Source organism: Malania oleifera, chromosome 13 (genome assembly GCF_029873635.1).
Source record: "Malania oleifera isolate guangnan ecotype guangnan chromosome 13, ASM2987363v1, whole genome shotgun sequence".
NCBI classification, from domain to species: Eukaryota; Viridiplantae; Streptophyta; class Magnoliopsida; order Santalales; family Ximeniaceae; genus Malania; species Malania oleifera.
The window spans coordinates 33,455,481-33,527,569 of NC_080429.1; the positions used below are offsets into that span (position 1 = coordinate 33,455,481).

The following is a 72,089-nucleotide window of genomic DNA, read 5'->3' on the forward strand; positions in this document are numbered from 1 at the left end:
TATTTAGGGTTGATTTAATGGAACTAGGGTTTTTGATTCAAGGTCCGAGTGAGCGTCGTAGGTATCGTTTCGGGGTCCCTGTTGGCGTTAAGAAACTAGGTAAGGAGAAAAATATATATTAAACCAATTTTTTTATGAATTTAATGGAAAATGAATTCTGACATATATACGTGTATATGTTTCGGTATGGGTTTAAAATGTCAACCATTTAAATTATGTTTTCCGAGCTTAGGGTTGTTTATTAGATACGTATATGCAAAAATGAATTGATGAAAGTGAGATATATTTTCAAGATAATTATGTAAGATAAGAAAGGTATATTTTGAGTATATGAATGTTAAATGTAGGTTGGCTTATTTTATGGGGAATACATATATATGAATTTTACTGCTAAATAGTGTGGCATGAGTAAATTCAACCTTGTATGGGACCATGTTATATGTATGAGATGCATATTATGCAGGAAATTCACTAAAATAAAACGTTATATGGAATATGTTGCTTCTGTTTGTTAATGTAAATCATGTTTACAACATCCAAAAATGACAACTAAAAGGGAGCTGTGAATTATGCTTATGACAACCAAAAGGGTGCTGTCGATTATACTCATGACAGTCAAAAGGGAGTTGTTGTAATTAAAAGACAATGAGAATGACAAGGAAATATGAAATGCGAACAACGTGAAATGGAATGAGCCACGTAAAGTGAAATGCTATGAAATGGTTAAGTTAAGAACATGAACAGTTAAAAATTACAAGATAACAACAGACAGAATAATGTAATATTGTATTATCAGTATGTATGCTAGTAGAACGCATTACGTTTGGGCGGGGTAAACTCTTCGCTTGAGGGCTTGCTAAGAAAGGCAAGTGCCCTAGTAAGTATCAAATGTGGCACTAGGCTGCATAACGTGCTAGGGCAGAGGGAAACTATTTGTATAGGCGAGTAAATTTCCTTATTCTCAGGGTCTTCGCTGGTAAACCTTTGTATGAATTGTGTGAGTACGAGATTACATCACTACCTAAAGGCTTACTAAGTAAGGTGAGTGCTCTCGTATGCTTCAATTATGACCTTTGGGTTACCTAAAGTATCATAGTAGAGTGGTGCTACTTGTATGGGCGGGTAATCACCCATATCCTTGGGTAATCTCGTGGTTAAAATATCTTGCATGTGTTTGATTAGGAACATGAAATGATTTAAGAAATTATATTAATGATTTGCAAATGATGAAAATGTATACTTATGTCATTACAAACCTCATGTTAGCCACATGTTGTTTTAATATATTGTTTCTTCCCTTATTGAGATGTGTCTCACCCGAATATAAACTTATTTTTTTCAAGACCTCCATGAGATCGAGCTTAGAGAGCTCGAGGTGTTTGTAGCATTTTTAGGATATAGAAAAGAAAAGGTATATACCTAACTGATATTTTGGGTTATTTGTAAGTTATGTTTTATGTTTTAAGTCTTCTAAGATATGGATGGTTGTGAAATATATTGGTGTTTGTGAATACTGAATGTTTTTGGAGATATGTGTATATATATAAGGATACAGGTTGATGAATGAATTATTTGGAATGTAGATAGAAGTAGAAAACTCCGGTATTATATTGATTGAGGATTGTAGTTATGTTTTCTGTTACGTATTTATTACTAGGAATATCAGGTACAAGAAGTGAATAATGTGGCAGCCAGGTCCCACCAGGTGGGTTCGGGGTGCCACGAGGCACGATCTATTCAGGTTTAACACACTGGACCGGGTTTTCGGGCCCTTGTAGATGGTCAGGGCGTTACAGATCGTATCAGAGTAATGTCTAGCCGAAAGTGTGATGAGATTCACATCGCTGGTTATGGAAATGTCAGAGCATTAGGTTTTGGGTTCTACAAATTTAGAGATGATAAATACCAGAGTATAGGAACAGATGACAACGGGGATAGGAAATGAGTAAGTTAGGTGTTGAGAGTTATACGATTTTGTCTTGTAGCCTAGAGGCCGAAATCCCTTGATAAACTTCTGTGATTTTCTCAATCAGTCTAGAGTTTCAGGAAACCATGGTAAATCCATCGACAATGATGTCTCCAAGAAGAGAAACTAGAACTTGAAATTAGAATTCAAAGGTTGAAATAATTGAGTGTGAGGGGGAAATCCTTGAAGGAGGATTTTGGTAATGGTTGTAGGTTCAGGATTTTGTGGAACTGGTGGAAAAAGCTACTATTGCAGAGTCAAGTTTTCAGAGAGGTGTAGAGGCGTCAAAACGAAGAAGGAGACCCGTGTCTCCCCACCGCAAAACAAATGTCAGACAAGGGTCATGGAGGGGAGACAGAGATGCTGCAAGTCAGGGGTCGAAAAGAAATGATTGAGGACGTCAGGGCGATTCGTCACGCCCCCACTGTTCTGGATGTAACCAGCAGCATTTGCGAGAATGCCAAAGTAGGGGTGTCATGTACTATAGATGCGGTACATATAATCATATAGCCTAGGAATGGCAACCTCTGAACAACACACCAACTCCAAATCAGAATCAGATGAACAACTCGGTGCCTCGCGGTGGCGGTGCCTTGGCACGTGTTTATATGATGGGTATACTTAAGGAGGACAACACTAAAGGCGCAGGTAATATGTCTACGTTAGCATGAGTATTAATTTTGTTTGACTTTGCATGATTCGGTGTTGTATATGTTTGAATTGATTGAAATGTATGAATGTGGCTAGTTAGCTTTTTGGTAATGAAAATTGGTGATTAACGAATTTCGAGGATGAAATTTTCTAAAGGGGGGGAAAGAATGTAACAACTCGAAAAATTTTAATTAATAAAAATAACAAAAGAAAAGGAGAAGAAAAAGAAAAGGGAATATTTTAAAAGGTGTCAGTGAGACTCATCAACGAACCAACTGGTCTCGTCGACGAGCACTCTACCTTGGCTCATCAACAAGGGCATATGTCTCGTCAACGAGGAGTTACCGAGAGGGTTTGAGGTATTCTGAAACTCATCAACGAACTCACGGTCTCATCGATAAGTGTTCTTCATGGGATCGTCGACGAATCCACGTGTCTCATCAATGAGTCCCTGCCTATAAATAGCGTTTTCTTTCATTTTCAGTGAGAAAATTTTGATGGAACCTCTCTCTCTCTCTCTTTCTCTCTAGAAAAATGGCCCTCTCACCTTCTCTCTAGGTTTCTGGTCCCTTTTCTCATCGATTTGACAATCGGAAGTTACCACAAGACTCTTGGAAAGATTCTCTGCTACATAGGCAAAGCAAATTTTCTGTTCGGAGTTCGTGGTAATCACTCCTCCAAAATCAGGGTAAGTGAGATATCTTCGAGTTTCCTTGTTAAATATAATTATTTGGAGCCTATAAAACATTAAATGAGTATTTTTCTAAGATTTGAGTGAGTTGGGCATTTTGGATTATAGGGTCTCGTTTTTGTTCAATTTTAGGCTGAATCCCGAGGAGCAGGTAAGGGGAAATACATTGTATCAGTTTTTAATAATTTTAAACTAGTTAATTTTTGGGTATAAAATTTCTATATATTTAAGTAAATTATTCTGAATGGTGCATGCATTGAAAATATTGTTTTTAATTATATATTATATTGGGAAAAATTGTGTGGCATGAAAACATCTTTGAAAATTAAATGGTTGCGAGTACCACAAAATTATGATTTATTGTGTGATTTTGAATACTGTTTGGGCTGTGAATTCTGCTTGGTGAAAAATACTGGTTGGTTGTGAATACTGTCTGATTGTGTATACTATGGTAGATGTGTAATGTGTTTGAGTGGTTATTTTGTTATTGATTTGTGTTGTGATTCATATAAATTGTGATATAGCGTTGGCAGTGGTATGAGGAGGTCGTTATATCGTACCTGATATAACTATCATATAACGTTGGCAATGGTATGAGGAGATCGTTATATAGGCATTTATATTGGGGGTAAAACATTGGCAGTGATATGAGGAGTTTGTTTTACCTATTTACCATGAACAGGGATGTATATGTTGTAATCTGTGTGATGATTAGTCCTGTGTGGACCAGTCTTGTGTGGACGTGTATGTTGTATGTATGATAGTCATGTGTGGACTAGTCCTGTGTGGATCAGCCCTATGTGGACATATATTTTATATGGATTAGAGTCCTGTGTGGATGTTGTATTTTGTGTGGATATGAACCCTGTGTGGGTGAGAATGAAGAATGTGTATATCCTGTGTGGATTGATTTTGGTATGCGTATATGTGTGGAACTCTGTGAAATGATTAGCATTGGTTGCAAGTAACTTTAATTACTTAAGTATTTATAGTAAAGTAGATTACTTCGCTTGAGAGCTTGCTGAAGAAGGCGAGTGCTCTGGTAATTATCTGTGTGTACCAAAGCAGAGGGAAGCCACTTGTATGGGTGGGTGACCTTCCCTATTCTTGGAGACTTTATCTAGATACATAACCTGAGGGCTTACTGGGAAAGGTGAGTGCCCTGGTATTAGCACTAGAGTAGAGGGAATCTATATGTTTTATAATTATATATTAAACACTTCAGTCACGCACTGTTGTAACTTAGTTCTTCTTTACTGAGAGTTGTCTCACCCTGGCGAATATTTCATCTTTTCAGGTCTTCCAGGTAATCGAACTTAGATAGCTCCAAGGCGGGGTAGTTTTGTGAGTAAATAAAAAGAACGGATATGTGTATAGATGGTATTTAATATTTTGTCCCGATTATGTAATATGGAATATGGATGTATCTTTTTATGGGTTTGCATATGTAATATAGCACTCTGGTATTTTGTTTGTGGTTATTTCATTAATTCTATTGTGTAAATGGTATCAGAGACGCGTGAACGGTCTCGTAACACTCCGAGCCCCACATGGCGGGTTGGGGGTGTTACACCTAAGGTCAATCTATGGCCAACTGAGTTAACCCAAAAAATTCGACGTCGGTGGACCTTCCCTTAAGGTCACTCTACGATCTTGTGGCTCCCTATGGTCAATCTATGGTTCTGTCTGAACAAATAATCATATCATGCATATGCATGCATTATTACAGACCAAATAATAAAAATAAATGCAATTACAATAAGAAATAAATGTCTTCTCCGTCTTTTGCTCTTCTGACTCCATGGAATGCGTTTGATCGTATAGGCTTTAAGTTCTGCAAGCTTCCTTCATCGTTTCCTTATGTGTGCGTTAAATTAATGGACTTGTTCACATATAAAATACACACATAAGAAACATGTGCTTTATCAGTATCAAAACAGGGGGTCAGACTCAAAAAGTAAACAATTTTGAAAACTATATAATCAAAGAAATTATTTTTCAAGACTAACATTAAGGACTCAATTTTTTGGATTTCAGGACTTACCATAAAAAGTAATTACGGGGGGGGGCATCAATAGAAAAACTTGATTTTAAAATGAAAATTAAAAGGGACTTAAACTCGAAATAGAAGGACTGTTTTGAAATGGACCAAGACTCTAAAAACAGGACTTAACTGAGAAATGAAAGAAAACTAATTTTGAAATTAATTTACAGTTAAGGAACCCTAGTCTAACAGGGACCTATTATTGACTCAAATCTAGATCATAACGCCCAGCCCAAGGGAAATGGGTTCTAAAATTATGGGGTCTTGACGATTAATTTTACGGTTAGAAAGACTCTCACTAGGATGGAAGACCCAATTAAAAATCTGACAACTCATGGAGGACTCACAAAAATTGCAAAACTCGATTGTCATCAAAGGGACTCAAATTTGGACATTACGGGGACTTTTGGTCTTAATTTTAAAACTTAGGATCACGCAGGACTCAAAGTCAAACTTTATTGGTACCGGGTCTTCTCAAGGTTGCCAAGTTAAAATTGGGGTGTCCACAGATAGATTTTTAAAATTTTCAATATAATTTTATATTACATGTAATCCAAATCTGATACAACTGCAAATCCAAGGACCCTCTAAATATAGGGTAAAGGTCCATTTGGATCAAAAAGTTTATTTAGAGAAAGAAAAGAAAAATACGAAGGAAAGTCATTTTTTATTGTAGTTTTTCTATTTTAAATACAATTAACAATGTAAATTTGTTGTGGTGGGATTAAAAAATTAATTCTAAGTATGTGTAAAATAAAAATTTTGTTCATTGATTTACTAAATATTTTATTTCGCTTCCCATTTTCATTAATGACCAAACATGAAAAAGTAAATTCTTTTATATTTTTCTTTTTTATCTTTCATATTTTTCAAGTTTCAAATAAACCCTAAAAGTTCATTTGGATCAAGAATTTTTTCAACCAAATAGAATGGATAACTCTATTTCTAAAAAATAATAATAATAACATGAAAGAGTAAAATCTTTTTATTCTGCTCTCCTTAACAAAAAGTAGACTTCATCAATCTAACTTAAAAGCAAAATCATATGGAATATTCTATCCCTCCCAAGATTTCTTGCTTTCTTTGGATGACCTCAATAAATAAGAAACTTACACTGAACAATTTATAAAAAAGAGGATGGATCATTGCAAGCATCTGCTTATGAGCAAATTAACAAAATAAAGAGAAAACACTGATCATTTATTTATAAGTTGCAAGTTCAGCAGGGAGATTTGGAACAGTTTGTTCTCAGCTTTTAAACCAGTGGGTGATGCCTTCAATGCCTAAAGGTTTACTTCAAGCTTGGTCATATATACAAAACTAAGGGGTCAACAAAAATTGTTGAACCTTTCAATCAAAGGAGAAGTGGAATTCATATTTACCCTAAGAAGTGTTTATTCGCGGCTTAAATTTAAATTTGTGTGAGTTTAAAAGAAATTTACCTCATACTTGGGAGTATAAAATTCAAACTTTGAATTTAAATTTGCATGGACTCGAGCACAACATACTGTAAAATAGTATTATTTACAGTATCATATGACTAAGAAATATATACAAATTCAATTTATAGAATCATAAAATTATTTTGAAAAGCAAGGTGTCATTTCTCAATCTTTAAAATACTAAAAATGAATATCAAACTAATTTTCTCATCATATGAAACAAAACCCTTAAGCATTGTACAATTAGTACCGGACTAATTGTACATACCATAATGTTTAATTATATCGTCTTACATTTCCTCATTCAAATTTTAAATTCCAACCAAAAAGCTTACTCGTTTAGTCAATTAATTACCAAAAATATTTTATATGATTAAACATTTTGAGCACATACCAAAACTCAGCATTCAGGGGCTTTGGATCTTTAGTTATTGCTCTTGCCATAAACTAGCCTGAACTGATGAATTAGAAAATTCAAACAATGAATGTCTTTCAGATGACAAGAAATATGAGAATGTTAGGGCAAACATTAATTGGGCACAGTTCAGTGAAGGTAGGTTTTTGTTTCATAGGATAAGATGTAGGCATCTGACCCATTGAATTGAAAGACAGCACAGCAGAGGCTATTGAGGGAGGAGGGAGGGGGGGGGGGGGAGGAGAAGACAGAAGGAAAGAAAAAGGAAGAGGAGAAGACAGAAGGAAAGAAAAAGGAAGAAGAATGACAAGTGTAGAACATGGAAGTGACACCAACCTTAGGGTACAAGCTCACATGGTAAATTAGTGTCCATATCCACAAGGCCAAACAAATTTTCACTTTGTTTAGTTGCTATAACATTTAAATTTTGAGTGTCAATATGTATAAAAATTTTGACAAAATTATTTTCCCAGTTTGAAGAAACATTGAAACTTATAGTCAGTTATATAAATTATGAACAAAACTATAATAATTTTGAAATGGATCTGTAGACACTCTATTTTGTCCAAGGCTTATATAGCATAAATTATTTTTTTCTTTTTTAAGTATAATTTTAGTTCCCATTTAGGTCTTTTCTTAGTCTAATTTTTTAATTTATGCATAATCAAGTAATTATTCATTAATACAATAAAATGGTAAAATACAAGGAAAAAAAAGCCTAAATACATGGAAAAAAAAAACTAAATACATTGAAAAAAGAAAGGAAAAAATGAAACAAAAAAAAATCGGTGGGTCAGCATCTTCATTTTTAAACCTATAAGAAAGAAAACTAGCAATTAGACATGTGAGAAATTATATAATTAAACATGTGTGTGAATTTAGAATTTAAGGCAAACATAAATTGATCAATTCAATTTAAATTTGTTTGATCAATCAAATTTTGATTAATCAAATCATAATTAATTGAATTGTTTTTCCTAAGCCTATAAATAGGGAGCTTCAAAAGGGATCAAGGGGAGGCAGAAGGAAAATCAGAAATTGAAGTTAATTAAAGTTCGAAAATGATATGTGTTTATTAAAGTTAAAGTTGACACTGAGTTTTGTTTTGATGCTGACAAAACACAAGTATCTTATGTGTGCACTTAGCATGTGAACAGTTTTCATACTTCAACTCACACATAAGGATAAGGGGAATGGAAGCCATAAGGGAGTTAAACACCACCTCATTTTGGCATTCTACATGAAGAACCGAAGAGCAAAGAAGAAAGAAGACACGATATTTATTTGTAATTGCATTTATGTTAACTTTTTGAGTCCGATCCCTGATTTTGATAATGACAAATAGTACTAAGACGGCAATATTCACTTAGATTTATTCAGCCTTACTAGGACACAAAGTCTAAAAGGAAAGCAATATTCTTTCGTTATTGTTGATGACTACTCCAAGTTTACCTAGGTACTCTTCTTAACTTCTAAAGATGAAGTGTGCAAGATGCTAATAAATTTTTGCAAGAAACTTCAAAATGAAAAAGGATACGGAGTTATAAATATCAGAAGTGATCGTGGAAGAGAATTCAAAAATAAAGACATTGAAAAATTATGTGATGAATATGAAATATCTCATAATTTTTCAGCACCTCGCACCTCTCAACAAAACGGTGTTGTTGACCAAAAGAATAGATCTCTTCAAGAAATGGCTAGGACTATGTTAAATGAACATGATTTACCTAAATATTTTTGGGCTGAAGCTGTAAATAAAGCGTGCTATGTAATGAATAGAGTTTCCTTAAGATCAAACTAAGAGAAGACTCCCTATGAACAATGGAAAGGAAGAAAGTCTAACATATCTTATTTTCACATATTTGGATGCAAATGTTTTGTATTGAATGATAAAGAGGATTTAGGAAAACTTGATGCAAAATCAAACGGAGGAATCTTCTTAGGATATGCATTATATAGTAAAGCTTTTAAAATATACAACAAAAGGTCTCGCACAGTAATTGAATCGATACATGTAGCCTTTGATGAGGGAAATCCATTCTCTAAATCATCTAATATCGAAGAAGTTGGATTTAAGGAAAATATAGATGACTTAAAAATTCAAGAAGTAAAGGATGAGAACATTGAACCAAGTTCAACCTTGGATGATAGAACCTCCGAACAAATTGAACTACCAAAAGAATGAAAATATGTAAGAAGTCACCCAAAGGACCAAATCACTGGTGAACCTTCACGAGGAGTATCTACTAAATCCTCATTGAAGAATTTGTGTAACTATTACGCATTTCTATCTCAAGAAGAACCCAAGAACATAGATGAAGCATTAAGTGATGACTCTTGCATAATGGCAATGCAAGAAGAATTAAATCAATTTGAAAGAAATAAAGTACGGAAATTAGTTCCTAGACCCGCTGATCATTTAGTAATCGGAACAAAATAGGTATTTAGAAATAAGATGGGTGAAAATAGTATTGTAGTGCGTAACAAGACTAGACTTGTAGCTCAATGATATAATCAAGAAGAAGGAATCGACTACGATAAGACTTTTGCTCCCGTAGCACGAATGGAAGCCATCAGAATGCTATTAGTCTATGCCTTTCACAAAGACTTTAAACTCTATCAAATGGATGTGAAAAGTGCATTCTTAAATGGATTTATTAATGAAGAAGTGTATGTAGCACAACCTTCAAGATTTTAGGATTTCTATTACCCTGATCACGTGTTTAGGTTAACAAAAGTATTGTACGGATTGAAATAAGATCCTAGAGCTTGGTATGAACGCTTAAGTGGATTCTTGCTAGAAAATGGCTTTTCTAGAGGAAAAATGGATAGTACATTGTTTATTCAGTCTAAAGACGAGACATGCTTATTATACAAATATATGTGGATGATATTATCTTTGGCACCACAAATGAAGATCTATGCAAAGATTTTGAAAAATGCATGCAGGATGAGTTTGAGAAGAGTATGATGGGAGAATTGACATATTTTTTGGGACTACAAATTAAGCAAGCCAAAAATGGAAACATTATAAATCAATCAAAATACATAAGAGACTTACTCAATAAATTTGATATGGAAGGTAGCAAACCTTTAGGTACCCCTATGAGTACTTCGATAAATCTTGATAAAGATGAAAAAGGGAAACCGATAGATATGAAGTACTACCGAGGTATGATAGGAAGTCTACTTTATTTAACAACCAGTAGACCAGACATTATGTTTAGTGTATGTATGTGCACCCGCTTTCAAGTATTTTAAAATATCTACTAGGTACTATTGACTTAGGCCTATGGTATCCAAAGAATACAGACTTTGAGATGATTAGCTATTCAGATGCGGATTATGTAGGATGAAAAATAAATCGGAAAAGCACAAATGGTACTTGTCACTTTCTAGGAAGATATCTTGTGTCTTGGTTCTCCAAGAAACAAAATTTCGTAGTACTATCTGCTGCGGAAGTTGAGTATGTTGCAGCAGGCAGTTGTTGCGCACAAACTCTCTACGTAAAATAACAGTTAAAGGATTACAATTTGAAGTATTCAGCTGTACCTATAAAATGTGATAATTCACGTGCCATAAATATTTCCAAAAATCCAATATCTCATTCAAGAACTAAGCATATTGATATTAGACATCATTTTTTGAGAGATCATGTGCAAAAAGAGGATATAATTCTTGAATTTGTGAATACAAGTAATCAATGGGCAGATATCTTTACGAAACCACTTTTAGAGGATCGATTTATCTCTATTAGACGTGAACTAAGATTATTACATAGTAGAGAAGTAGTTTGAAAAAGAAAATAGGAAGTCTGAAGGTCAAGCAACTGACTCGTATGGCTCAGTCGACTGACTAGCTACTGTTTGAAAAAGTTTGCAATGACTTCATATGTCAGGCGACTGGCCCTATGAAGCTCAGTCGACTAACGCACTACTGTCTGACAAATTTATGAAGAATACTAAACGCCAGGCAACTGACTCTATGAATGTCAAGCGACTGACGTTCGGCAAGTTATTTACTTAAGTATATAAAACCCTCATTTTTGAAGCCCTTAGTCTCCTAACCCTACATGTCCACTCCTCTAAACTCCCTCTCCTCCATATACCAGCCTCTCACCTCTTGAAAACCTTCGATTACCTCTTGAATCTTATACTTCTACTTCATCTTCATTCAGTTTTCTAGTGTTTCACTGTTCGTTTATAAATTAAAAAAAAACCATCATGCCATGAACAAAAATAGTTGGAAACAAAGCATCATCCTCCAAACACATTGACAACGATGATGTTGAAAAATGGCTTATTTCTCCACATGCAAAGCAACCATATCAAACTCATTTTCATTCCACGGATCCTATATTTGGTAAAGTTCTTGATGAATCTTTCCTTGAAATAGATTTTCCCGAAATATTGCCTGTGTTAGAGAACTAGGATGGAAAAAATTTATCTCGTATCAAGCTACTAGATATTATCCAAATTTAGTCAAAATATTCTATGCTAATTTGGTTAAAGGAGACTTGGTTCTTTCTACCGAAGTCATGGGGAATTCGATTACACTCACCCCACAAACCTTAGCCAAAGTTCAACATATCAAACAAGGCAAGTTTGAATGTCCTCAAACTGGACAATCATGGATAATGGATCAGGACTTCACTCCTAAAGAATTTCTGCCGTTGGTTATGAATGAAGAACCTGTTTATTTCGGCAATCCCCCGCTTTATAAACAACTGAACTTGCAAGTACAGATCCTTCAAAAACTCATCACGTACAACATTTTACCACGAGCAGGATCACACAACCATGTTACATATCTAGACTGTTTTGTACTGTGGTGTCTCCTCAAAGGGAAGAAGTTGGATTTACCAAGTCTTATTCTAAAGTGGATGATTACAAGGGAAGAAGCTCGTCGTGTTGTTCTTCCATATAATGGAATTCTGAATTTGATATTTGCACACCTTCATATAATCACAGATGTTTGTCAAAATAACCCACTATGACATCTTCTCTGCTACTACCCTTAAGCAAATGGGTTATGAAAAACATGAATGAGGGTGGTTTCCCAAAGGAGGTAGGCTATGTTACCGAGATCCTGAACCACAACCACCTGCCCAACAACCAGATCAGCAGTTTGCTCCTCAAGTAGAGGATGTTCCTTCATGGTTCCTTGCCTATAATCAACAATTCACCATCTTTAGCAATTACATGAGATATGGATTTCGCTCCCTTTAAGATAACTTTGCTTCTCTTCAAGAAAATTACTCTTCTTTAGACAAGCGGATTGGCCACATTGAACAACATATAGCTAGTTCTTCACTAGAAAAGTCTCCGATGGAGATAAGTGAAGCGGAAGAAGGAGAAGAAGGGGAAGAAGATGAAAGTGATCATGAAGAAGAGGAAGCTAGAAGTGACACTGATGGAAACAATGATAATGCAGCTAACGATTAGCTGTTGTTTTATTTGCTTTTGAACATTATTATGTGTTGTAATATGAGTTCCATAACACTGCATGTTCTTGTGCTATTTTTTTGGGACTTCTTTTCTATGTGTTATGCATGATGAATGAAACTTTCTACTTTGTATGCTTTCATTGATGTCATATCCTTCCTTTACATGCTATTTTTGCAGCCTTTCTCTTTTTGATTGATGTCAAAAAGGGGAGAGAGATATTCGAGTCGCACAATTGAGTATAACAAATTCGTATCCATAAGCATGATATGATATTGATATTACTCTTGATATTGGTTTCCATGATATGATGATGATATGATATTGATATGACTTGATAAACATTGTTAAGATTGTGCTTATCGTAAGGGGGAGCCTTATTATGGCTTACTCCATTTTGCTTTTTGTTTGTCATCATCAAAAATGGGGGGATTCAATTAAGTATAACAAATTGGTATCCATGAGCATGATATGATATTGATATTACTCTTGACATTGGTTTCCATGATATGATATTGATATGACCTGATAAACATTGTTAAGATTGTGCTTATCGTAAGGGGGAGCCTTATTATGGCATACTCCATTTTGCTTTTTGTTCGTCATCATAAAAAAGGGGGATATTGTTGGCCTAACAAGGCTTAGAATCTTATTTTGATGATAACAAACCAAAGAAACTTAACATGTTTTTCTAAGATAAGTTTCAGGGCTCAAAAGCTATGATAAAGAGATCAAAGTCAAAAGTTTTTTAAAAGATCAAGTTCCAAAAAGATCAAGCTCAAGTGTTTTTTAAAGACACTCACAGGAAGATTATGCTTAAAGACTTGGCCCATGATGAAGCAAAAGACAATTGAAGAAAGAAAGCTCAAGAGAGATACAAAGAATGGAAACCAATATATGAAGACTTAGTGATTAGAAAGTTCAAAATATTAAAAGTCTCATGTAAGTACTTCACATTTTCGATATAAACGTTTGAAGCTTTTAGGAATAATTATTGACTTAGAGACCCGTTTTTCAAAACCTTGGAAAATATATTTTAAAAAGTTTCAAATCAAAATTCCAAGTTTAAAAGCTAAAGAGTTTTTCGAAACAAAGTTCTTAAAAACAAAAAAATGCAAGCTCAGGTGACTGACTAAGCAAGCTCAGCCGATTAACCTTTTATATGTTTTTTTAAAATATTCAAAAAAAACCAATACAGGCGACTGAGGAAATCTTCTCAAGTGACTGACATTTTTTTGGGTTGTTAAAATATTCAAACATAACCGAGTCAGGCGACGGACTTGACAAGCTCTGGCGACTAACCCAGTACTGACTTCCAAAATACGTTGTATTTTAAAGGCATGGGCGATAGGCCCTTTGGGTATAGGTGACTGACCTTTCGTAAATTTAAATTTTACACAACGAGGGAATGTTTCCAAAAATGATTGCTTGGCCCCCAAACTTCGTGAAAACTTGGGAAATACTCCAAGTAACAATACGAAAATTACTTTTTAAACTCTAAAAATACAATTTGATTGCGAGAATTACACACCAACAATCAAGCAATCAGTATTCAAGCTTACACTCATACTCTCAAAGCTCTTTTACTGAATACACTTTACTGAAATTTCTTTACTGAATTTGTGCTAATCAATTCTCACTGTACTCAGAATTTTCTACTAAGATTTCAATCTAAGATAAATCCACGATGATATTTACATTGAGCTTCAAATCTTTATATTGATTATATTGCTAAAGTATATTGTTTTTATTGTGTACAATTTTGCTCTAGATGAGAGTATTCTTGTACGAACCAAAGATTGTTCTTGTTCTTCTTGTTGTTTTTTTACGGTTGAGGATTGTTGAATCGTTGGACTACAGCGTGGTGTATCACTTGGAGAGGAGGGTTCCATCCTACTTAAAGGAGTGTGTAAACGATTTGCTCCGCTTGGTTAAGGGAGTGGTATAGTAAAATATTCCTTGGGTGGTTTGCCTAAGGCGATGACATAGGTGGTATAGCCGAACCTCGTAAAATCTCGGTGTCTTGCTCTTCCCTAAATCTCTTTAATTTTTCTACATATATAAATTGCATGGATGTTTACTTAATTGCTAGAAATTAAATAGTTATTAGGAATTTCGAAATCCTTGATTAAAGGGAATACATTGATAAATGTCAAAGCTCATTAACATACTTAAACTCAAGTAATTCATTTGATATCAAAATCTAAATTTTGGAAGCTTGCTGAAATTTCTATTTTGTTTTATATTGTAAAAGCTTACCTTATTGATTGGATTGATATATTGAAAAGCAGAATTCTGAATATTGAAGTTTTGACCTTTATCATCTTCATTAATAAATATTAAATCTTGGATTGAGTGTTGGTCATTGCAAATCAATTGTAGTTGTGAAGTTGCTGATAAATTTAATTGTGTTGTTAATTGGAGAGTGTGATTGTATTTAATTTAATCTGAAAAGGGTTATACTAGATTAAAGTTTCCAAAGAAATTTTAAAAACCCAATTCATACCCCCTGTTGGGAGTACACCTTACTTCATACACAAATTTTGAGAGTTGACATATAGTTTAACAAAATCTTTATTGAGTTTAATCTCCTATCATTCGTGAGTGTATTGTGCTTAACTGTTGTACATCATCTACTTGTTGTAAAAGCATTCTATTTGTACACAAAACTTTTATTATCATTGTTGTATTCCCAACGTGTGGTCAGAGGAGGATTGCACTGTCCTGTAAAGTGCACTGGATTGGTTCAGACCCGATTAGGAGAACTAGGAGCACTGTTCTATAACATGTAGTTGTTGGTTGGGCTCAGCTCCGTAATTTGAGCTAGGGTTTTTCCTTGCCCCGTAAGGAGAGGTTGTAATAGTGTCGCTCAATCCGATAAGTGAACAAAGGTAGTGGAATCCTTTAAGCAGGTTTGTCTTGAGGCGAGAACGAAGACAAAATTGGTTGAATGCCGATAACATATTTTGTGTCTCTCTCTCTTTGCTATTTATATTTCGTGCACATGTATGTTTATATTTGATATATTGTGTATGTTGTGTCACACCCCAAACCTGGAAATGGAACCCAGGGGTGAGAATGTAACCTAACATGTCCCTATATCCAACAAAATATCCAAAGATACAACACAAAGGATGAGGGTCCGACCCTGTGGGGTTCCCAGGCACCCTATATACATCCAAACACAACGGAATATACGCAGCAAAAAAAAAAAAAGTCATTCTATACATACATGGTACCATACTAGAGTCTATACGGAGTCCAGGCTCCACACATACAAAACGTACAACCAGGTGCCAAATATACCCAAAAACAGTAACCCGTGAAACAAAATTCCTAGCACTTACACAAGCGCTAACTGCAGTACACCGACCACTATGCTCCCAACACCAGGATGCTAGTTCCGGTTACTCGAATGACCTGTAAAAATGTACGTATAGTAGGGGTGAGACACATCTCAGTAAGGCAAACACAGGTTACATTAGTGTGTGGCATTTAAGTGTTATCATGACAGCAAAATATACACAGTTAAAAACATTTCCAGTGTTTTCACCATGCAGTTCCAGTACAGTGCATACACACACACACATGCATACACACGCCCATGATCTACCCAGTGTTGTCACACCCCTTGGCCCGAAGCCGATCCGCGATATCAGGCATTAGCCCGTAGCCAACCCGCGATACACAACGCCACCAGCACATGGCTAGTCCCAGACTCCCATGGCATCGTACCGGCGCTAACTAGTGGATCCACACCCTTCGATGATCAACCGGTATAGGCTCACGCCCTCAAATATAGAACCGGACACTCTTGCCTACATGGTAGGCGATAAACACACGCCCTCGGATATAGAGCCGGATACTCTTTCGTACTTGGAATAATTAGGAACCCAATTCCTATTGCATTTCAACAAAACACAACTATGCATGCTCATATAACCAAACAAACCACGCCCATTTGGTAATCTAAAATCATGGCTTTCCAAACACATACAGTTTAAACAAGTCAAGGCATGGCCATCTTTATATCACAGTATAAATCATCACATACATACGGTTTTCAACAAAACCAAGGATGCAGCCCAATACACCATTTTCCCAAAATTGTAATCATGAAAAACCCATAGTTTAACCCGTTAGATCCCCCCAAATGAGTAACCAAAATGCACACAGGACCGTGAACCACAATTCTACTGAGTTTGATTTCAAAAATAACCAATATAAACTGTATTCCCATACCTTTCCCCCAAATGACAAATCTCAAATTCTAAGGCCCCTAAATAGCGAATCGAGTTCCAAAACCTACAAATCCCAATACAGAAAGTATTCACAACACCGTTCTCAACAAAACTACCAGATCAGAATTGAAAACCGAGCCTTACCGCGATTTTATGCCAAAACCCAAAAATGGCCGAACTGAAAATCTGATCCGTAGAACTTGTAAAAAATCCTTCCACAATCCTTGTGGTAACTTCGGATCGTCAAATCAGACTATGAATGGCAAATAAATCTAGAGAAAGGAAATGTATGGAGAGTTTCCAGAGAGATAGCAAGAGAAAATAAGGTTTCTTAGTTGAGAAGTAATGAAAATGGATATTTATAGTACCCTTGACTCAGCTCTTCTCATCAACGAATTGCGTCCTCGTCGACGAGACCTTATAGTCTTCTCGTCGACGAGACCATGACCTCGGCAACGAGCATGGGATTTTTGATTTTTTGAAACCCCTCGGCTTTTCCTCGTTGACGAGCCCTGAATTTCATCGCACTTCACAATACTTCTCGATTTCTCCTCATCAATGAACACCTACTCCTCATCGACGAGAAATATGAGGCCTTCGTCAACGAACTCTGGTTTCGGCGATGAATCATATTTAATTACCTTTTTACCCCTCTCTTATTTTAATTAAACCCACCTATCACGGTTCGAATCCTGTTTAATTACCTTTTTACCCCTCTCTTATTTGAATTAAACCCACCTATCACGGTTTGGGTTCTTACATGTTGTGCATGATTTAAATTGTTTATTGTATTGATTGCCTCACATACATGCATTAAATAGTCGAGAAATATTGAGTTTGCTATATATGTTTCATTCATTTGTTCAGTTAAATATTGTTGGGTTTTGTGACGATTTAGAATGACCCTAGGTTGCGAAATACTGAATGTGATTTAACCCTTTTGGGAATACATCATTCCTCACAATTAAATGTATGAACATTATCGCAACGTCTCGAAAAATGGTCCGAAATGGCGAGCGATGATAATAATAATGATTTGATGGAGTCGTTACTAACCTGCTATTTTCCTAAATGCAATTAGTTCATCTAATTACTACTCATTGATTGGTCTCTAAACTGATTTTAGGGTCAAAGAACCAATAGTCTCAATCTACTTTTATTAAAGTCGGAATCAGGTGTACAATTATGTGAAGGTATTAACACCCCTTACATGCCCATTCTACGAACAATAACTAATTAATTATGAATTATCCCTAAATTAAATTGAATAGCCTTTAATTAACTCCTTAATAAACCCATAAACATTAAAATTTCAAAAAGAAAATATAAAATCAAGTATGATTTAGATATGTCTAATAAGATCTCGAAATGAGAGGATCTTATTAGATAAACTCCCCTCATGACTGATATAGGTGAATACTGAAACACCTCTTTACATTTTGTTTTATCATCGGAACGCGCACACACATAAAATAAGATATATACAAATATAAAATATTCATGCAAATATACAAAAAGAAACAATTAAGATATCAAAAACATTCCTAAGTTTCCAAAAATTTTCAAGAATTTTTTGGCATTTTTCAACATTTTTCTACAATTTCTTAGAATTTTTTAGGAATTTTATTTAATATATTTATTGTTGGTATTTTATTTTTTATATATTTTTTTGTTTCTTGAGTTTAAAATGTAACGACCCGAAAGATTAAATAATAAAATATTTGAAAAATATAATGGATTAATGGATAATAAGGGAAAATGGGGGATTTTTAGAAGAATAGCAGGTCTCGTCGACGAATGTCCTATCTTCATCGACGAGTGTCCTTCTAAAGCTCGTCGACGAACTCTAGTTCCTCGTCGACGAAGGAATCCCAAAAGAGAATTTTGGAACTCTGAATTTCGTCGACAATGGTATCTTCTCGTCAACGAAGTCTCTACAGTGCCTCGTCGACGAACCCACGTGTCTCCACAACAAAGCCCTACCTATAAATAGAGTTTTCCTTCATTTTCAGCGAGAATTCGCGAACTCTCTTCTCTCTCTCTATCTCTAAAACAAACCTCCAGCCTTCTCTCTTCGATTTCGGGTCGGATTTGACCCGATTTGACAATCTAGAACCGCCACCAGGTTTGTAGGATCGTTCTCTACAAGGCTGTAGGAGCTAATCGTGGGTTTGAAGGGTTTGGGAAACATCCCAAAATCAGGGTAAGTGAATTATTTTGGGATTTTCTTAATAAATAATGTTATTTGGAGCCTAAGAAGTAGTAAATAAGTGTTTTTCTTAAGATTTGAGTTAGTTGGAATTTATTTTAATTAAATTAGGATTTTTGGTTCAGGGTCCAAGTGAACGCTATGGGTATCAGTTCGGGGATCCTACCAGCGTAGTTCGGAAGTCAGGTAAGGGGAAATTACATATTAAATCAGGTTTTTCATTAATTAAAATGGATTATATTTATTTAAGTATATATATATTTCCATGTGGGTATAAAATGCTAGCCATGTAAAATTGTGTTTTCTAATCCTAGGACTGCTTATATAGCTATGTGTATGTGAAAGTAAATGAATGAAAGTGAAAAGTAATTTCTGAAGAATTATGTAAGAAATGAAATATATTTTCAGCATATAAATGTTAAATGTGGGTTGGCTTATTTTACAGGAATATGTATGAATTTTACTGTTAAATTGTGTGGCATGAGATTTTGTGCAAATATATGTTAAATGTATGAGATGCAGGCTAAGTAAGTAAAGTATTAAGAATAAAATATGTTATGGACTATGTTGTTTGTGTATACTAAATGCATCCATGTAAATGTAAGACAACTGAAAGATAATCATGTTAGCAGATCTAGCACACTTCTATGTTGACTAACTAATGACAATTAAAAGGAATTGTAGACTAACTGATGATGGTTAAAGACCAGCTGTAGTACGAAGGAAAGAAAGGAAAATGTTTTGAAATGACAATAAAATGACATGGTATGAAATGACAATGTGAATGATGTAATGTTGAAGAATTACGTAAAGTAAAATGTGATGCAATGTTTAAGCTATGAACATGAACAGATGTGTATGAATGAATAATGACAGAAAGGAATAATGTATTATGATACTAGAAGTATCTATGTATGTAGAACATGTTGTGATTGGACGGGACGTACTCTTCGCCTAAGGGCTTGCTGAGTAAGGCGAGTGCACTAGTAACTTCATGTGTGGCAATAGCCGCATAACGTACTAGGGCCGAGGGAACCTACTTGTATAGGCGGGTAGATTTCCCTATCCTTACGACCTTTTTCGGTAAACTATTGTTGAACTGTGTGAGTACGAGATCAAACTAACACTTGAGGGCTTACTGAGTAAGGTAAGTGCCTTAGTATGCTTTGGTTGTGACCTTAGGATTGTCTAAGTATTACAGCAGAGGGGTGCTACTTGTATGGGCGGATAATCACCCCTATCCTTAGGTAATCTCGTGGGTTAAATCTCTGCATGTGTTTGATTAGGTTCAAAAAATGATTTCAGAGTTATGTTAATGATTTGCAAATGTATTTAAAATAATATCTATATACCTCATGTAAGTCACACGCTGTTTGAAACTTTTCAATTTCAACCTCACACTTTTTCTATCTCACTTCTTTCTTTTTCAAATTTTAATTTTGATTTACAATTACCACTCATTTGAAATCTCTTCTTATGATGTGTGTAGGTGCAAGCATGGAGATGCTTGAGCCATCAATTTTTTATTTTTTTATTTTTTATGTATTTTTATTTATTTATTTATTTATTTGATATTTTAAAAATAAATATTTACAAGTTGATGTGTGAATTTGAGCTGAATGATGAAATAATAAGTTCAATTTTTGATATATAGAGTTTCGAACGAAATGGGGTGTCTACAAACATCAAAGACTTTGAGTTCTTAGTTTAAGATTTAGCTAATTGACCTTCTTGGTCATCTTCTTTAGTAATACATGAATCTTATTTTCTAGTTAAGAGAAAATACGTTATTAACTCAAAGAATCAAAATATGTTCAAATAATACAAATAAAATTTAAAACAAAACCTTTAAGAACCAAAAGGATAAAATTGTCAACCAAAATGTCACAAGTAGGTGTTGGAGCCTTTATGCTTTGAAGAGTAATGTGATGTGGAGTTCATAGATTCAACATTGCTAATCATATCAACATGAACATAATTTTTTGGTAGCAAAAATAATATAAAGTGAAATCTGTATTATACTTTCAATATTTATTAGCAAGATCATCCTCATCTTCTCCTATTTTTTTATTTTATTAAAAATTTATTAGTTTAAACTAGACAATGAAAATTAACACATCTCACATCTCGTATCTCTTACCATCTCTTTCAAAATAAAAAAATTTTAAATTGTAAATCTTTATAAATGTAATCATCTCTTATTTCTCTTTCAATTATACTTAATTTCTCGATTTGAGAAACGATAATGAAAGAAAATTTAAGACCCCTATTTGGATTAAGGGTTCCATTTGACGAAAGGAAATTGGGAAAAAAATCTATTTTTTATTATACTTGCTCTCTACATCAAATGGTACTAAAATGAAAATTTATTATAATGTGATTAAATTTTTAAAAAAAAATCAAATATTAATTGCGTGCAAGACAAGCTTCCAATCAACTTCCGAACCTAGACAAACTTCTAAATTCTTGTTTCAATCAAAAACAAAATTGAAGGAAAAACCTTGACCCATTTGAACAAAATGAAGTGTAAAATTACATTTATTTTAAATTCATACGAATCCAAATTCATGTCTTGAAATATAAACCGAACACTAACCGAATGGATTAAAAAGACTATTCATCAAATTGAAGATTACAAATTACCACTTAAAAATAGAGTTCACGGCATCTTTGAATATTCATTGGAATTGATGCTCATGGCATCTCATTCCCACATTTGTTTAGCTATGAGAATCGTACTTTGCAATCACCTTAACATTCTTAAGAATGAAAGATTTCCACAAAGTATTATCTCATTCCTATACTCCTCCATGATAGTTTTCATGAGAATCTTATTCACACAGAAATCTTCCTTTTTGGACCAAATTGGCATTGTTATTTTGCAAGTTAGACAACAATGTTTCATACAATGCAATATTATTTCATTTTATCATTATATTTTAAATTATTAATAAAAAAATTAATATTGTTATTGTGTTATAATAATAAATTTTAATTATTAATACTCCAGCATCATATTAGCTCAATTATTCCAATTAATTTGATCATTTTAATGCTGATTTTTTAAAATTTATGATTGTTTAAAATTTTATATGGATTTAATTAAGTTTAATAAAGTGCACATTTGCAGTAATTTTTTGTGTCGAAACATATTCTTTATACATTTCAAGGCATGATTCTCTTCTTGAAATGCTCCATAGCATTCTCATGTTCAACCATTACGTTGAGAATCTTGTGTATATTTTTAGAAATCTTGCATGCAAGCCACAATAAAAAGTGTAATAATTTAAGGGCATTTTTGTCTATAAAATAACAGTAACATATTTTAATCAAGAAAACTAAGAGCGTTATAATTTTTCAAGCATATACTTCCAAAGGCAAATAATGAAGAAAAAACAGTATTCCTCAGATGAGAAAAAGGGGTGTTTTGGGGCCTAGCAAAATCAGCGATTACAGCATACATGGGTTAAGAAAGAATCAACTGCAGCTATTATGTAATTAAATTACTTCTGGGCTAATAATATAACAATTTTAAAATGCTTGTTCTAATCAGCCAAGGAGTGAGGCTTAAATCTGGAACGTACCGGACCAAATTGATATCAATGAACTCTCTGAAGCAAGTTTTCCACCATAATTTTCTGCTTCGTCCAGCTTAAGGATTCTGATTTCATTATTGTATTGGCAACGAGGATGATGGCGGATGGTGATTCCGCGTTCACCTAGAATTCAAAAAGAATTTTTATCCAGTATGCAACAGACAACACAAAGCTGATCGAGCTTGGAGCTCAGCCCCCAAAAGAGGCTTTCAAAGCGCAAAAAGGAACTCGAAATAAGGGACCACATGAACACATCAGAGTAAATAAGGGATCAGAGTAAATAAGGGCCTGAAAAAATACCCAAACCCGTCCATTTAAGCCAACTGCTATCTCAAAGGAGAGCTTCTTCCCAAGAGCCTCAAGAACAGGACATGGTGGTGTGCTCAGCAGCCTGAAAAGTGAATCAGAAACACAAAACATCAAGCTTCAGTCAGGACATGGTGGTGTGCTCAGCAGCCTGAAAAGTGAATCAGAAACACAAAACATCAAGCTTCAGTAGGGTGAAGAGCTATGCTGTAGCAGAGGAATGATTTGGTGCGAGTATCTCTCGTGTTTATACTCTCCATGGGGTAAAGGTACAAAGATCTCACATTCGTGATAGCCCAGTTGACGATTCGAACATGTAGCCATCTTTAAGGAGACCAAACTCTGCAGCTTTCCCACCGGCTATGAAAATACAATACATGTCTTTAGAAACTCTCATCAAAATACAGTCATTCTCTTGCATCAATAAGAAATTTAGAGGAAAGGAACACAGCCCATACAAAAGTTATTTACAGTTGGGGGAGAAGCACAAATACACTAACCATCAGTGCATGACAGCTCAGGATTCGTGCCAGCATTGGCCTTCACGACCCGAACATAGAGCAATGCACCTACCTGCCGCCCATCAGGCAGAAAGAAAGAAGGGGAAAAAAAAAAACAACATGCAAAGACAAACCCAAATAAATAATACACAATATAGCTCCAAATAGCAGTATGTCTACAAAGGAATTTAGTAGTAACAACAATACAATCAGGGAATAAGCTGGCATCATGCCTCAATCATGTACTTCTAAATACTAAACTATTAACCATTTCATATGGAAAAGAATCACAATTAAAATCCACTTGCAACAATAAAAACCAAAATTTATAAAATTAACAATTTCAGACCTTAGATTTGGATTTGTACAGATTTAAACAAAACTCAACATCAATATGGTAGCAGCGTTTGTAATGGGACTAACAACAGCCAAGTAGTTCTCCAAAAGTGGAAATTGTGGAATCCACAGGGAAAATTAAAGACAAGGGATCCACTCTACCCATTTTGAAAATTTACAGATTTGGATTTTTTATTTTTTTTCTTTTTGGATAGAAAAAAAAAATCATTAACAGAAGAGGAAGAAAATCATATTTAGAGAATGAGAGATCCTCCTAAAACAACCAGGCAAGCAATTACAATAAGGCCTCTCCCTTCAATCTCTCTGAAGATTGGTCAACAAAATTCCTCAAAAAACGCAAAGACTGCCCAAGAGAAAGCAACGAAAACAACTCTATTCTATAACAAATTTGCAGGGGTGGGTTTGCTTACAGATTTGGTAATTCACCAACAGGCAAGATGCCTGCATAGTGCATGGGTAACAAAGAAGAGCACATCAATAAAAAAGGAGCAAGTTCAAAAATTGTTTGGGTGGAGCAAGTTCAAAAATTGCTGTAGACCAGAAACAGCCTCTGAGCCCTGCCTGTACACAATAGGTGTAGTTCTTGTTTGCAGCTGACTTTAGATCAGCCTATCAATCTGACCATAATAATGACAACATTCATTAAACAAGCATGGAAGAAGATTCATCAGCCTCAATTTCTAATCTGTAGTATTTGGTAAGCTCAAAGAGCAAGGAAGCAAAAAACTCATTAATTTGCAACAGCAACAATACAGAGGTTTTAGTAACTTCTAACAATTGATTTTTCAGAAAATCTATTGTTCGATATACTATGTTCCTAAATGGATAGTCTTCAAAAGTTTGAAATTGATCTATAGAAAGTGGACTAGACTTCACAGAAGGATTGACAAATATTGCATTGTGTTATGTAAAGATAATTATTACCAGGCGACTGCTCTAAGCCTGTGATGCAGGAGGGTTGACATAAATAGAACAGTAACTAACTGAGGTAGGTATTGCAAGTTCATTTTACATCTTCACTCACTCCTATTTTTTCATGAGAATAAGCAATACTAAATTTTCCAACCATGATGTATTGCATGCTAAACATCACACATGATTCAGTGCAGCACAAAAACAACACTTGGGAGTTCTCAAGAACTATTTCCCAAATTTTCTTTTCCTTAATGCAAAGGCAGCATTGTAAAAAAATGAATATAACAGGGTGTCCAAACAAAATTCTGAACACCATGATATCTAGTAATTGGCTAGAGTAAATGTCCACAGCAAAATAATGACCAACAATTGAAGTTGCCTCCAGTGGCATAGAGGACATGAGGAAGCTTTCTTTTCTTTGTTCTATATGTCTAAGACGCAAGCCTCTAAAAAACCAGATAGATTGCATACATTGAAAGCGCTTCCGCACTCTCACAGCCAGCATCAACAAGAAATCTATAAAATTTATTATTATTATTATTATTATTATTATTATTATTATTATTATTATTGCTGTTGTTAAGGGACAACATAAAATATGATCTGGCTTATCAAAAAAGGTAAATAAATAAGTAATCTCACACAACACAAGCAAAAACGCACCAGGATGCTCTGCATGATGGTCAATCTGGATCTGGCAAACCATCAAAGCCACATCTTTTCTCATTTCCGTGTACTTTTTATGACCAGGACATGGGGTTGTGATGCACATAAGTCTAATTTTTTAAAAAAAGGGAACCATATCTGTAGCACACCGCCATCCAATACACCATAAGCAAATTATCTTGTAGAAACCTGTCCCCCACAGCTCTTCAATTTATATTAGGTGGTTGAGGATTATCTTTCTTAGTAGGATTTTTTTCATGTTGCAAAGGGATTCTAATTGATATAAGAAAGCAGGCCAGTTTTATTTTGAAATAATATTCCAGAATCAGAAACCATCCCCTCAGATGAGTATTTGGTCTCTTTTGCTCTCATTATGATTATCATCCTCTCTAGAAAAAACAGACAAATAAGGAACCATATTTTACTCCAAAAAACATAAATAAAGGGAAGGAAAAGAAACTTGGGTTTTATTTGATAGGAACTAAGGAAATAGGAGGGAAAAGAAAAGGTAAAATGGAGGGAAGGAAAGGAAATATGCATTCCTTTCCCTTCATCACTTAGTTAGGTGAAGGAAAATGTAACAAAGGAAAGTGGTAAACACTCAATTTGATGGCTATTCTCTTTCCATCCATTTCCTCCCCTCAATTTGGCGGAAGAAGGGACAGTGGTTAACATTCATTTTGATGGCCAAGCCCCTTACCATTCATTTTCTTCCCGCTTTTGTGGGCAAGACCCTCTTCCATTCGTTTACCTTATCTTTGCACAATTCACCCTACCAAATCAAGGAAAAAGGATTTACCACTCATCTTTTCCTTCTTCACTCCCTCAAGCAACAAAGCAGGTTTTACTACCATAATTAAAACAACAATGATGTTAAAATGAGATAATACAACTATGAAAAGAAATATATATGGGTAAAAGCAAAGCAAGTTTTTAACTTCAAAAAATACATTGTTATATAAAGTTTTGATTTTACCTTCGCCAAGAAAATTAACTCCATTTTATAAGATTTTGTTTTCAGAGGAAATGAATTAAGGCCGATAATTGATGGACTGGATTGGAATCTTATTTTTAAGAGTAGCAAAGTTGTTGGTCAAAGATGCCTTTTACTGAACGTGGGGTGGAGGATTTGGTACTAAGCGGGTTAAAGTAAATGGTTCAGTATCTTTCATCATTGTTGGTATATTGTAAAAGGACGATCTTTTTTTTTTTTTTTTAATATCAAAAAGAAATTTTCTAAGTGGGGAGGATGCTATTGCAGGAGATAATATTACTTACTCAAGTTCTTGGAAATTTATGCCTCAAATCCATCAGTCTTTCTTTCCTAATGTCCTTTATAAATAGGGTACTGGGGAGAGCATCTGTTTTCAGGAGGACAATTGAATTTGGAATGTGCCTTTGGCTATTGGTTTCCCTCATCTGTTTCATTTCCCTAATCTTCATGAGTCTCCTATTGCTGCCTTCCTCATTCTACAAAAGGGTAGGCCTCTCTTGGGATTTTCATTTTGGGAGGAATTTCAATGAGAGAGAAACTAATGAGCTTTTCTTCTTCAAATATCATGCTTGATTATTTTCATTTAGGAATATTGGTTCTACAGGAGATTACTTGTGCAAATCTTCTTCTCCCATTTGATCCATGACCCTAATGTCAGCCCTTGGCCTTTTTCATCTAATCAAGAAAGCTAAAATTCCTTCAAAGATCAAGGACTTTTCTTTGACCACCATCCTGGGAAAAATCCATAACTGACTTACTTCAAAAGCAAAGACCCAACAAGGCCATAACTCCCAATATTTGTACCCTCAAGTTCAGGAATGGGAAAACATGCTGACACAAAACAGCATGAAAGAATTATAGCCAAGAAGAGAAATTAGAAGAGAAATAGAGGAGAGGCGAAGAGAAGAAGAAAAAGGGAGGAAGAAGGAGATACAATTGGGGGGAAACACACATATACTTTCAAATTCAATAACCAACCCTTACATGGCTTTCACACACTATTTATAAGAAAACCTAAATTACAAGAATTATCCATAAACCCCTGAAGATACATAGAATTACAAGTTAACCCTTAAAACAGACATATACTACAAAACAACCCCCAAATACACATAAGCCTACGACAAGCATCTAAAACACACAACAAGCTACTAATTAACTAAACAAATTAGGGTTTAGGACCCAACAATCCCTTGATATAAGTCTATGAAATTGGTCTCCAAATTGGGTCAAACTGATCTAACGAAATAGCTGCTTCCCATCCTACATCAATTTCCCTCCTGAAAAATACTCAACTCCGTCAAGTTGGGGAAAGCGCCAAGGAGTCCATCACCATGAATAGAATCATCTCGCTTCATAAAAGGAACCATTGATGGAGAGGAAATAAGAATTTTCACAGGCATCATGCTTAACCGTCCAACCATGTAACCATGGACGGCCCAAAATAATATGACAAATCTTAAGAGGAAGGATATCACACCACAATGCCTCCACAATTGAACTAATATTGAAGGTAAGCAAGCAACAATCATGGACCTCCAAGTTGGTATTGTTTCGCCAAGCAATTTTGCATGGGTTGGGATTGAGATTCAACTTCCAAATTTAACTTCTTCACATCTTGTTTAGAACCTACATTTGCATAACAACCAGGATCAACCACCGTAGTACAAAGCTGCTTATGACAAATCACATGAGTCCCAAAGATGCTAGTTCTTCACCAATCATCTATTTCTTCAACCTAGTGAAGAGAGCATATGTCAAAGTACTAAACAGACTTTTATGTTGCCATCATCATCTTAAGTCACTTGGGACTCTTCTGATTTAGCTTCAAATTCAATTACTTGAAAGCCAGCATCATCCTCCTTTTTTTCTGTGAAAGGCATGACTTGGTTAGGACATTGTGCAGCTCGATGCCCAAAACCTTGACATTTGAAGCAGTTGATGATGTTTGGACCTTAGAAGTTGTTCTGGAATGGTCAGAGTCTTCCAAGCAGTATTTGTATGAAGTCTGTTACCCAATCCCTTAGCTGATTTCTCTCACAAAACTCCACCACTACTCTTCTCAAACAAAAGGGTTAACGTAGCTCTAGCCTCTAGGAGGATTACACTGCATATCCTCCTCAATCTGAGCAGCAACATACATCCCCAACTAAGGGGACAACATGTAGCAAGCTTGGAGGTAACAGCTACTTCCAATCCTTTCCTGTAAAAAGCCATCATTACATCCATTCTATGTCAGGACGACTAGCCAAATGATAGAACCTACTAGCGTGTTCTGCCCTGTCTTTTCTTCTTGCTTCAAATTAAAGAGTTGCACAAGAACACGCTGTGTTAATTGGAAGGTACAAAATGCTCCTCCTAAAGATAACTACTTGTTTAATCCACCACATTCAAGCAGTTCCCTTCAATTTTGACCCGGCCAGATACAATCTTCTAGTGTCATTCATGTTGTACAATCGGAAATAGTACTCCAAAGAATATACCAATCATCAAATTCATCAACAGATCTATCACTATTAAAATCTGAAACTTCTAGTTTAGTTCTCTTATTTCAATGATCATTTCAGCCTTCACACAAGCCAAAAGTACAAGAGACAGACACGCAAACCTCAAACTTGACTCTCAATTTCTCAAGAACGATCTTCAATTAAAGCAAAACCTCTTAAACAACTTACAAATGGCAGCAATTTGGTCTGATTCTGTTGTTGGCAGCGCATGTGGATCCTCCAATATATGTACCAAACTCAGTCAATCAACCTTTCCATCAAACAACTTCACAAAATTGCAGGCCTTTGTACTAAAAAATTCTTAATACATTGGCTAGAAGCAAATGGTTTACAACTTCGGAAGTTGCAGAATTGGGGCAAAAAATTCTCACACCAGCATCAACGGCACATGACAGTGTGACTCGCAAGCGGTGACTTTCCAGCAATGATATTAGGCATGAAGGTAGATCATCATCCGGCAAGTTCAGTTGTAGTGGTGGTGCAATGAAAAAAAACACAGGAAGATAAAGAGATTTTGATAGGCCAACAGCTGGGATGTTTTCTGCCGGACCATTGGACCACAAACATGGTAAGACAGCAATGAATTTTTGGGTAAGGGTTTCCAAGGGTCTCTGTGAGCATGTTGCAAAATGATTGTTGGAAAGTGGTGCTGGAAATTGAAGGGCAATGGCTGCAATTTTTTACCCCCCAATCTGGGACTGGAATTGAATATTTATGGATGGTGCGAAGATGAAGAGAGAATGATGAATGGAGAAAGATTAAATATGTAAGTGGGGTCGAAGATGGAGAAGATTATTGATGTAGTGGAAGAATAAGGGAGAACAGAACTGAACAGCAGTATAGATACTGCCCAGGGGGAAAATAGGAAGAGAAGTAGAAAGAAGGGGAGAAGAGGAAAGGAAGAAGATCAAATACAGAGGAGAGAAGTTGGTTCAAGAATTCTGCAGAAATTTGATTGCAGGGAAAATAAAGGGCAGGATTTGAACAGAATAGTAGGAAGAAGAAGAATGAGTGCAGGAGAAATGAGGGAATAAAATGGAAGAATGGAGATCGTATTTAGGCTCTGATACCAAAAGAAGCAGCAGCATCAAAGAATTACAGCCAATGGAGAAATTAGAAGAGAAATAGAGGAGAGGAGAGGCGAAGATGAAAAAGGAAGGAGAGGTGGAAGGAGACACAATTTGAAGGAGACGCGCATTTACTTCAACTTTAAATTCAACAAACCAACACTTACATGGCTTTCACACCCTATTTGTAAGAAAGCCTAAATTACTAGAATTACACATAAACGACAAAGATACATAAAATCACAAATAAACCCCTAAAACACATATATTACAACCTCCCTCCAAATACTCATAATCTTACTACAAGCAACTAAACACACATAATAAACAACCAATTAACGAAAGACTTTGGGTTTAGGACCCAACAATTCCTTGACCCTATTCTTTGAAATTGATCTTCAAATTAGTTCAAAATCACATCCAAATAGCCGCTTTCCATCCTACATCACTCGTTCTTGCTTGTTTTTACATTGCAGCAGGATTGGATGCCATCACTTTATTGATTTGTCTTGTATATACTATCTTTTATTTAGCTGCTTTCCTTTTGTAATGGAAGGATATCTTGTTCTCACTGTTTCTTCCTTTTTTTCTTTTTCAATATTGTACTCCTTTCTTCCTTCAACATAGTTCTTTCTTTATAATATATATATATATATATATATATATATATATATGTGTGTGTGTGTGTGTGTGTGTGTGTGTGTGTGTGTGTGTGTGTGTGTGTGCGCGTGCGTTGAGAGAAGAATCAACAAGAAGGATCAAAACAACAACAACAACAACAAACCATGCCTTAAGTTGCACTAGTTGGGGTTGGCTAGTCTACAAGGAGAATCCCTATTAATAAATTTCTTTTATCAAATATATATCGATGAACCTAGAAAAAAGGGTTGAGGGTTGGAACGAACACATAACAAGAATTCTTGGAATTCCTTGGGAATTCTTGATTGGTGCTGAGCTAACTATAGTGCAAAGTTGTATTTCTTTGGTTAATAAGATCCAAAAGATTTATTGATCCCAGGGGGTTACAGATCCATAATAGACATATATAAATTATTATACGTCAAATAACATCAAAAACAGGAGGACAAGAAATCCTCAAAAATAAATAAATAAAGGAAAAAGATAAAAAGCAAAAAACAGAACAATACAATAAGAAAACAAAATTAAGCTGAAAAAGCATCAATCCCACTGTATATCCGAAAAGCCATACTTCCAAAACACCCTATGGACAAAACCTACATGGAAGCTGAAAAAACAAATTCTGCACTATATCAAATCAAGAGATGAAATGCTATGTCTGAAAATCAGTGAATTTCTCTCCAGCCATATATTTTCTGTAGTCTCACACAATTGCATTCTTTTGCCTCTGGAACCCTCTAAAACAAATCAACAAGAAAACCTCCAAAGAATGGAGATAAAATAAATAAATAAATAAAACACACACACTGCCAACAATTCAAAATGTTTGTTCAATAAGCACCAAGCCAAAAAGTAGTGAAAACAATAAATGAGCATGATCCTCACTAATAGCGTAAAATATAACAAATACAGCTAGGGAAAGGACAGTGTAAGGTTTTGAAACCACAGCAGATTGTTGGTGTAACTCCATTAAGAATGGTCGTCCACACAAACACCTTCATTTTTGGAGGAGTTTAAGGTTCTAACTTACAGCATTTTGTTTATGCTAATGGAGTCAAAATATATGTTACTTTTTTTATGAGCCTTATGCCTAAGAAGGATCATTCCTTCCATGTTAGGGCAGTCGGCTGATTAGTTTGGTGAGTAGTCTTGCATAAGATTTTGACGAAGATATTGTCTAAATTTTCCCTCCAAGCAGAGCATTTGTTGAACGCAGGTGCATTTTAGATGATGCCTTGGTTTTGGATGAAGTCATTGAGGATGCAAGGGGAAGGGAAGGTATAAGAATGCTTCCTTTGCTTTACAGATTTTGGGTGGTTTTGGACTTTTGGGTCTTCGGGTAAATTTCCCCAAGTCTAGTTTGGTTGATCTGAATTTGAGCATGCAGGGCATCTCTCATTATACTTCTTTAGCTGGTTTTTGGAGAATTCAGGAGTAGCCTTCAACTAACTTAGTACTTCCTTTGATAGATGCTAATTCTTTTTGGTACCTTGTCATTGACCGAGTTGCTAAAAGGTTGGATGGATGAAACAAAGCCATTTTTCTTTAAGCAGTCCTAATAATTTAGTTTCAGATTTTCTGTCTGGTATTCATATTTATTTCTTGTTACACACAACCCTTTCACTCCTCCATAGATCTACACTCAACCTCACAAATGGTCCCTCCTATCCAAACCTTAACCAACAGAAATCTCTCATAACTTTCTCAATCTTAGTGGCTACTCCATCAGAATTCTAAACAAAGACAAATAATACAAAGGGATAGTAGAGAGACAATCCTGAATAAGAGTAAGGAGCCCAACTAAAGAGAGAAGAGGACCCACACACCCATCTAAATGCTTTCCTATCTTAGCCAGCACAGGATCCAAAAAAGATAAAGATTGAGAATTATACCTCCTAGAGGAACTCCAAGGTAGACAAGATGCCAACCTTAAACACCACAACCAGCTAAAAAGTAAACACCAACACTCTATCATGACAAAGATTAATAGCCCCAGATCCACTCTTCCATAAATTTATTCTAAGACAGGAGATCCTCTCAAGAATCTGCAAGAGAGTTAGAATGTTCAAGAAAGACTCTACAATCATCTAAGAGAATAAAAGTACCATCACGCACTATCACACCCTCCCTCCCCACTTGAATACCCCTAACGAATCCCCTGTCCACTACCCTATCCATTAATCTACTCAATGCATGCATCAGCAAGACAAATAAAAAAGAAGAGAAAAAATTCCCTTGCCTAACCCCCTCATGGACACAATTTTGCCTCCCCATTAATAATTTCCAAAAAAGATGCAATAGACAATCCACCTCCACCAGAACCTTTTCTCATGAGAACTTCATCTAAAACCCCCAACTAATACAATCATAAAGCCTCTTTAAAATCCAACTAAAAACCAGCCCCTTCATTTTTCTCCGACAAACATCCTCCACTACTTCATTCATTACTAAAATAGCATCCCCAATCTGTCCATTGCCTAAAAAAGCATTTTTGAGCAAGTGAGATAAAGTCATCAAGCACAGATCACAGCCTATTGGCAAGAATCTTAGTAACAATCTTTTACGGACTAGTTACTAAGTTAATAGGCCAAAAGTCTGAGGCCTTAAAACAAGAATTTTCTTAGGCACCAAGATGATAAAGGTGAATTAACACTCTTCCCCGAAAACCCATTCATGAAAATTCTTTAACAAATCCTCCACCACCTTTCAGCACTCTTTTTGGGGAAGGAAGCCTTATCACTATTGAAACCAAACACCACAACCCTCATCTCTTCCTCAAATGGCCACCAACCAAGATTTTTGGACATTAGAAATGGGATTCCAATCCAACCCCGCAATCATAGGCCTAAGAATATGCTCCTTTAAATATAGATCACTAAGAGGCTAATAACCTCATCAGCTACCACCCGAGCATCCAGCACTATCTAACCTTACCATCTCCAATTCTCTGATATAATTATGTCTCGTATTTCCATCAGTCAATATATGAAAAAATTTAGTATCAATCCTCCCCCTCCCCCCCAAAAAAACCATTTAAATTTAGGCTTTTGCTTCCAACTCGTACCCTCCTTCAAAATCATCTCTCCTCGAATTCATTTTTCAAAACGGCACACTTGGTTAGCTCCCCCTCAATAATCCGTCTACTTCCTCTCCTCTACCACCCAAATTACTCAAAACTCTAGCCTTCTTCGATCCAACATCTCCAAACACATCCAAATTCAACTTCTTCAAAAACTTCTTTCAATCTCCTAAATTCCTTCACAAATCTAAACCCCTCATCGAGCACTCACCAAGTTTCCCCTACCAATCAGCGAGAAGAACAATTATCCATCAACATGTTTCCAAAACAAAACGGGGTGGGACCCCAACTTACCTTCCTCAGTTCCAAGTTCCAACAAAATAGGGAAACAGCCACACATAAGACTAGACAAAACAACTTGAGTCAAATTAGGAAATTCATCCTCCCACACCTCTTTAGACAAAAACTTATCCAACCAACTAGGTATCGCTCTATCCCATCCAAAAGACCAAGAAAACAAAGCACTCTCCAACAGAATGTCTCTTAACCCACAATCCATAATGAAATAATCCAATTGCACACAAGGGAAGAAACAGCATCAAAATCTAACTACATTGAAATTAACCCCAACAATCCACTTTGGTGAACAAAATCCAAAAAAAAACATAGGACTCCTCCCAAAAATGACTACAAGACTTAGGTCAAGCAGGCCCATACAAAGAAGAATACCCCCGCTGACCCCCCCCCCCCCTTTTTTCTAATCTAAAGAAAAATAGATAGAGAAAAAAAAACTTTTAAAAGATTCAATTCTAAATTCTTTTAATGTTCATTGAACCACAATCACTGCACCACCAAACCTCTCAACCAATCACACCAGCATGAAGCATTTACAATGTTTGAAATAATCACATCATACTGATGCACAATCTCCTTCAAATATATGCATTGATTGATACCACCCAACCTCCCGATATGTTCTAAGCACAAAAATCGCACTCTTGAATTCTGTAGCAATTCAAGGCAAACAATGCCCCCAGTTGCTACTTGCTCATATAAGTATTCCAAAGGCCACAGGCATCCTCCGAAGGCCTTGGCCAGAAAGAATTAATTGAACATAGAAGCCATGAGAACTCACTAGTATTCAACGCCACAAATGAAGATTCAGTTCCCTCAGATTCAGACAAACAAAATGACCCATACCCATTTTTGACTATTGTGTTACTTTCTTCTTGCAACTCCACCTGTGATGCACTCAATGTACTAACTGTTTTCACACACAGCCAGTTGCAAGCCCAGGTAAAGGAAGAGGGCTGCATTAGATAGTTCACGACCAGTGTGAAACTTGTCAAATCTATATGATGGGGGTGTCTCAAATGGTTTGGGCATTTACAACACCCAGAAATAGTGCACCAATGAGGAGGGGTGAACTAGTAACTGCTAGACGTAGACTTTTACTCAGTTATTCGAACTCCATAACGGACATCACCAGCAAAAGCTCCAGCTGATACAATTACATTATTGGACTCAATGCTTTGGTTTTCTCACAATCCTTAAAAACCAATGACTGTTATCAAAAGAGGCTTCATCAGCTGACATACATATTTTGCACATGAAGAGTCAAGAGACCATTGCTCATCTCTATGTGCATTTTCATTTTGCTTGGAGATGGCGAAAGCTTTTTTTTGACATTTATAAGGAGTGTTGGGTTTGTCTGAGCATTGTGAATAAGCTTTGTCAATAGATTTTGGGGCTTCAGGCGAAGGAAGGACAGTAGGATTTCACGGGTTTATACTTTATTGACCATGGTGTGGTGCATTTGGTTAGAGAGCAATTCAAGGAACTTTTGAGAAAATACCCTTCCCACCCATTTGCTAGGATAGTGTGGTTTTTTATGCCCCTGTGGGCATAAGTGGCCAGAACTTCAATAGAAGTTCTTTGTCATACAAAGTGATTGGAGATCTTTGCCACACTGATTTCTATTTGAATACTGCCGTAGTTCTTTATATTTGTTACTTTCTGTTTGTTACTTTCTGTTCATTATGAGTGGACTTCTGGTCTTTTTCCTTGTATATTCTATATTTCCTTATCCCAAAATAACCGCAAAGTACTCAACATGTCTCCACTCCCCAATACTGCAAAAGAATAAAAATAAAACAGCACACCGCATGCTAGTTAACTTAGCATGTCTGAAATATAAAAATGCTAGTTAACTTTATGAGGCAATTCATGTCTCCAATATAGCAAACCAGGAAAAAGAAATATGCTGCTTCGGCTCCCAAAATTATTAAAAATAAACGTGAATCAGGGAAGTAGAAATTGCACCTCAAATTTTGGTATGTTCCTCCTAGTTCCTCCTTCAAATGCAAGTACAGGCAGAAAAGCCAGTGTTGGTCCTTTTATGTCCACAAGAAAATTCTGTCAAAGAACAGAGAAAAATAATACATATAAAACAAGGAGATTCTGGTATAGTAACTACAAGGAACCCAACAAAAAAACTACCAATGCATATGGAGTTATAAGCATAGAAATACTACAATATATGAAACAACTCAAACAAGCAAACCTTATATTACACACAATGAAATAGCAAGCAAAAAGAACCATCCAAGCCCACTAAGTGAATGATTTATAAATGGCATATATGGATAAGGTGCTTGTTTTCCACCAGCTTAAATTTATATGAATTTAATCAAAGAAACTGAAAAAAGCAATCATATGGTTACGATGACAAAGAGTCTCCCTCAACTCACATGTTCATATATTGCAAGGAACATAAACTCCCAAGATTCTGCTATAGAAGAGTTATGAGTCTGTTTAGTTGTCGAAAACAATTTACATTTTCCATTGTTAGTTCTACAAAGAATTTGAAAAACAAAAAAAAAATCCAGCTTATTTTCAGTTTTGCAACATTAGTATAATAAAACTCAATATATATATCTTGGCACTATTCACTTCTTAAAAATAGTCTTATTTTTTATTTCCAAAAAATTACAAAAATGCCACCTTGTTTTCCAATCTGCTAAATTCATATCTGAAAGTTGGAAAACAACTATTTATTGGTTTCTAGATTTCTGATTTCCTATATAATTTCTGGAAAATTGAAAATAAATTGTGATTTCTTAATTATTTTTGGAAATTTGAAATATAAAATGAAAATTGTTTTCCACAAACTAAATAAATCCTTTATTTTCTACCTTCTAAATACAAATCTAGGGAAACTGGAAAATAGTTTACATTTTTATAATTTGTCGGGAAAAAAAAAATAGAAAATGAAAACTGTTTTCCACAACTGAATGGGCCCTAAAATATTTTTGATAATGTGCGCACATCATTCTTAGGAATTTCCCTTTTCATTTTAACATTCCTAGCTCCAGAATGATGCTCTCAACACCTCATCGAATTCTCAAACCTCACCCAATAATTCACTGCATAACTCAATACGTTAAATTTCACAATAATTACTAATGGAACATGCAAAACTGTGATATCAAGATGTGAAGTGAGAGAATTAGCAGCAACACCGCATACAACTTGCTCCGTTAATATACAACATGGAGGATCCAGGGGATAGGCTCATTTCAGACACTAGATTGTGTAACATTAAAATCTAATATTAAAACAAGGTGTGAAAAGGCTTTTCCCTTTAAAAAGTGGATGAAGGAAGCCATAAAACATTACCACTAATAGCAGAAAGGCCAACCAATTGCTTCCAACAAAAGCTGGTCACCTTTAAGGGTATAGAAACCAAGTGATCAATCTAAGAGGCCATAAACTCACTGAATTTGGGAGGTAAAAAAACCATAGAAGGAGGATCTTAATCTATTAAAACTCTTACCTTTTTCACAAAAACTGTCAATTCTGCTGGGCTTAAACAAACAATTATGTATCCCTTGTCTTAAAAAAGAAGAAAGTGTGAGAAGCAAAGAGCAGGGATAACTTTTGAATGTTCTTCGTAACAAGAACTGTGTTTTGGACACTCTTGCACCCAGTTGCTTAATTTGATTGATAGTTTTTGGTAATCTTGTGAATCTCACACAGCACCAACTGGCACAAGAGAAACAGCAAGAAAGCAACAAAATACAATCGAAAAAAAAAATAAGTGGAAAATTAAGGTGGAAAGAAAATTAAGGCTAAGCTCAATTAGATAAAATTGGTGGCACATGCTGAGATTAGCCACGGATAGAAGTCAGGGAGCGTCGCAGGTCGAATCAAGGGTCTCTACGGGGAATCCAGACTCCTTAGCTTTTTCTAAGAAGCCAAGCATACGCAATATGTCATTTTTCACCTACCACCCTCCCACCCTCCTTCCCTCCAACCCACCTAAACCTTTGGATTCCCACTAACTCAAGCAATCCCTTCAGCCACAATACTATCACTTGCCACCATCCACCCATGCACTTCTTGGGCCTTGCATGGTTCTCCTCTCTGGTTTAGAATATCCATTACTTACAACAAAATTCACCTCCCCTCTCAAGAATCCCTTATACAGCTCAATAATGCAAGCTAAGCACAACGCTTACACAACAAGCCTTTCTATAGGCTTTTCTCCTAAACTACATAAGGAAACACACTTTAGGAAACAATATCAAATCCCTAAAAAAATCTGAAAATTAACAAATTATCAAATCTTTAAAACCTGAAAATGGCATAAGTAAATCTGACAAATAAATCCTAAATTATGCCTATGGCAAACACTAAGGCACACTGAATGTCAGGAAAGACAGATGTAGTGCCCCGAAATATCTGAATCTATGCAATGCAACTCATCCCTAGCATCCAATGTGGAATTGGAAGTACGATAATCTAACCACTTGACAAGGTATCATTTGTAATTGTAACCTCACTGTGAACATAGGCAGAAAGGAGGAAGAACAAGAACTGGAACTGATGGAGGCGATACTCCACAAGGAGAGATGTCTGCATGCACAAAAGAAGACTCAAGGTGCCTCAGTAACTATTAAGTTCTTATCATTGAGAATAGGACTAATGCCCATATCATATGGTGGCACAAGTACAAAAGCATTAGAGCCCAAACAACGGACAATGCAAAAAGGACCAGACATGGATAATGCGAAAAGGACCAGACACACAGGCATGTAATTTCTTAAATAATGCTTAGGGATACGTTCATGACAGATATGCACCATCACAGTCATTCTGATTAAATTCGACATGCCTCTGGTGAGCATCAGCTAGCTTATATTGTGCAACATTCATAGTAATGTTTTGCTTAATATCAGCATGATATTAGGATTTGATAGGGATCACATTCAGAGGGCCCTTACCGTTTACCCAGGCACGGGCAATTTTTCTTATTGGATTTAATTATGTAATTTTCAAATTTTAGAGATATGAAATTTTGGTAAGTTTCAGCTTTTCAAGAATTTGGCATTGTTTCCTTAAGTATATTTCCTTATTTAGTTCCAAGAGAAAGCCTTAGGAAAGGCTTCATGTGTAAACATGGAGCTTAGGTTATTGAGAAGTGAACCTTAACTTAATTTAGCCTTAATTTTCCCTTCCTCAATTTTCCTACTTATTTTTCTGTTACTTTCTTTTGTTTTCTCTTGTTTTCTATTTTCTTGATGTCTCTCCTGTGCCAATCAGTGCTGCATCAATTGATATCAGAGCCTCAATTCAATCCCCGCAGCACCGTCATCAAAGAACCAATACTATTGTATCTCTACATCATCACCCATACAGCCATACCCTTCCTTTACCCAGCCACCACAACTAGACTTCCAGCCACAACCCTCTGAACTATCCATATCAATTTTGACATACTTCACCCTCTAAACCCTAGCTGCCCCCCATTCATCATCCATTAACACATCAAAATCCGAATCTGTCTTTCAGACAATGCCTCACTGCTCAATGAATTCATCACATACAGAGAACACATTTGTTTTGCAGCATTACTACTGAAGAGAGAAGAAGCCACAATGCAGTTTTCAAAAAATGAAAATACAAACATCGTCACTGTTGACTACTGCCAGAACAGAGAAAAAGTAGGGCAGGGAGCAGGGAAAAAGATCCCAGGGGAAAAAAAAAAATTCCAGCTGCTGTGTCTTTATGTATGTATATATGTATCTATTTATGCCTTCCTTACCTTTTGATAATAAAAGAAAATTCCATTAAATAAAACTAAAGTACAATTTATGGAAGACAACATCCTCGAAGAATTAGCTAGAACAACTACAGTAATGTTGCTTTCTAAACCCTTTGAAGACTGGACAATGAAATCCTCAAAAATCCCAAAAACAATGCGCTCAGAAAAAGAAAAAGCAAGAAAGATAACTCTGTTCGACAGCAAAGGAAAAGGACTTGTTTGAGCCTTGAAAATTCTCATGTTATCATACACATGTCCACTCTCCCTTTGCTACTTTTTTCCAAAACCCAAGAAGTCATCCACATTTTGAGGAGCTACTTACGCTCCATCAAAACAAGAAAACAGTGGGTTCCAAAGTTGGCCCGCCGGCTGATGACGTAGAAAGAGGTCGCATCAGTGCCATTGGGCTCTTGGCACAATATATGAATATATGGATTAATAGCCTTACAGGATCCCCTTTCCTGTAACAAAGTTATTCATATTAATCCTATTAAAAGTCAGGGTCTAGATGAAAACCCATATCTTAAAACGAACCTTAGCCTTCTAAATGACATGATACAAAGAAAAACAAAAGGGTTGAAGGTTTCAATAAAACAGAGGAAGAAAGACTAGCAAGAAAAGGAACCCAGAGGTTTCCCCAACCAAACCCGAACACCAACCCTAGTTTGAGAAACAAAAGAGTCCAACACACTCAGCATAGTAAGCTCATCAGCCTCTCTTTCATCAAGAAGCCTATATAAATGGAAGTCCCAAGAACGAAAACACTCCTATGAAGAAAAACAAGTTGTAGTTGGTACGTTATAAACAGAATATAATCTTAAAAGATGAGGAACCAACAGTTCCAACGAAACCTCTTCCACCCAAATATCCCTCCCAAAACCAAACCATGTTACCAAGCTCCAAACCTCCCTCAACCAACAAGATGATCCCTTCTATTCTCCCAAATCCAAAGAAAAGGAAATCTCGTAAGCCCCTCCAAGACCCTCACCAAACTCGAAGGAACTCTGAAATGGATATAAAAAAAAATGTGAGAATCTCAGAAACAAGAATACTAATGAGTTTTTTTAACCCTTAAAGGTAAGTATGGAAGCCCCCTCCCCCACCAATCAATTCTACTGCACACCATTTGGACAATGAGGTCCCAAAACGCAGGGTTATCCCTGAAAGGAAGACCTAGACAAGATAAAGGTCAGTCTAGAAAAACACAATCAGCTAAAGCCTTGAACCCTTTAAAGTCACTATGATCCATATTAATGCCAGCCAACCCACTTTTGGACATGTTGATCTTTAACCTGGAAATTTCTCAACAAGTTAAAGACCTTTCAAAATTTTTTTACATTATCCTCCAGAAAATATATATAGTATCATTGGCAAATTGAACGTGGGACGCATCCACCTCCTCCCTTCCTACAGTACAGCTCTAATCAGCCCCAAATCCTAAGCATGTTAAATCAACAGTTTATCACAACAACCACTCTTGGGTCAACAAGAATGGAATCAAGGGATACTCTTGCCTTAACCCCCAAGAAGCCCCAAACCACTCCCTAGGATGTCCATTACTCCATTCACAATTACAAACAAATATGTGGAACTCGAACACCTTTCTATGATTCTATCCAGTTCCTCCACAATGGGCCAAAACACTTCTTAACCATCACTTTTTCTTTGGGGGGGGTTAAAAAAAAAAAAAAAAGCAATTCACCATATTGCATGCTTTTTCAAAATCCAATTTGAGAACCATACTCCTCCAACCACTGCCACCAATATTGCATCTGAAATTTGTGTCTTTAATAAAATCAGCATAATCCACTGTTATTGTATCACCAAGAACCTCTCTAGGCCTCTCAGACAAACAGGATAATAGTTAAACCTAGTAAAGACTAGTTACCAGACTAAAAAATCCCTCACCCTCATTGACCTCTCCTTTTAAGGAATCAGGGCTATAAGGTAGAATTTACGCTATTTACCACCACCCAATTATGATGAAATTCCCAAAAACCTCAAAATATCCTCTTGCATAACCTCCCAACTATCCTTTAAAAAAATGATATAATAAAACCTGAGCCTAGAGCTTTACCCCCTATCCATTTAAATTTTAAAAAACCACCTGCTTAACTTCTTTCAAAAGGCATTATAACCAAGTAGCAGTGTTCCCCCCAATGGAGCTCTAACCGAATCCCTCAAGCATCAATCTATGCTCAGAATCCTCATGTATAAAAGCTTGAAGAACCCTGTAATCTCTTCTCCAACCTGCTTACGATCCCGCACAAAACTCCCCAAATCTAGGTCCAAGCTTCCAACTCCTTAATCGAACTTTTCCTCTGCCTACCATTAGCCACCCTATGAAACAGACTATAGTTACAATCCCCCTCCTCACCCACTTTATCTTTGACTTTTGCTGCCAAATAATATCCTCTCTCAACAACAGCACCTCCAAACCATCACACAGACAAGCCCTTACAGCTCTATCCTCCTCACCCAACAGCCTGCAATCCTCCAACCTATCCAAGCCTTCAATCTCAGAAAAAATGTTATATTTTCGTCTCTTTAAGGTTTCTAGAGACCTCTTTATTCCTTTGTTTGAACTTATTTCATAAACTCCCATTTTGTCATCAATTTAAAACCCCCCACCCATGAACATGACACTCTCCTCCACCAAATATTGACAATATACCAAAAAGAGGGATGTGTCAACCACATATTTTCAGAACCGAAAGAGGTGGGACCACATCAAAACTGGATTTGAATCTAAGCAGCCGGAAATGGTCAGATACAGGCCTAACTAGAATCTCCTGCACAACATTTGGAAAAACATCCTCCCATGTTTGCAAGAAGAGACATGCTTATCTGCTCGAGCCACTCAAATAAAATTACCAGTTCAATGGAACATCCTAACTGCGGTCCCAAATGAAAATTCACTATCTAGAGCTCCAAATAACATTGAAGTCCCCTCCTACCACCAAACGCAGACTATAACCAAAGACAGTGGCTAACTCATTGAAAAAGGCATCTCATAGAGAAAACTATATGGGTCCATAGATTGATGTCCCCAAAACCCAAACTCCTAACAATTAACAAAGAAGCAGACCCAACAAGATAGTCTCGAAGCATAGTTACCCTAGTATCCCAAGCTACTACTGACATCCAGATGCACCAAAAAAAGGGAGGGAAAAACCTCTAAACTTGAATCCCAATTGCTCCAAATTAAGAAAGCATTTCGCTTTCTTAATTTCAGGACTAACCCAATTAACCAACTCCTTAACCAACCTCCTCTTATCACCACCCCCTAGACTACGCACATCCCAAAAAACTAAGGACGACTCAACTTGACCCCTCCTTACTAATTGAAGCAAAGGAAAATACATAGAATTCTTTGGAAGTTTTAGGAGATTGTATACTTTGCATTTCAGTGGAGTAAAGACACAAATAATTGGACGGTAATTTGCATCTTGGTGGGTTATTTGGAAACAGGGATACATAGAATATTTTAGAAGTTTTAGGGGAATGTACACTTTGCACCTCAGTTGAATAAAAACAAAGTTAAGTTGGGCAGTAATTTTGCATCTTTGTGGGATGTTTGGAAACAGAGAAATTGGCAGGAAGCTATAGAATGTTAAGTCAACCTTTCTTACAGAATTCTTGCCAGCATCTGTACAATTTTATGGCATTCTAATTTTGATGTTAAGAAGGATTAGGCCAACCACTTTTGTTTCCAGTATCTTAGTAATGTATTTCAACAACTACTTAAGGAAATACACATTAAAAGCATTAACTAAAGAATGTTAATAGGATTAAAAATGGTTTTTTTCTGGTCCATGTCATATAAAGTATTTCACTGTTTAAAGAATAAACGAATCGTCCTTGTTATTTTATGCAATGCAAAAATGCTCTTCATCCATGCATATATTGTATCTAGATATGAGAAAGGAAAAAAACATAAACATAAAAAATAATAATAAATAAATAAATAAATAAAACTTCAACACACAATTGAATTGAAATGAAATGAGAGTTGAAACTATAATTGACAAGAATTATTCAATGAAGAGTTTCTATTATAATATTGAAGTTCAAAGGTACTTACTTCTGCTTTAGATTCCACCACAATGCCCAGAACAGTATCCTCAACGCAAGGAACATACTGAGTTTTTTTTTTTTTTTTCAAATATTGAGGGGAGGAGAGGGGCCAAAGGAGAAAAAACAAATCAATAATCAGAACCATCCATTGTTACATGCAATCAAATCCTTGAAATTCTAGGCCACTCTGAACTACAACACAAAGGACAGTATCCTCCACACAAGGAATATAACTTTTTTGTGTTTGCGTGTGTGAGTTGGGGGAAGGGTATGGGTTTGAATGAATCAACAATCCGAACCATTCAGTGCCTTATGAAGTCAAATCTTCAAAATGCTATGCACCCTCAAATGCATATATTTAATTTGGCACGAAAAAAACAGCTACTTCCCTTGATATTGACTGAGAGACAATATCTTTTTTATAATTAGCATACAAACAACAGCACCATACGCACCCTTTTCTGGGAGTTTTCAACCCAATATTTGTTTGGCCTTGAGAATCTCAGCTTCCCAGCCCGCATGACAGAAATAGAATCACGATCCTGAAAAATCAGAGTGCACATAAAAAAATTTATTATCCTCTCACCAGGGGAATAGAAAAGATACAATTAAAAATTACCTATTTGGAATATAGATCCAGTTGAGAACCTTTTTTTCATTCTTTGGTACATATTTGTTTGTATTTAAGGAACAAATGCGAACCTAGATAAATCCTGATGAAGTATTTCTCATGATGAAAACTACAAAGAACACCATGGTTGGGATGATTTGAAACAGTGTTATATAATCCAAAGTTGCATATGGGATATGAATTTGGGACCATGAACTTGAAATTTTGTGAATGTGGATAAAATTACCTCTAATTTTGCATTGAAAATATCCAATTTCACCCAGCTTCAAATTCAAAGTTCCAATCAAACATTAAATGAGTTTATTTGCCAAAAAAGAAATCAAGCACTGATGTCAATCCATTAATACCTATAACATAAACTACAGTCAAGCTGCTGATCTACCTATAGTATATAAATCAGGTACAAATGCGTTGGAATCAGGTATGTTTGTGCATTAGATTTGCCAAGTCTTGAGATGCAGGAGACGTTGAATTACTGATGTACTGCTCTTTTAATTCTATGCCTGTCAGACAAGTAATTGACATATATCCCATCCCCATATCTATACCATGCAAGTCCAACATGACTATTTCACTTATTCAAAAATTTCCAGGGAACATAGTCGTCGCTAGACTCAAAAACAACTAGCCATGTAATGACAAGAATATCAATGTTGACAGATACAGAAAATGCAAGCAAACAAAAGGCTTTTCTCATACACTCTTTCATTTTTATTTTTATTTTTTTGCACTCTTTGTTAACATTTTTGGACTCCATGAAGGAGGCTGGAGAATCATATTCTTTACATTATAAACTCGACAGAATGAAATCAGTATGCTTCCTAAGGAGGAGATCCTGGGGAAAAAAATTGCCTCTGCATCTATATAGTTAAATAATAATATAAGGCTCTCCAGGCTCCAAATCCCTGACCCAACTTGATGCCTTTTTTTTATTTTTTGCTACAAAAAATAAATGAGGTCGGTCCCAAGCTCCCCATCTAATCCCTTTTGAATTTTCAAACGTATTTATACCAACTGCAAGTACATGAAATACTGGTGTCTTCATGGCAACACAACCCAGGAGCTCAAACAAGTTTAAGCTTAACTAATATCCACGTTGTCCTTTACACATCTTCATCCCTGGAAGGTCAATCATAAACTAGGCAACGTAACAAATAAAACTTTTTTAAAAAAAAAAATTACTTCATTACGGCAATAATAATAATAATAATAATAATAATAATACTTTCCAAATGAATAGCACTGCAATGAGAATACAGGATTATGCAGAAAACCCTAAGACAGACCTGGCGAAGACCGCCCCCGAGCTTGATAGTCTGGTTAGTCATGGTTGAGAGATCAAGAACCACGTCACCAGGAACCTAAGAACGGAAACAAAGAACAAGCCGGGAATGATTGTTGGCAGAGGCACAGCGAGAATGATCACAACCGTAAAGAGACAAAGTGTATGGGAAAACCAGAGAAAATACCGAACTCACCACTAATTGATCTACAAAGGTTGTAGGCGAACTCGACGGCTTTTCTTCCATTGTTTTAGCTTCGAAAGCAGAACAGAGTGTGTATGAGCCCTTATGGTTAAAAGTAAGAACGAAGCGGCAGGGCACGAGGATGGAGAAGGCGGGAAGCAGGGAAAGCGTCCCCCGAGTCCGGAGGTACACTGAAATTTTAGTCTACGCCTGTTTGGTTGCCGAGAAAAAATTTCTTCCCTAATGGTAAGCTCTGGTTCGTACTTTGTAACTTTGTAGGCCGAGCCGGCAGTGAGTGATGCCACCGGTCCAGCGCCATGAATATTCGAGCCGGGCCCGGCCCAGGTAAAATTTCCCTTTTTGAAAAAAAATAAATAAATATCGCGTTGTCACTTTGTGTATTCACATTTATGTACATCCATTTGTGAATCTATTTGAAAAAAAAAAAAAAAAAAAAACTTGAAATATAAATGTTCAAAATACTTTTTTTTAAACATATTAGTGCCTAGAAATTATAATTTCTACTTGACGTCATAGAATTTGAGTTTGAAAATTAAACATCTTAACGAAAATAAAATAAAATTTGTATTTTATTTTATTCAATTCTTTATAATTCAAGCATAAATTTTATATTTTCAAGAGGTATAAGTCGCAACATTTCTAAGTGAAAGTGATTTTATGTTAAATTTCATGAAAATAATTAAAAAAATTAAAGAACTATAATTTAAATATCTCAATGATTAGAGCACAAGATTTTTATATTGATGGTTTTGCATTTTAATTTCAAGAAGGAATATTAATTATGGAATTTCAGATCAATTATTTGCATGAGTCGAGTAAGACTTAAATTAATAAAAAAATAACAAATTATTTCAAAAATTAAAATATCTTATTTTTTAGAAATAAAATAATTTTTGTTTCAAAAAATTATTTCAAAAAATTAAAATAATTTTTCTTTCACAGAATATAATTTTTTTCTAATTAAGTACAAATTTAAAAAAAAAAAAAAAAACTCCCAAACTATATAATACATGTTGGGGTATTGGATACCAAACAGTTAAAATAATTCAAATTTTAGACTCAGTGATCAATTCAAGTTCAACTCAGAACTGGTTCAAAAAAATCGAATTTAAATTTTGGTGCTCAATATGTAACAGTTAATTTTTTCAATCCCCCAAGAGAAAACATATTTGCATGCATAAAACTTATTACGTTAAAAAACTAGTAAAAATCTTTCTCATACTTTTTAAAATAAAGATTTTTTTTTTAGTAACCTAGAACTTCCACACAAGCGCATTGCTCTAATAGGCAAAATATAAGTATGATACTACTAAAGAAATATGAGAAATTTTCAATAATAATTACATCATAAAAGATGGTGGAACTAAAACATTTGCTTGCAACAAATTCATGCACTATGAGATGATCGATGAGAAAATAGTATATCTTAGAATCGAGAATTTCAAAAATTGTTGCTCGTTATTTTAGTTGAGGGAAGTGAATAATGTGTTCCAAATAGTGTCCTTGATTGATAAATTGTGATCATCCTAAAATGAGACCCAAGAAACTTTGATGCACAAAAAGAATGACATGAATTTAGAACAACTTATTATCTACCAAATGATAGAAAAAAAGTTTATATATATATGATTCAAAATAATGAAGTAATAGGGAATGCAAACTTGGTGCAAGACGACTAGGCGAGATCTATGTGTAAAAACCCAACTCGTGAGATATGGAATAAATAAATAAGAAAAAGGTAAAACAGCAATTTGAGAAGACTTCGTCAACGAAGCCAGAGTTTCGTCGACGAAGGCCCTTCTACTATTCGGCAACGAAATGCAGAGGTTTGTAGACGAGAAGAAGCCGAAAGGTTTTGGAAAATCCGAAAATCTCAAGCTTGTCAACGAGACCACCACTACGTCAATGAACTTCCTTCGTTGGCTCGTAGACGAAGACGCTGCCTCATCGATGAAGTTGGCAGAGTCAAAGGTGCTACAAATATCCATTTCTTTGCTTAGAAGCTAAGTTATCAAGGTTTTCTCTCCCTCTCTCTCTATAACTCGAAGCCACTCTCTCTCTCTCTAGATTTTTTCTTTGTTTGTTGTTAAAATCGACAAACCAACGTTACTGCGAGGATTAGGGAAGAAATCTCTACATGTTTTGTAGAACGGATCTTTGTTTTGAGGTCTTTGGGTTTTGACCCAAAAATCGAGATAAGGCTCGGTTTTCATTTCCATTTAGGTAGATCTGTAAAACGTAAGATTGTAAGTAATTATTATGCTGTGATTTATAGGTTTTGGGAACTCGGTTCGTGATTTAGGAGTCGTAGAGTTCGTGTTGAGATTTTCGGGGAAAGGTAAGGGGATTATGTTTATATCGGTTATTTTCGAAATCAGATTCGGTAGAACTGTGGTTCACAATCTTATGTGTGTTTTGACTGCTTATTTGGGGAAATACAACGGGTAAAATTATGGGGTTTTCATATTACTGTTTTGGGAAAAAGGGGGCATCCAGGTGCATCTCTAGTTTTGTTGGAAAACCCTAGATATATTGTGTTATATATTGTGTTATAGAGATGGTCGTGTCTTGACTTGTTTTAAACTGTATTTTGAAATTCATGATTTTGAGATTACCAAATGACTGTGGAATGAACTGTTCTATGAACATGCATTGAGTTGTGATTTGCTGAAATGAGATATAGGAACGTGAGTTCTGAATTGTTCCAAGTTGTGAAAGAGTGTCCGGCTCTATATCCAAGGGTGTGAAATACCACCTACTAGTGGCAAGAGTGTCTGGCTCTATATCCGAGGGCATGAAATATCGCCTCTTACCAGCTGATCACCAAAGGGTGTGGATCCACCAATTGTACCGGTACAATGTCATGGGAGCTTAGGGCTATGCCATGTGCCGAGGACGCCATGTAATACAGGTCAGCTTCGTGACGAAGGGTGTGACAAACACCGGATTGCTTGATCATGTTTGTGTGTGTGTTGAGAACTATACTGGAACTATTTTGTGAAAATACTAAAACTGTATTGAACTGTGTAGGTTTTTTGTCATAATAACACTCATATGCCACACACCGATATAACCTGATTCTTCCTTACTGAGAGGTGCCTCACCCCTATCGTACGTACATGTTTTCAGGTCCTTCGAATAACCGGAACTAGCATTCTTGTGTTGGGAGCATAGTCGTCGGTATACTGCATGACGTGCTTGTGTAAGTACTAGGACTATAACGAGGGTTGTCATTTTGGGTATTTGCTGGCACCCTAGGTTATGTTTTGTATTATGAAGCTTAGACTCTATCTGTATAGACTCTGGTATGGTACAATGTATGTATGGAATGAACTTTTCCGTTGCGTATATATCATGTATGTGAATGTGTATAGGGTGTACGGGAACCCCATGGGGTCGGACCCTCATTCATTATAGTATTATTTGTGTTTTGTATGATACAGGGACAGGTTAGGTTACTACATCACACCCTGGGTACCATTGCCGGGTTCGGAGTGTGACACTATGAGAAGCTTCAAAATTAGGAAACAAATTAGGGAGAGTTACAACAACAAAAAAAAGGTTCAACCCTAAAGGAAACAAGTAGACCAACAAACAGCTGCACAATTTAATCAACAACTAAGGAGACAATCAAAATAACAACCATTTTAACAACCTATTAACGCACAACTCCTCTAACAAAAAGATAACAAGTAGTAAATGTTATGTTTTTGATAAACCTAGTGTTGTTCACCACACCAACAATAACCTGGTTTTGATATCAATTGTTGTTCCTAAACAATCAGCACTTAGAAACCAATTATCGGTGTCGAGTGTGCGCAGGGGAAGACCTTACACGAACTCTCACGAAACAATCAATAGAACAAGTAAGCAAGCATTCGATGATGAACTATACTAAACAAGCAAGCACTCAACAATAATGAGAATCAACGAAAACAATAACCAAAACACGAGAATTTAAGTGGTTCGGCAATTTGCTTACATCCATGGGAGCATCGGCTGTTTTCACTATCTCAATGAAGCTTGCAAAACCCCCTCTCAAACTAGTGTTACATAATAATGATTATATATATCAATCTAGTGCATACAAAGGACTTTTATTTAATCCAAAACACTTCTATAGCAATCTCTCGAAAGAAATTCATCAAAAAACTCTCAATCTACTTATCTCCAATTCGAAAATCAGTAACTTTCGCGAGCGAAACCATTGACGATTTAGGACACCTCTAATCCTTATAGGATACCCTAACTCTTACAGGGCTGAGCCCAACTAATACAACTGATCCTTACAAGATAGATCCACACCTCCTCAGGACACACCTGGAATACAATAATAAATAGAATGTGTGTACAATAGAGATGCTTCTTACACAAGCAGATATGTACAATAATACACCCAATGCAGTCTAGTATGATAGGAGTTTAAACTCAATAGAGATTGTGTGATATCTCTCAAGTATGTTTATGTATATATCAAATATTGTGAGAGATGCTAGTGAAGATGATCTTTGAATCAAATATGTAATTGTAATAACCTGAAAAAAAAAATAATAATAAATTATTAATTAAAATTATTAATTAATTAATTGGTTAAACACTATTAAATTAATGTATTAAATAAAAAAATAAAAATAAATAGAATGAAAAAAAAATATTAATTAATTAATGAATTAATTAAATGTTATTAAATTAATTAAATAAATAAATAGTAGAAAACAAAATGGAATAAAGATATATATATAAGTTAAGTTAAGTAAGTTAAAACAAAAACAAAACAAAAATGGATAAGGAGGCAGAGGCGCAGAAGCTTCCTGCGTTCTTTCCTCTCTCTGCAATTCTCTCATTCTCTGTCTCACTCTCAGCCACCTTCATCTCCGTCTCTATCCTTCTTTTAATTTCTCGACGAGTTTGTAGTGGATCGGGAAACGGAAGGTGCTGTTGAATTTCTAGTTCTGCTGCCGATATTTCTACTGGAACATATTTTTCATGGGAACGACTTAGGCACTGCTCCTAGGGAAAGGTAAATTTTTCCCATTTTCTCAATTTTGCTTTAAATCTGCTATTAAATCGACGATCAGACACCACCACCGGGTCCTAGTCGTCGATATCGTCATTTTGGCGTAGGTAATTTTTCAATTGGGGTTTTCTAGACTTTACTCCAAAGCAAGAGTGAGATTTTGGGAATTTGGGAATTTGGTAATTTGTCTAAATTTAAGGGTATATTTATTTAGTGGGTATTTAAGGGCCTAGGAAGTATTAAAATAATATTTTATTTAAGATTAATTTAATGAAATTAGGATTTTTGATTCAGGGTCCGGGTGAGCACCGCAAGTATTTTTCGGGATCCCTGTTGGCGTAGTTCAAGAAACCAGGTAAGGGGAAAAATATATATTAAATCAGAATTTTTATGAATTTAATAGAAAAATAAATTGTGATATATGTACGTGTATATGTTTCGATATGAGTAAAATGCCAACTGTTTAAATTGTTTCTTTTTTTTTTTTTTGAGTTTAGAGTTGTTTATTAGATATGTATATGTGAAAATAAACGAATGAAAGTGGAAAGAATTTTCTGATGAATTAAATAAGAAATGAAATGTATTTTGAGCATATAAATGTTAAATGTGATTTGTCTTATTTTATGAGAAATATGTATGAATTTTACTACTAAATTGTGTGGCATGAGAATTTATGCAAATTATATGTTAAATATATGAGATGCAGGTTAAGTAAGTAAGACATTATGAATAAAATGTGACATAGACTATGTTGCTTGTGTGTATTAATTCAACCATGTAAACAGTTGAAAGATGATGGGTAAAACAGCTGAAAAATGTTGGGTAAATGTATGACAGCTGAAAGTTGGGTTAGTAGATCTAGCTTATTTCTATATGGACTAACTGTTAGTAGATTCTAGCACATTTCTATGTGGACTAACTGATGACGGCTAAAGAGTGGCTGTAGTACAAATAAATGAAATGAAAATGTTATGAAATGAAATGACAAGGAATGACAGTGCAATGAAATGAAATGTGAAACGTGAATGATACAAATGGGAAAGAGTCACTTAAAGTGAAACGCAAGGAAATGTTAAGTTATGAACATGAAAGAATGTGAATGATTGAATAACGATGGAAAAAATGATGTATTATGATGTTAGAAGTATCTATGTATGTAGAACATGTTACGATTGGGCAACTCTTCGCCTGAGGGCTTGCTGAGTAAGGCGAGTGCACTAATAGCTTCAGATGTGGTAGTAGCTGCATAACGAGTTAGGGCAGGGGGAACCTACTTGTATAGGCGAGTAGAATTCCCTATCCTTAGGGCCTTTGCCGGTAAACTATTGTTGAACTGTGTGAGTACAAGATTAATCTTACACTTGAGGGCTTACTGAGTAAGGTGAGTGCTCTGGTATGTTTTAATTGTGACCTTAGGGTTACATAAGTATCAGAGCAGAGGGGTGCTACTTGTAATCACCCCTATCCTTGGGTAATCTCGTGAGTTAAACATTTGCATGTGTTTGATTAGGATCATAAAATGGTTTCAGGAAATTATGTTAATGATTTTCAAATATTATAAAATGGTATGTATAATCTCATGATGACCACACGCTGAGTTTAATATATTGTTTCTTCCCTTACTAAGATGTGTCTCACCTGAATATGAAATTATCTTTTTCAGGATTTCCTCGAGATCAAGCTTAGAGAACTCGAGATTTTATAGCATTTTTGGTAAATAGAAAGAGAAAATGGTATATTTTTATGTTAATTTTGATATGTATATTTGATGTTTTATGATTTATGTTTTAAGTTTTATAAGATATGGATGGTTGTGAAACATACTGGTATTTATGGATAATGTTTTGGAGACACGTATATATTTGAATACTAGTGGATGATTAATTTATTATGGTTGGTAGTTAGAATTAATAAACTCTAGTATTATGTTATATGGAGATTATGTTTATGTTTTCCGTTGCGTATATGTTGATTATGGATTATCAGGGATTTTATCAGGTACAGCGCGCCGGACCCGGGTATAAGGGTTTGGGGCGTTACAGTAATGCTCACTAAATATATGTCCAAAGATCTTTAAGAACCCAAACAATAAAAAATATTTTTCAAATGTGAAGTGAAAAAGATATTTGGGTTTAGCATACCAAAAGTATTTTTCAAATCAAAGAACAATGCAAGCCTTTGAATCTTGCAATGAGTATGCAAAGATTCACAAGCCAAAGAGAGCCTTCCCAATAAATATTTATGAGTCAAATAATAAGGGGAGAATGAAGCTTACTCTCTTGAAAATTAACTTTTCAAATATGAACAACCAAATGAGAGTCTAAGCTTCTAAATGAAGTATGTCAAATTCTCAAGAATAAAAGTTCAATCAATCTACAATTTGCAATGTCTTTGCAAATAAGAAAGATGATCTTTATGCACTCTTTCTAGTGTGAATTTGCAAAGAGAATACAAGAAAGAGTATGAATATAAGCTTGTATGTATGGGAGTATGAAAAATATTACATATAATTTCAGAGGATTTTTTGGCTAATCAAAAGTACTAATTATGCTTAGAAATGGATTGTATATAGACATTCCCAAAAAAATAACCATTAGAGACATAGTGGGTATTTTGAAAATGTTTAATTGCAAAAATAAACGTGTTTAGTGCTTAAAAATTTTGGCAGCCCGAGAGGGTCGATCAACTGACATAAGCGTTGGTCGGCTGACCATGTAAAAAGGAATGCCAACTCGAGAGAGTCGGTTGGCTGAGCATAATGTTGGTTGGCTTAGCACTCTATAATTTTCAAAAAATATTCGAGGCTCGATTGGCTGAGCACAGTGCCGGTCAGCCATGCTAAGAGTGATTTCTGAGCCTTCATAGGTTCAGTCAAGCAGGACTATCTTTAGGTCATTTTGGTTGGTCGGTTGAGTACGTTGAAAAGGCAAAGTCTAATGGTTGGTTGACTGAGGAAGATGTGTTCATTTTTGTTCAGTTGGCCGAGGCTTTGCAAACAGCCCAGCTATGAAGGGTCGGTCGACTGAGAGGTTTATAACGCGCTATGGTCGGTCAATCGAGGTCTTTTATAAAATTCAAGGTATCCCCTAACTTTTACCTTAAATGATCACCCTTATTTGTATAAGTATGACTTTTCAGTTTAGGGGAATTTTCATGAGAGTTTTGGAGACCTAAGGTCATTCTAAGGTCCTGAGCTTATTCATCCCATCATGCATGTAATGCATTATTATAGACCATATTATTACATTCCAAAACTTAAATGCAAATTACAATACAAAATAGAATGTCTTTAATTTTTGCTCTTCATATTGCCATGCTATATGTCAAGTGATGTGATATTTCTATTCCTCATGGCTTCCATTTGTACCTTACCATCTGTGCGTTCTAAATGATGATCCTGTTCAAATGCTCAATACACAGGTAAGATACTTTGTATTTGTTATAATCAAAACGAGATAAGACTCATAAGGTCAACACATCCAATGATGCAATGAGATCATGCACAACTCAATAGTACAATGACTGCAAGGGTAATTAAACAATTGGTACAAGAACAACTGAGCATCACCATCACAACATTAACTGTTGTGATAAAAAAAATTTAATTATTTGTTCTTTTATATAGGAAGATTTGATTGGGTAAACAAAAGGTTGTTGAAAATGTGTTTAGGAATTGGGAAAAACTATACTAGTTGCTAAAGTGGATACATGTTATCATTGATTCCAATCCAAACTTGTGGATCATATTGTTGTATAATGTAGTTGATACTGGATCAGTTATGTTTGATAACATCTTCTAGGCTTTCGGCCCATCTATAAAGGAGTTTGAGCAGTGTAGGCTCATTTATTACTAGCGATGCAATACATTTATATAGGAAGTACAAGGGTAAGGTGTTGATTGCCAACGAGGTTGATGATAATAAGCAAATATTCTTTTTGGCCTCTGAGATTGTGGAGAAAGAGTTAAGGAACAAATTGGGGTTAGTTTTTTTCATGCATTTTAAAGAATGTGATTGTTAGGCCTAGGATATATTCGATATTATATAGGCATGAAGGCATAATATCATCACTCAATAATCCACATGCCTATGATTGGCATCCTCTTAATGTATACCATCACTTTTGGGCTCGACATATGGCAATTTTTGTGGCTCAATTGTGAAAATTAACAAAATCGTGGTGAAAATTGGTAATGCCAATGTGAATGCATTATAATGCTTGAATATCATTCTATTGGGCATGTGGACAGTATGTCATGAAGCTAGGCACAAACATGGTATAATGACTACCAATATTATTGATTCGTTTACCAATGTTCTTAAAGGTGCTCGACAACTCTTGATCATTGCACTAGCTCAGTTCACATTCAATCGAAGGTTGCACAACTTTGATAATTCGCGTAACATTGCTAAAGTTGCTATCGGACAGGGGAGGAGCAAGTAGACACCCTATGCCACGAGGCTTTTACAACGTTGGAAAGAGAGTGCAAGTTGCCATGAAGTCATTAGGCTTGATCAAGGGCATATTTCATGTCAAGACAACACGTCGGTCTAGAAATTTGAACAAAGGGAATAACATTCAAATTGTCAACCTAAGCGAATATATACGCACATACAACATATGACAATCATATAAGTTACCATGTTCACATCTAATGGCCACTTGTCAAAATGTTGTTGTCAATTTATGTATATTTGAAACTTGTAGATTATAAAAAAAAAAAAAAAAAAAGGAGTGTTTTACCTTGGAATGAAGTTACTTTGATTTTGGAAATTGTCGACACCTGTCTTTGTTGCTTCATGTCCTCCAATTCCTATCTTTTGTTTATTATGTGATTTCAGGAGTCACCTACACAGTGTCATTTTCTTATATTAAAATAAAAATTTATTAGTAAATTTTCTTTTCCTCTTTTTTCTATTCTTAAATTATTAAACCAAGTAATAGTGTGTTGTACTATGAATTTGCCCATGTAACGTCGCGCTTTCATATAGTTCCATTCCCTCTCTTTATTTCTGATGTTGGCTTCACCTCAACAATGATACTTATCACATATGGAAAATATTGAGGGTTAAAGTATTGCATATATATATATAATAGTAACTAATATATTAACTCTTCATATATTTGAGGTTCGAATTACATACCAATAATGTTGTCACTTCTCATAAGTAGATGCAAATTTATTCATGGACATTAACAAAAAAAAAAGTTTATTTGCTTTACAAGTCAATTAGAAATGAATTGTAACACCCCAACCCCGAGGGGTCTGGGATATTAACTTTTTACTACTGATTTACAGTAGAAGCAAATAAACTCAATTATTATTAAACCAGAACGCTAATTATCCATATTACAATCATTTATTTTACAAGAAGAAAAATTACATAAACATAAATATCTAACATCATACTAATATTTCTAATCAATCTTTATTTTTCTATCCCCACCCGCATGCTTGCTAAGCCTGATTTCTGACATGCCATTCAGAGTTATCTGAAATAAAAATATGATTGGAGTGAGACGACGCTCAGTAAGTAAATAAGATTATTATTAGTGTGTAGCCAAAATGAGTTTTTTAAAAATTTCGTAAAATAATATTTAATATTATAACTTCAAAACTGTCTCTCTAGAATAAATATAAATTTAAAATTTTCTGCATAAAATTTTTACCATCAACTATAATAGTAAAATTTTATAATCATATATTATAACTGTTAAATTAAACTTTTAACTTCAAAACTGTATAAATATTTAATGATAAATATACATATACTTTTCCTTATACGTTTTCTTTAGATCGTCATTTAAGCATTAGAATGATCATTTTCATGTAAATATACACTTTTCTTTCAAATCATCAGTAACTTTGTACACGTAATTAACTATGTATAGACATATATTATAAAAATTACCATTAGGCCTGTTTGTCGTAAGTCATGTTTACCCCCATGACTGGGTTGTGCGGTCCGAAGATTGGACTTAGCTGGCTGGCCGACCAAACTAAATTAACGTACGTAAACTTTAAGTGAGATTTTCCTTATTAAGTCCTGGTTCGGAACCAAGTGTGCACTCAGGAGAAATCCACTAACATAAATAACCACTCTGTAAACAGTGTGGGTGCACTCTGATCCGTATAAACTTTAAGCTGCGGTACCGAATATCTGTAACTTTGAACTTTCGTTGCCATAAGGGGTTTTAAAATTATTTTATTATAATTTATGTAATTTAAAATAATATCGTGGAAATCTCATCTTTACTCATATTTTCATAAAAATGTAACATAAAAGTAAACTCATCCCACACAATTTTTGTATTAAAAATATATATAATTTTATTTTTGAATAGAAATAAATGCTGAAAATTTACCCGAGAGGATTAGAACATTTCTTAATCCAAAAATAGATGTAAGTATATTAAAGATAGAACTAGTATAATTAAATATGCGTAAAAATAAACTCATGGAAATTTTGTGGAACTAATTAACATAATTGAAATTTACTTATAAAATAAACTCGGGTATGAAGTTTAAATAAATAAAAAAACTAACATAATCAAAATTTACTTACAAAAAATTCAGGTATAAATTTTGAATAAAAATACTAATGTAATCAAATTTACTTACTTCCTTCTTTTATCTTGTGCTTCAAACACAAAATTATTTTTAAGAAATGAGATCGGAAAGAGTGGGTGAGTGGGAACTTACTCAAAAATTCTCTCTCCACCACAAATTCTTTCACTCACTAATTCTTCTCTTTCTTGGAAAAATTGTTGTGAAAAATGAAGGTTGAGAGCTTCTTATTTATAGGAAAATTTTGGGGAAGAAATAAAATTTATAAAAGTGTCGGGAGATGGGTGAAATTATAATTTTTTAAAATTAAAGAATGGGCAAGGGATGGGTAAGGTATGGGTTGAGTATGGGATGAGGATGGAGGCCATATGAGAGTGCTTGCCACCATTCCCATTAAATAAATTTTTAATTAATTACTTATCTAATTAATTAATCAATTAGTTAATTTATTATTTTTATTATTTTATTATTTTTCTTAATCATTATTATCATTGTTATTACTTTTAAACTATTTTTAGTATTTATTTATTTTATTATTTATTTTTGAACAAGAATTAAATTTAAATTTTGAAAATTCATGTGGGCCCCATCTGGTCTTGTGGGCCCTACACAACTTCGAGACCCAAATGGAACCTACGTAACTCCAATAATCCTCATACAATTTTATAAGCCCTATATAGCTTCGAGACTCATGTAAACCTCCACACGGCTTCGGGAATCATGTGGGCCCCACACAGTCTTATGGGCCCCGCATACGATACCTATATTATTATTATTTTATCATATATTTCTGCAAATTATGTCAGTTAAAATATTATTTTATGTACTTATTTACGTGTACAAACATTGTCTATCTTGTTTATGCTATAAAATTTCCATTTTGACCAGGACGACCTCCAGGGAGCGACTGAGCCGCGATGGTCTCTGAGCACTCGCTAAAACAAGGTCTTTCTTAGGCGTCAAACATGTAATCAAGGATCTTATAGAAAAAAACTTCTGTATTGATATTAACTTAATGACCATTTTTATTATTTTATTATTATTGTTCTTTAATCATATATAAATTTTTGGGTCATCACATGAAGTATGTCTTTTCTTTGATAAGCGATTATTTTATCATGTAAATAGTGTTATTAAAAATAGTTACTTGTATTGTCATACCCTATAAACATCAATTATTAGTTATTAATATAAGTACTTAATGTTAAGATGATATTAATGCAGCACTTCAATGCTTTTATTTGAATAAAATGTTTCATATGTCGTCATCCATAAATATTAACTTCCCTACGTCCCCTGAAGCTTTCTGATTATTATAAGTTTTTATTAGTTCTAAAAAATTTCCTCTTTTTAGAACAACAACTTTGATCGTTTAGTCTCTATCAAACGGTCTTAATTTGTTGATAATGGTATGACCTTTGATACCTAGTTCGTGTTTGATCTTCATTTTTGTTCAAAATAGGAAAATAATTTAACTAATACAAGAAACAAACATTTGTCGTCGTAGTGTAACTTTTTGTTTTAATAAAAAGTAGTACTCACAACACAAACATTATGTGAGTAGCAGGTTAAAAATATAGCATCTATATCATGAATGGATTAGTCACCGTATCAATGCCTCAATTGAAGTATGCAGCAAGTTAGGTTATTACAGCCTTTGAATGCTTTTTTGGGTTTATATAACTATTATTTGATTCATAACTTTTGACATTTTTGCAAATGAAAGAAGGAAAAAAAGCGGAAAAAAAAACAGTAGTGTCAATTCTGATAGCTAAAGGGCTATATGTGATGACCCAAAAATATATATATATGATTAAAGTACAATAATAATAAAATAATAAAAATAGTCATTAAGTTAATATCAATATAGAAGTGTTTTTCTGTAGGATCCTTGATTCCATATTTGATGCCTAAGAAAGACCTTGTCTTAGCGAGTGCTCAGAGACCATTGCGGCTCAGTCGCTCCCTGGAGGTCGGCCTGGTCAAAATGGAATTTCATAGGATAAACAGGATAGACACTATTTGTACACGTAAATAAGTATATATACATAAAATAGTGTTTTGACAGACATAATTTGTCGAAATACATAATAAGATAATAATAATATAGGTATCATATGTGGGGCCCACAATACTATGTGGGGTCCACATGAGTCCCGGAGCCACAAGACACTGTTTATATACGTAAATAAGTACATAAAATAATGTTTTAACTGATATAATTTGTAGAGATATATGATAAAATAATAATAATATAAGTATCCTATGCGGGGCCCACAAGACTGTGTGGGGCCCACATGAGTCCCGAAACCGTATGAAGGTTTTCACAAGTCTCAAAACTATGCAGGATGCATAAAATCGTATAAGAGTTATTGGAATTACGTACGATCCATTTGGGTCTCGAAATTGTGTGGGGCCTACAAGACTACATGGGGCCCACATGAGTTTTTAAAATTTAAATTTAATTCTTGTTCAAAAATAAAATAAAATAAAATAAATACTAAATATAGTTTAAAATTAATAACAATGATAATAATAATGATTAAGAAAAATAATAAAATAATAAAATAATTAGTTAGGTAATGGATTAATTAATAAGGTAAGTAATTAATTAAAAATTTATTTAGTGAGAATGGTGGCAAGCACTCCCAAATGGCCTCCACTCAAGTTTAAAATTAATAACAATGATAATAATAATGATAATAATGATTAAGAAAAATAATAAAATAATAAAATAATTAGTTAGGTAATGGATTAATTAATTAGGAAAGTAATTAATTAAAAATTTATTTAGTGGGAATGGTGGCAAGCACTCCCAAATAGCCTCCACTCAACCCATACCTTGCCCATTCTTTAATTTTTAAAATTATAATTTCACCTATCTCCCCACACTTTTATAAATTCTATTTCTTCCCCAAAATTTTCCTATAAATAGGGAGCTCTCAACCTTCATTTTTCACAACAATTTTCCAAGGAAGAGAAGGATTAGTGAGTGAAAGAATTTGTGGTGGAGAGAGAATTTTTGAATAAATTCTTAATCACCCACTTTTTCCGATCTCATTTCTTAAAGATAATTATTGTGTTCGTAGCACACGGTAAAAGAAGAAGGTAAGTAAATTTTGATTATGTTAGTTTCTTTTTATTTTAAATTCATACCCGAGTTTATTATGTACGTAAATTTTAATTATGTTACTTAGTTCCACAAAATTTCCATGAGTTTATTTTTACGCATATATAATTATACTAGTTCTATCTTTAATATACTTGCATCTATTTTTGGGTTAAGAAATGTTCCAATCCCCTCGGGTAAATTTTCAGCATTTCTTTCTATTCAAAAATAAAATTATATATATTTTTAACACAAAAATTGTGTGGCATGAGTTTATTTCTACGTTACATTTTTTTATGTAAATATGAGTAAAGATGAGATTTTCACGATATTATTTTAAATTGCATAAATGATAATAAGATGATTTTCAAACCCCTTATGGCAACGAAAGTTCAAAGTTACATATGCTCGGTACCGCAGCTTAAAGTTTATACGGATCAGAGTGCACCCACACTGTTTACAGAGTGGTTATTTATGTTAGTGGATTTCTCCTGAGTGCACACCTGGTTTAAGTCCAGGACTTAATAAGGAAAATCTCACTTAAAGTTTACGTACGTTGATTTAGTTTGGTAGGCCAGCCAGCTAAGTCCAGTCTTCGGACCGCACAACCCAGTCATGGGGGTAAACATGACTTACGGCAAACAGGCCTAAGGGTGGTTTTTATAATATATGTTTATACATATTTAATTACGTATACAAGTTACTGATGATTTGAAGGAAAAGTATAAGTTTACGTGAAAAGGATCATTCTGGTGCTTAAATGACGATCTAAGGAAAACGTATAAGGAAAAGTATATGTATGTTTATCATTAAATGTTTTTACAGTTTTAAAGTTAAAAGTTTAATTTAGCAGTTATAATATATGATTATAAAAATTTACTGTTGAAATTGATGACAAAAGTTTTATGCAGAAATTTTTAAATTTATATTTATTCTAAAAGCAGTCTTGAAGTTATATTATTAAATATTGTTTTACGAAATTCTTTAAAAGCTCATTTTAGCCACACACTAATAATAATCTTATTTACTTACTGAGCGTCGTCTCACCCCAATCATATTTTATTTCAGATAACTCTGAAGGACATGTCGGAAATCAGGCTTAGCAAGCATGCGGGTGGGGATTAGAAAAATAAAGATTAATTAGAAATATAGTATGATTTCAGATATTTACGTTTGTGTAATTTTCTTCTTTTGAAATAAGTGATTGTAACATGAATAATTAGCGCTCTGATTTGAATAAAAATTGAGTTTATTTTGCTTCCGCTGTAAATCAGTAGTAAAAAGTTAATATCCCAAGCCCCTCGGGGTCGGGGTGTTACACTATAAGGGTACCACAAAACCAAACAAAGTCTATAGATAATTCCCTTTTGCAATATGGAATGTTATCATGCCTCCTAACAACAACTTCATCTGAATTAAAGGAAAGACCTAATTTTTGACACATAATTAGAAGTCAAACAAATCTAGTATTAATATTGTTTCTCTTTGGAACTACATCTTAACTAGTGATTGGAAAATTAAATAAGCAACCGATACAATATTCAATTGAATATATTATTTTGAATATACCTTTTCCATGGAATAGTCTAGTGAATATATAATCAGGCGATATTTAACAATATCTATTAAAAAAAAGTTCATTGAAATTATTATGGTTTATTAAAATAATTGGAGCTAAAGTCATCATAATTTTTTTTTTCTTATCTGTCATGTTTTCGTGGTTTCTGGGCTCTTGTTTAATCTTTTATAATTTGTATTTGTTTTGCAATGTTAAAGAATATAAATTTTGAGCAACATACTAAATCAGTTTCAAAAGGGTAGAGAGTATCTTGAGTTTTTTTTTTTTAATGATTTTAGCAAGTGTACAATATAAAATAATATTTCATAACTGTATTTGCCTTGCAACGTTAAAGAACATAATTTTTGAGCAACCTATTAAATCAATTATAGGAGGGTGGAGAGTAACTTTAAACAAGACACTCTTGATCGTCCATAACTTATTTGAATTGTTGGATATTAATCTGCTTTTGAGAATTGCGGAAATCATAAGGGAGTATGTTGATTGATCAATATTATATTGCGAAGACCACAAGGGAGTACGTTGATTGATTAATACCAAAGCTCATTAATATATTGGTTGGTTACATACTTCAATTCAAGATACTTATTTGATATCATTATTTGAATTTTGGAAGCTTGGTTGAATTTTCTATTTTATTTCATATAGCGATATCAAGCTCACCTCATTGATTGGATTGATATTGAAAAAACTGGAATTGGAATATTTAAGTTTTGATTATCATCATCATTCATCAATAAACACTAAATCTTGGATTGAGTGTTAATTATTACAAATCAAATTGTACTTGTGAAGTTGTTGTGTTGATTGCAAACTAACTCAAATTGAAAAAGAGGTTAATACTTAACTAAAAGAATTTATAAAACAAAGAGGTTTCAAAGAAAATTTTAAAATACCAATTCACCCCCCCTCTTAGGAGTACACCTTACTTCTCAATTGGTATCAGAGCGGGATTGTAGTAAATCTTAAACTAGAAGCTACATAAAGATCCCTATGGCACACCTAAGTGTATCTCCCTTTGACGAGGGTCAATCCTCTTATAGACCACCCCTCTTTTGCGATGTCAACTATACTTTTTAGAAACAACGAATGAGGATATACCTACAAACCATAGATTGAAAGGTTTGGAAAGTTGTCACACATGATGACCTTGTCCCTACCAAAAACATAGATAATAAAAAAAATACCTAAATAAGAAAAAGAGATGACTGACAATGATCATAAGATGTTGCAAGTAAATTCAAGTGTTATGAATGCATTATATTGTCCTCTTGGTGTAAATGAATTCAATAGGGTCATGACATGTAAATTGGCCAAAGAAATATGGGATAAACTAGAGGTAACCTATGAAGGAACAACTGATGTTAGAGATAGTAGAATTGACATACTCACAAGCGAGTATAAGGCTTTTAGAATGAACCTAGATGAAACTATTACTAGTATGTATACTAGGTTCACCTATATAATAAACTCGCTAAATGCTTTAGGAAAAAATTACTCAACTTATGAGATGATTCGGAAAATCCTTAGAGGACTTCCATTGATTTGGGAACCTAAGACCACTGCAATAACTGTAGGAAGAAATTTGAAAAAAACCTCCCTAGATGAATTAATAGGATCCCTACTCACATATGAGATGACAATAAATGAAAGAACTAGAGGAAAATTTAAAGCCAAGGAATCCATTGCATTTAAAGCCTCAAGTGAAAGTTCTAGCTATGAAGGTGAAGAGGTAATGGATGATAATGATATAGCCCTTATAACCAAGAGATTTGCAAAAATCCTTAGAAAGAAGAATAAAAGAAAATTCTGGAACTCAAAATCAGATGAAGAAGAAACTAATGAAAAGAAAACAAAGAAAGAACCTCCTATATGCTATAATTGCAAGAAAGTTGGACAGATAAAACCAGATTGTCCACAACTCAAGAAGGATTTTAAGAAGAAAAAGAAAAAAGGCAATGAAAGCCACTACATGAGACAATATAATTTCTAGTAGCTCAGAATGTGAATCAAGTGACCAAGAGATTGCAAATGGTTGTCTTATGACATGGGATGATGATAAAATACAAAGCTCCTCATCCAAATCATTTAATGATTCTTGTGATGATTCATCTGATGAATCTAGTGATGAGAGTAGACCATCTTATGAAGAACTACAAACAAAATTATTCAAAGTTCATAAGACTTTAGTTAAAGTAACTAAACGATACACATCATTGACAAATAAGAATGAAACTGTAAGGAAAGAATTGGAATCTCAAAAAGTTGCTGAAAGAGAAAAAGATTTAAAAATCAAGATATTAGAAAGCAAGAATGAAAATGTGATAAAAGAATTAGAAGATCTAAGATCCCAAACTTCCATTGATAATGAGAAAGATCCATATATTTTTGAACTAGAAAACAAAATCAATAAGATGTCTCAAGATTAAGTAAAGCTACAAGAAAAGGGTAAAAATACGCAAGACTCATAAATTTGTGATCTTAAAAATAAAATTAAGGATCAAGCCAAAATCATCTACAATTTCGTTAGAGGAAAGGAGAACTTTGATAAAATGATTGGCGCATAAAGAATGTCCTTGAATAAAGAAGGTATAGGATTCAATGGAGTTGAGAATACAAGGAAAAAGAACCTCTACATGGGGTACTTTGCAAAAGCCTCCAAAGATTATGATAGCACCTCCTCAAATGTTTACACTCACACCACATGCTTCTTATGTAAAAAGAAGGGATACATAAAGTTTGAATGTCCATTAAAGAGAAAAGGTGTGGAAACTAAACAAGTTTGGAAAGTAAAAGAAACATCTTTGTTAAACCATCTGGACCCAAGAAAGTATGGGTACCAAGATGAAAGCCTAGCTCACAAACCAAGAGCTTCATAGATCCTAGGAATAGTCATTCCCTTTTTAGGAATTAAAAAAGCTAAATCTATACTAAAATGAAAAGGGATGCCTCCATAACCTACACGATTTAAGGTAGTCAATTCAAAAAGAGATTTAGCAATGACTATAAATGTGCTCGAATAGTAGATAAATGCTTAAAAAGTAAATTATTAAAAAATATGTCTACTATATTAGAGACCTTGAGAATATAATTCATAAACTAATATTAGGTATGATAAACTTAAAGAAGAGTTTTTGAGCTTATTAATGACTATAATATTGAAACAAATGAACACAAAAATGGTATTGTTGGCCACAAATCAAGAAAGCTTGGATTGCACAAGGCTTAACTTAGAAAGTATTGAGATTTGGAAAGCCATATGAATTTTGGTATTCATATATAAAAGAATTTTTTGAAACCAAACACTAAGCTAGGTTGAAATGTTTGACACTACTATTTTTTTGCTTAGCTCTTTTATTTGTTTTCTCTTGACCATCTTAGTTCACGTGCTGATGTTGGATTATGTTATATATTTTTTAGCATGCTGAATAATGGATGACCATGTTATGATTGAAATATATGCTGGATTATGTACTTTGTTATTGCAATCTAAATGTGATTTTTTTTTTTTGTCCTTAGTACCTTTGCATAATATTTCTTTCGGTTTATCCTTTTGTTGATATAAAAAAGGGGAGGGGGGGGGGGAGAGATTTTGAGTTGCAAAATTGAGTATTAAATAACTTGCTAAACATGAGCATGATATGATATTGATACAACATTGGTATTATTTTTAATATCCATGAGCAAGACATGATAAGTTTAAAAGCATAACTGATAATGATGATAGTTTCACACGATACTTACACTCATATTATACATGGACTCATAATTAGCACTTCAAGAATGAAATTATGAAACTATTAAATATGAAATACATTTCATTCAAGGGGAGTTATTCTTTTTAAGTGATGATATCATGATTACTGGAAATTATTGAAAATTCTTATATACAATCTTTTGTATTTTCTCATGCTACTTTGAGACTTATTGTCTATCTTTTTATGCATGATGAATGCAAAGTTTTATTCTATGTCTTCACTGGATCTATACTTTTGCTTATGATTGCTCATTGTTTGATATTTATATTTTTTTTTTTTTGCTCTTTTTGATTGATGTCAAAAGGGGGAGAATTTTTGGGCAAAAATTCAGCATGACACTATACACCTAAGCATGAATATTGGAAATACTAGCTCACTATGAAATGAAATATATGAGCATGATAATTGATCTTGAATTATGACATGAGTTAATCTTGATATACGAGCTTGATATTGAAATTGATTATGAATTCTAATATGCTTATTGAAATTGATCTTAATATTGCAAATATTGTTAAGATGATGTTTATTGTAAGGGGGGCCTTTTTAAGGCTTACTTATTTTTTGCTCCTTATTTGTCATTATAAAAAAGGGAGAAATTATTGGCCTTACAATGCTTAGAATCTTATTTTGATGATAATAAACCAAAGGAACTTAACATATTTTGTTAAGATAAGTTTCAGGGCTCAAAAGCTTTTATAAAGAGATCAAGCTCAAAAGTTCTTATAAAAGATCAAGTTCCTAAAAGATCAAGCTCAAGTGGTTAAAGAAGATCACATATGCTTAGAGACATGGCTCATGATAAAGCAAAAGTCAATTGAAGGAAGAAGCTCAAGAGAGATACAAAGAATGGAAGCAAATACATGAAGACTTAGCACTTAGAAAGTTATAGCCTTTTAAGAAGTCTCATGTAAGTATTTCAAACGATTTCAATATGGATACATGAAACTCTTAAGTTAATTAATTGGACCTAGATACCTTTTAAAATACTTGTAAAATATTTTTATAAGGTCAAAAGTTATTTCAAAAAGGTTAAAATTATTTTTGGAATGAAAAGCACCAAAATAGGTTTCCCTAGATTCCTTTTTTTTTTCTACATCTGCATTGATAAGCACTTTTGTCTATCAAATAGTCCTTATCTTAAAAAGTGTTCAACATGAAGGTTGTGAGGTTTTCTCTTAACTTTCTGTTGATACCAAGAAAGTCTATTTTGGAGTTGTTTATAAAAAGGTATGACTAAAATATCAAAGGGTGGTTGAAGGTGACAAGCGCCTCACAGATTCTTATCAGGCGGCTAACAAGCTTCTGAGATTGAGTCAGGCGATTGACAAAACACAATCAAGCGACTGACACAACACTAACTTTAAATTTTATGGTTTTTTAAAGTGATAGGCGCCTGACACTTTTTGACAAGCGATTGACCTTCGTAAATTTAAATTAAAAATAGCGTGGGAAGGTTTCCAAAAGTGTTTGCTTGGCCCCCAAACCTTGTAAAAACTTAGGAAATACTCAAATTAACTTGGGTAATACGTTTATACACTTTTTAACTCTATAAATACATGATTAACAAAAGAATTAAATCACCAACAAGCAGCAATCAAACTATATGCTCTCTACTTCTCAAAGCTATTATGCTAATACTCTTGCTAATCAACTTGCTGTGATTTTGCTGAGAAAAGCTTATGATTCTTTGCACGTTTTACTGAGTCATTAAATCCAAGAAAGAATCTCAGTGATAAATTACTTGAGTTTCATCTTTCTATATTGTTATTTGATTGAAGTATATTGGTTTTAATTGTACTAATCTACTTTAATTGAGAGTGCTTCTTGTACACAAGAATTGTTCTTGTTTTTGTTATTGTTTTTAACGGTTCAGGTTGTTAAATCATTGTACCGAGCATGGGGTATCACTTGGAGAGGAGGGCTCTATCCTACTTGAAGGAGTGTGTAAGAGGTTTGCTCTGCCCGGTCGAGGGGGCGGCATAGTGAAATCCTTGGGTGGTTTGCCTAAGGCGAGGACGTAGGCGGGGATAGCCGAACCTCGTAAAATCTTGGTGTCTTGCTCTTTCCTATTCTTTTTAAATTTCAGCACATATAAACTGCATGAATGCTTATTTGAATTGCTAGATATTAATCTGCTTTTGGGAATTGCAAAAATCAAAGGGAGTATGTTGATTGATCAAAATTATATTTCGGAAACCACAAGGGAGTACGTTGATTGATTAACACCAAAGCTCATTAATATATTGGTTGGGTTACATACTTAAATTCAAGATACTTATTTGATATCAATATTTGAATTTTGGAAGCTTGGTTGAATTTTCTATTTTATTTTATATTGTGATATCAAGCTCATCTCATTGATTGGATTGATATTGAAAAAGCTGGAATTTGAATATTTAAGTTTTGATTATCATCATCATTCATTAATAAATACCAAATCATGGATGGAGTGTTGGTTATTACAAATCAAATTGTACTTGTGAAGTTGTTGTGTTGATTGCAAATTAACTCAAATTGAAAAAGGGGTTAATACTTAACTAAAAGAAATCATAAAACAAAGATGTTTTAAATAAAATTTTAAAAACTCAATTCACCCCCCCTTGGGAGTACACCTTACTTCTCATTAATTCTATGTGCTTCAAGTGTGTATATTGGGTTTGCATTCTTTGGATCTCGAGTTAGTTCCCATAGACCTCGAGATTGAGAGATCTCGTAGGTCATTTTGGAAACCCACTTCAAATCATGAGTTTGCAGAGTCATCTGAACTTAACGTAATGGTCGAACGTCCACTGATTCCCATTGTTCAAATACTGGAACCCCAAGCTCCCTGCCAACTTGTGGAGGTGGAGCAACCATTTAGGCCTCTTAGGGACTATTTGTACCTATTGCATACAACTCACTATCTTCCATCCGATACCTGGTTGTCGAGGCGGCTCAATTTGAGATCAAAACTTCTTTCACCTCGATGCTTCCCAACTTTTATAGGAATTCAAATGAAAACCCTTATAAGCATCTAGATGAGTTCCTTGAGATTTGTTCCACCATCCGCATTCACAATTTTGGTGATGATGCTCTCCGCCTTAGGTTTTTCCCGTTTTCTCTAAAGGATAAGGCCAAATATTGGCTGACATCCTTAGAGTCGAACTTGGTGACCAACGGGGCCACCATGCAGCACGAGTTCTTGAAAAAGTACTTCCTAATTGGGAAGACTAACCAGCTGAGGAGAGTCATCACTAGTTTCTCACAAATGGGTGAGGAACTATTTTTCAAGACTTGAGAGTGCTTTAGGGACCTGTTACGTCAATGCCCACACCATCAGGTCCCTAAGTGGCAATTTTTTCAAACCTTCTATGAAGGTTTAGCTGAACGTGATAGGTCAATGGTAGATGCATCATGTCAAGGTACTTTTCTCGTTAAACACGAGAATGAGGCTTGGGTTCTCTTCGAGAACCTCGCCGAGAATTCTCAGCAGCATAATGTTGCTACTCGTGGACCCTCTGAACCATCCACTTCCAAATCTAAGAGAGTTTATAAGTTGGTGCAGGCCACGACCTAACACCCACCCTGCACACCATAATTCAAAAGTTAGATCGATTCTTGTCCTTAGGATAGCAACCGCAACCTGTGGCGTGTGCAAAGGTGTGTGCCATCTACTCAAACCCCACACATACATGCTACAATTGCCCACATGTGCCTTCCTAGCCTAAGCCTGTGCAAGAAGAAGATTCTACCCATAATTGATATGATAGGCCATCAAATGACTCCTACTCCAATACGTACAATTATGGGTAGAAGCAACATCCCAACTTCTCTTGGAGGCCACAAGCTCCGGGTTTCCAAGCCCAAAGACCTCAAATATCATCCAATGCTCCATCTCGTCACTCGTATCAAAAATTTGAAAATCCTCCTATTACTACCTCAAGACCATCATCTTTTCAGCAACCATCCCCTCCTTAACCTATGTATGATCCCTTCAAAGAGGCGGTGTTGAAAACCCTCAAGGGCATAGAGGTTGATCGCCATGTAAATCCACAACTACTCCACTCTCATTCTAAATATATTTCCAAGCTAGAAGCCACTATGGGGCAACTAGCTACTTCTTGGAGTAGGAGATATGAGGGTACATTGTTGAGCTAGCCTCTCGTGAACCCTAAGGGCCAGTATGGGGTAGGATGCGAGCCAGTTGCTGGAACTTCATCGTATAATGCACAAGCCCAAGCCGAAACCACCCTTTGGAGTGGTTAGGAGATAAACAAGAGGGTCGAGGAGAAATTAGACCAAGAAAGGGGTAGGGAAAAGATGAGGAAAGAACCAGAAGATGAATCGTGTAATCCTCCTTCTCCTAGTCCAGTAGCTGATACCAAGACATCTGCCCTCTCCAATGATGGAGTATTGGCCCACTATATCCCTGCAGTGTCATGTCATGCAACTCTTCACTCGAACCACAAGTGTAATAAGAAAGTTAATGTTGAATCCATGATTGACACATTTAATCAATTTAAGGTCAACTGCCCTCTCACATGCAAAATCAAACTTCAGCTTAATAGCCCTTCCATCTCAGGCCTAGAGGACACATATGAGAACACTTCTGCTGTTTGTGACTCGGCCTCTAGTATATAGAGAAGGCCTTAGACATGTGTGAAGTGGGCTAGTGAAGGGTCAGTGGAGAAGGTTCTTATTATTGATCCCGATTGAATTCGAAATGAGCATTCACTACGTTTGGCTGAAGATGGTAAACTTAGCACTTGTGGGAGGCAACCCAATTGTGTTCCTTATTTTTCTTTCTTCTTTGAATAGAGTAGGTCATAGGTAACTTAGTGGTGCTACAGACTAATTTTAGGCCAGGGCTAGTTCTTGGGAGTTTCTTTTGATGCGCTCTCTATGTATATATTGTCTTCATTCTTTTTATTTCGTTTCTTTTCTCTTATTTATATTTTCTTTTGTCTTGCGCATCACCATGCTTTTGGAAGGGTTGTTCCTATTCTCTTGATGATCTATATACATTGTAGCCTATGAATAGAAATGAAAATAAATGGTGTTTTTGGTATCTCCATGTCTTTTGTGCTTCAGTGTATTATTGCATGCGATGTCTGGATTTTATGTTTCTTACTTACGTAGGTACACTGGTTGATTTTTATTGCACTATGTCGTGTTTCCTCTCCCATGATTCCCCAGTTCTTTCTTTCCACACTTTAGTGACGACACTGAAGTTTTGAGTTGGGGGTAGGGGGTAGGAAACCACTACATGGCACATTTCAAAGCACACAAATGACAACTTTTTACAATATTTTCATGAGCACTATGTAATTTATGCCATGATAACATCTATTATACTCTTTACATACTCTTATATTACCTAGATGTTGCATGCATAGGTTTATCAGTTATATGACCTTATTATGCTCACTAACAAAGTAGTGAGTTATTTGTGCGTAGTTCCACATAACATAGCCTATGTATGGATATAACACTCTATGTGGGTTGACTAGTGATGCATTTGTGTTAATATGGTTATGTAAACTCTTGTATTCCCATGGTTTTTCACAAGGTTAAGAACGCACTTACATATGATCAGTAACACTTAGGGTTCCTTGAGAGCACTGAGAGAACAACCGTGGCGACTATGACACCTTATGAGATACTGTTGAGTTGTTCGTTCAATTTTTGAGTTGTTGATGTCAAACTCTAAGTTTTTGGAACTCATCTTTCCTTTTTTCTGGATTTTCCTTGTACACTAGTCTTTTTTCTTGCATTTTCTACCCTAGAGGTGATGTCTAGTGGGGAGATATAAACCTAGGTCTTGTAGCCTACTCAAGACGTAAAAATTAAGCCACCCCTAAAAATAGACTTAGTTCATGGACCCCTTTTCAAGCTTAAAATCCCATTGGTGATATGAAGACATAAAAAGTTGTGAAAAATGTCCTACCTGACCATGAAAGAAAAATGATAAAAAGAATGAGCAGAAGATAAAAAAAAAAGGAAATGAAAAATATGTACAATACCTGCTTTATATATGAAAAGGTCAAGCTAGGGACACAACACATGATTCCATAAGACTCTTCAACTATCCGATGCATGAGTTGTT

At 34.7% G+C, this 72,089-nt stretch overlaps 1 protein-coding gene and 1 non-coding gene across 3 annotated transcripts; both read right to left on the bottom strand.

Moving 5' to 3' along the window:
* Positions 1-15,850: 15,850 nt before the first annotated feature.
* LOC131146409 (uncharacterized) lies at positions 15,851-46,195 on the bottom strand. Of its 2 annotated transcripts, XM_058096004.1 has the most exons (10): positions 45,962-46,195; positions 45,770-45,844; positions 44,308-44,394; positions 43,860-43,916; positions 35,992-36,084; positions 23,506-23,578; positions 23,290-23,365; positions 23,000-23,090; positions 22,688-22,822; positions 15,851-16,073 (listed from the first exon to the last, which is right to left on the bottom strand). In XM_058096004.1, the coding sequence occupies exons 1-9, from the start codon at positions 46,010-46,012 to the stop codon at positions 22,703-22,705; spliced, it is 723 nt and encodes a 240-aa protein (XP_057951987.1). In that variant the 5' UTR covers positions 46,013-46,195; the 3' UTR covers positions 15,851-16,073; positions 22,688-22,702. The 2 variants fall into 2 exon arrangements, with proteins under 2 accessions (XP_057951987.1, XP_057951986.1); XM_058096003.1 differs by lacking the exon at positions 15,851-16,073 and having other exon boundaries at positions 22,399-22,822.
* A 23,024-nt stretch (positions 46,196-69,219) lies between these two features.
* Positions 69,220-69,325, bottom strand: LOC131147011 (small nucleolar RNA R71). The gene has a single exon (XR_009134545.1). It is a non-coding gene; the product is annotated as a small nucleolar RNA R71 (small nucleolar RNA).
* Between the last annotated feature and the right edge of the window lie 2,764 nt (positions 69,326-72,089).

Excerpts from the sequence above, each read along its gene's own strand:
- LOC131146409 (XM_058096004.1), bottom strand. The coding sequence starts at position 46,012 with ATGGAAGAAAAGCCGTCGAGTTCGCCTACAACCTTTGTAGATCAATTA. Across the intron at positions 44,395-45,769 it reads TCGGGGGCGGTCTTCGCCAG|GATCGTGATTCTATTTCTGT; the intron begins GTCTGTCTTAGG and ends CTGATTTTTCAG. Across the intron at positions 23,091-23,289 it reads TCAACTGGGCTATCACGAAT|GCTGCTGAGCACACCACCAT; the intron begins GTGAGATCTTTG and ends TTCACTTTTCAG.